The following is a 72,089-nucleotide window of genomic DNA, read 5'->3' as shown; positions in this document are numbered from 1 at the left end:
AAGGCAAACTAAGAAGCATGATCAATCCAATGGTATAATTTGTTATGAATGTGGGAGAAGAAACAAACTCATGTTTGTTTGTTGATAAGATTTCATATTCAAATAGTGTGATTTTAATTTTTCTGAAAATATAAATAGAGATTCATTTCTTTGATATTTTCAATGAAATGCATGAAGAGAAGCCGAAAGGCTATCCCTTTTAAACAATAAAATGAAGGGTGAGAAGATAGCTGAAAAATAGAGTCAAACAATTAGAAAAGAAGAATATAAACATTAGAATTAATTTAGAAGGTTTGAAAATGATTTATAAATCCTCTTGTGTGAGAAACTCATTTGAAAGAAAAAAATTATGAATATGAAGTTGCAAGATTAACAATTTGAAAATTCAACCTAAATGACATGCTTGATTCTCAAAGACATATAGGTGACAAATCTAGACTTGGTTTTATTCCAACCAAGAAAAAAATTTCAAAAACTTTAAAAAAACACCCAAACACATATCAAGTAACTTGTTTCTATTACATAAAAAGAGGTCATATAGTTTTTTTTTATCAGCAAAGAATAAATAAAATAAAAAGAGACACTTCAGGGGTGTCTCAACCCTTATACAAAACTCCAAAACAGGTTTCCTAGAACCCTACCAACTAAGGATCCAACAAACATTGTACTACCTATCAAGCTAAAATCCCATACAAAGGTAAATAAACCCAACAAATACAGTTATATCACCCCACCAGAGAGGTCACACCCTCAAACAAGAACATACATCCAACAACTAAACAAGGTCTTTGCCATCAAGCTGGAGGGCCTTACCCAAGAGACAAACACAACAAACCAATACAATACACACCATTCAACACCTAAGTCATAACTATGAACCGACTAAGTTGTACCAAAAACTCAATTGCTAACAATGACAGACCGATCCTTATAAGAAAGAAACATAGGCCAAAAAGCTTTTGCCACATTCAAACACCGTAAAAAATCCAGCACCAAACCAAAAAGCATACAACAGAAACACTTTCTTTACTGCAGCACAGAACAAAGTCATCAATCCGACCCTGTAAAAAAGGAATGACCAAGACACCTGCACATCCATGCAATACCTTCCAAGCCTCAGTCCAACCTTGCCAGATAGGAGTTACCGATGAAACCTGCACAAACCTCATCACGACTACCAAGACTGAAAAAACGTTAGTTAAAACCGCAAAGAATCAGACTTTCAAATACCTCATACAACAAAGAGGTTCCAGACACCAGTCCGAGTAAGAGAAAACAACAGATTTTTCTTTTACTGTGACCCAAGACCAAGTCTTCCTTTGTACCACGGTAAAAACCTCCACAAGATCCACCCGCCCATTCTCACTCCAATACCTACCCAAATACCCCCCCAACACCTGGTAACTGCGTGGTTCAGACCAAAAGGTTTGAACATCCTAAAATGCTTTTGTGCGTCACAATGAAGCACCAAAGGGAGCCCCAACCAAGTGAGACACAAACCCCAAATTCTCCAAGATATCTTACATTCAAAAAATAAGTGTCTTACCGACTCTTCTTCCACACCACACAGGGGGCACCGATCACTCGTCAGAGGAATGCCACGTCTCGAAAGATTGTCCTTAGTAGGAATAGCATTACGTAACACCCTCCAAGCCATAAATTGTGCCGAAGGTAAGGTTTTTAGAGTCCAAAAAATCGCAAACAAGTCCTCCCCCACTACGGGCTCCTCCCCCATGAGACACTTATAGGCTGCCTTCACAGAGAAATCCGTATAATCCACGTCCCTCCAGAGCCATCTATCAGATTTAGCTCCACCCTCTCTTGTTAACCTTTTGTTATCCAACAACTGCATTAGGAGATCAACCAGACTGGATTCCCACACAAAAAGATTCCTTCTCCACCGCAGCTTCCACGACCAAATATTATTATTCCAACCCCCAAGTTGTGAGAGAGTACAACCAATATCTAAGGAAATTGAAAATAGCCTCGGGAATTTGTGTAGTAGAGGGATGTTTTCCAACCATTTATCCTCCCATAATCTGATTTCTTTCCCATCTCCTACTTCCCACCGACCTCTGTCTTCAAAATCATTTCCCCACCCCTCTAAATGTCATACCTTCCTAAGGTCCCTCCACCACATCGACTCTTTACAAGACTGATCTTGAGATCTTAATCCCCTCCACCCACCATACTTTGACGTTATAATATCCTTCCATAAACTACCCTCTTCAGACTTAAGTCTCCAAATCCATTTCCCTAGCAGAGTCAAGTTAAACTTTTCTATGTCAATGACCCCTAATCCGCCTTTATCTTTCGATTGGCAAATCTTATCCCACGCCACCCAAGCAATTTTCCTATTCTCTGAACCCCAATCCCACAAAAAGTTTTTTTGTATCCTTTTCACTTCCTTCATCACAGTTGCCGGCATACAAAATATAGAGACATAGAAGAGCGGTAAAGACGTAAGCACCGATTTGATAAGACATAATCTGCCTGCCAAAGAGAGGGTTTTCCCTTTCCACGCGCTTAGTCTATTCCGTATCTTAGTGATCACACCATCCCAAAAGGCACACCTCTTATGATTCCCACCTACCAACACCCCCAAGTAACTAAAATGTACCTTCATAATATCACAATTAAGTATAGAGGCGAAAATCGACGTCTGATTCATATCCACACCCACTCCACCAACCTTACTCTTGGAATAGTTCACCTTAAGACCATACCACACCCACTCCACCAACCTTACTCTTGGAATAGTTCACCTTAAGACCATAAGCAAGTTCAAAACATTTCAGAATAGCCTTTAGAGTCATAACACTTTGGATTGAGGCTTTACAGAAGAATAGAGTGTCATCTGCATATTGCAGCATGCTCACCTTTACTTGCTTTTCCCCGACTTCAATACTTTCTACTAAATTCTTTTCTTCTGCCTGTCTGACTACCCCTGCAAGTCCTTCAGCCGCAATTAGGAAAAGGAAAGGTGCTAGAGGATCCCCTTGTCTGAGGCCCTTCGTAGGTTTAAACTCAGTTGTTGGACTTCCGTTTACTAAAACAGATATAGAAGATGATTCTAAACAGTTTTTTATCCAATCAATCCACTTACCACAAAACCTCAATCTTCCCATCATGCAGTAAATAAACTCCCAGCTTACTGAGTCGTATGCCTTTTCATAATCCACTTAAACACCACACATTCTTTTTTTTTCCTTTTTACCTCCTCCAATGTCTCATTAGCCACTAGCATGCTATCCAACAAACCTCTTCCTTCCAAGAAAGCAGACTGCCTGGGGTCAATAACTTTGTTTAGAACCCTTTTTAACCTTGAAGAAAGAATTTTAGAGATAATTTTATACACAGCCCACCAAAGAGATCGGTCTAAACTCATTCAGTTGTTGTGGATTTGCAACCTTTGGAACAAGAGGTCATATAGTGAATTAATGTTATTTCAAAAAAGTTAAAGTAACTTAGGGAAAGTATACCTAGACTCCCAAAGGTAGATAATTTGAAACTAACTCTAAAGGATTCAAATTTGTCTTGGTGACCTAGTTAGAATTTGATTTACTTTTTTTGCAGGGAAGATTGAAATCAGGAAGCTCCTGCCAAATATCCAGGTGAAGAAGATGTTCTTTAATATGTAAAATTGTTGTTTGATTCATTGGACATACTCTTGAATGTTTAAGTATTGTAGATAAATTGATAAACTACTTGGATGTGTTAAAAGTTTCGCTTGAAAATGTTTCCAGTGCAATCTCTTTAATCGATTATTCTAAGTGTATTTTGTTGCTGTATTTTGTATATTAATCAATTTCATCATAGTTTAATCGATTATTTCTGAATGTTTTGTTTTTGGGACTCTGTTTTAATCGATTATCATGAATAATAATGGATTATCTACATCTGCATTCACATGATTAATAAATTTAACCGATAACCTAAAATTTTAATCGATTAAAGAACAAACTGGGTTGGATCAAACCAAACTCACCTCATGTTGAGTTTAGAAAAATTGATCTAACCTTAATCTAATTGAGAAACTCTGATATAATTTGGATTTAATTCAATTTAAAATTGGATTGAAAAAATTTAAATTAAATTAATTTTATTAAAATGAATGTGGATTTTAGATTCAATATATTTAATTGGTGGTCTAAATAATTAAAGAGAAAAAAGGAAAAGGCATGGATGTTTCCTTCAAATAAAAAAAAATGACATTAAACTCAAGCATATTAAAAAATGACATGACTAAGATTCAAATCTACAACAAAAATGTTATGAAGATTCATCAAAGGACCTTGAACAAACACAAATAACACAATAATCAGTTACCTCTACAGACAATATAAACATTAATGGAAGACATCAGTAAGGTGGCAGGCAAAGCAGGAAACTCGATGTTCTGTGAAATGGATAGAGTTACAAATGGCATATTTCATTCCATTTTCTCTGCGGCACCTATGACCTATTTCTGGATTTGTATTCTCTTATCCCTTATTGGCAAGTCAACGGGCTTCTGTGCTGCATGTGGATGATCAGGGCCCTTGTAAACCTTCAGGTGGGTGAATAGTCTCCTGCCAAGCTAAATAAAACAAGCAACCCTTGATTATTGTGGATTCAACAAAGAGCTAAGCATTATTTTCACAGAAATAAATAAATAAATCGAAGAGCATATAGCATACAATACAAGAGTTGTCCAATCCTGAAATACAGAAACACCAGAAAAAGGACTCTTGCATTGAACAGTGCAAAAAGACAATCATGTTCCAAAGCATGATCATGGGTATAGTCTGTCCTTCAAAATATCCAACCATTCCTTTCAATCCAAACTTTAAAGGGATTTTACTTCATTCTTCACCGTTAAATTCTTCCATCAATTATGGGGATGAATCTTACATATGTGACATGTCATGAAAATTAATCATATAATTTAGAATTGCGTCACCATCTCTAAAACTACCATGCTATAACAACTCAGTTTAACATGTCTACTTCGGATATGTGCATGTCTTGGAAAAATATTCAACTATACTTGAACTTACCCTCCCTTTTGGAAGCATGCCACGAACAGCATGTTCAATAATTCTTTCAGGAATTCTGTTTTGCAGCTGAGCAAATGTCTCCACCGTCATACCACCAGGCCTTCCAGAGTGTCTTCTATAAAGCTTTTGGGTCCTCTTTTTCCCAGATACAGCAATCTTTTCTGCATTTACCTTTAGAGCCCCAAGTTAAATAATAAACAGATTCAGACTTGGTATGGCATCACATAGCTTTATATGTAATTAACACATATGCTTCACTCATCAATAGGAATAGAAGAAAATATAATACAATACATTCTTATAACTTAAACCTTCTCCATAAGGTTCAGGCTGCTTAACACAGACAATCGTGTGAAAAGTGAGAAACTAAGCAGTAATATTATCATTAGTATAGAATATTTTCAGAAAGGATCGTGTTTCCTTAATATATCTTATCATTTTTTTTTCTAGAAAAATTGTCTATCAAAGGAAATTTGATAACTGTTCTTGGACCATAAGTTGTCCTCAACCTTATATAATTGAAATCAAACTTCAACAGAAAATATTGCATAGAAAATGTTTACAATATGGGGAAACTGGGAAAGTTAAATGCAGAAGAATCCTATCATCAGATTTACATAATGACGACTAACTGATTAAATAAAAGAATAATGCTTTTGCAGCCACTTAAATGATGCAAAAATCATGTATTCAGACATAAAACGAATTACCGCGGCTTAATCAAGACTTTTCCAAATATGACGCAAAAACAATACATCGATCCCAGATTAAATTGAGAACCAATATACAAAAAATATAAAATTTAATTGAAATAGGAGATTATTACAGAAATAGAGTTAAAAATGTTAATGGCAACTAATGAAACATGATATCAATGTTGCATGTAATCCATTTTCATTGTTACCTACTATTGCAAAAAAACCCAAGTCTCATCACATCAGCTTTGTGCCATAGTATGATAGTAGTATATAAGTAGGAAGTAATCTTACCCTACAAGTTAGTTTTGTGTAATTAAGTTAGGTTCAAATTTAAATTATAAGACCTACCATTTAAAAGAAAGATTAAAATGCAATAAACTCCTCTCAACTATCAGTCAATTCCAGAAACCGCAAAGGGTGTCTCTCTCTCTCTCTTTCTGAAATCCCAAGTATTCAAGATACTATGTTTACTCCCTCCCCAGATTCCTATTCCAAATTTACAACTTCCCCCTCTATTATTTCCCTCCTATTTTTTATATAAATACCCAGTTGTTCTAACAAATTAACAAACAGTTTATACAATTGGAATAGTACCTCTATTGCCCCTCGCAAACAGACAGGGAGAATGAAGAAATACTAATCATAACTACATAACAATTAACCTATGCAGAACTACATACCACAATTACAAATGCACCCATGTCCACACTGGGTGTGTAGGTTGCTAAGTTTTTCCCTCGGATGTGAATAGCAATCGTAGAAGCTAATCTTCCAAGAACTTTATCTGTAGCATCAACAACATACCATGTTTTCTCTGTATTCACATGATCTACAGCTTTTGGATACCAGCTCTTGTTCCAAATGTCCTGCAATTTGTTTTTTGGTATGGGAATTCAAATTCACCCAGCAAAAAAAAATCAATGAAGTTAAATTTTTTTAAAAGAAAACAACACATACAGAAATTGCATTCAGACACTTAAATTTAACATCATTATTCCTTTAAAATTCATAACAAACACTAGAATACACCTTCAAACTAACTTTAATGGAAAAACTTAAGTAAAGATTAAAAAACACTTAAAAAAAATTAAAAAATAATAACCGGTCAATTTAGTTCCTAATATTGTAATTGACCGACACATTAATCCTTACTATTAACCAAATTCAAAAATTCTCCCCAACATACACCACTCATTTTAGGTGACTAAGTGATAATACTAAAATCTGCTTCAGGGACCAAAGGACCCAAAATGACGATGAGTAATTAAATTTAGTGACTTAGATAAAATGAATTACAATTTAGTTAAATCTAAGCACTAAAGCAAAGGAGAAAAATACATAAGAATTTAGTTAAATTTAGTGATTATTAAAGGTATGTTTGGATGAGCTTTTCTACAAAAAAATTCTCCCAAAAAAATGAAATTAAAATTACGTTTATATAAACTAATTAATACAAATTCTCTTAACTTGTCCAAAAGTTTGCGAAGAAGTAAAGTTTTTTCCTTCATAGCTCGTTCAAACAAATCGAACATTCGCAACAAATAGGAAAAAAAAGAAATCACCTGCACATTCCCAAGATAAGCTAATTAGAGAAGAAAACAAAATGCATAAATTTCAGGTAGTCATGTAGACCAGTGACTTCAATCACAAATCTGAACACTTCAATTTCAAATTGGAAGACAACACATTCATAGCAGAAACCGTTTGACAAAAGGAAGAACAAGGGTTGTACTGTACCGGGCCTTTGAATCGTGGCTCGGGCTCAACGCAGGCGAAGCGCGGGTCTTCCGTTACAGGGGCAGCAGTAGCAGAGTCCTGTTGACAACGGATACGGGAATTTGAGGGTAAAAGGGTTCGAACTGAAGAAGATAATGTAAGCTTTGGAAGTGGCAATTGGAAGCCCACAAAGGAAGATTTTGTTGAGGCTGCAACAACATTCTTGTGGGAAAGAAACGGAGGCACAGAAGTGGAACCACACAGCAGCGCCATTCTTTTGCTTTATCGCTCTATCTCTTTGCCTAAATGGCTTCCTTCAGTATGTGCTTGGATAAGGTTGAGCGATATGGGACTCGTAGAGATAAGTTATTGCGGTATGAATTCAACACTTCTTCACTTTTTTTTCCTTTTTGTGCAAAGAATTTTACACTAGGTGAAAATATTTTTGGCTTGATTATGATTACGATTGTTCTAGTTAATAATAATATTCGGAGTGAATTACCTTATGTTAAAAATATTTTTTAATTTAAAATTTAAAAATATGATTTTAATTTTCTATAGACAGAGTAAAAATGACTTTGAAATGTCATTTTAATTCTTCAAATTTAGAATTAAGGAACTAATTTTCACACAAAAAAAATTAGACTAAACTTTCTTTTTTAATTAGGGAGGACAAAAACTAATAATTAAACGTATGCTTTTTTAATTGTTTCTTTCTAAAAGTTTGTATTAGGTTTTTATTTAGTTTGAACTTTAATTTTTTTTCTTAAACTAATATTAAAATTGTATTTTCTCCTAACTAACTGAGCATATTAAATGTAACACTCATTGGGATAGGTTTCGAAAATGGCTCTAATACCATATTACGAAGTGGACTTGAGGTTTGCACCCACTTTTATACAATGAATTGTCCTCATCAGATTTGTTTGTTAAACTAAAACTATCGTTTTACAAACAAAGCATAACCATGATTTACACTTAGTTATTTTCAGCACTTAACCAAATCATGGGTGTTAGACTTTTCCATAACAATTAAGGCTTCTTTTTCCTGCACCCCTACATTTTTCTTCTTGCACCCCCACAATTTTCTAAATCCTGAAACTGGCCTTGACCTTTTATTTGAAAAAGGGCACCGTGGTTACCGGAAATTGAGATCTGGGAGTGTGTTATGGATTCATCAATCCGAACTGAATCGTTTTTTTTTTTTATGAGGGGGTGTTCTGAAAGCAAATTTTGCATAAATTATTGATTTCCAGATTGTTGAATCCGAAAGCCTAATTCTATTATGGATTGGTGGATCCAAAATTCTTTTTTTTAATGTGAAATGCATATTTTGAATTACGGATTGGTGGATCCGAAATTTTACCGGAAGTGTCAATCCAAAAATTTTCCAGATTCCATAATCCAGAATGCAAAAAAAATAAATGCAGTTCAAGTGCATTTTAGGGGTTTAAAAAAATAATAAGGACAATTTGATCTTTGCATAACATTTTGGGGTGCAGGAAGAAAAACGTAGGGCTGCAGGAAGAAACTGCCTTATATATTGTCTAAAATTTGAACCAAATATGGGCCTAAATGTTAGCTCTATTTAGGTTTACAAGCCCAATTACAAAAGTCCAATTAAAAGCAAGGAATAACAAATTCATAATTTTCTTTATAAAAATTAAGCAAATCTACCTTAACTTTTAAAATTGTAGAAAATAACATACAACTCCAAATCCAACAAACCATATATATCCCATTTTGAACTCCAGAAAATGTAGAATCAAATGCAATTGGAATCAACCGAAAATAATATGTAGGAAAAAAAGAAAAAGTTATGGCCAAAATAGTAAATAAAGGTCAATTAGATGAAAATACAAAATTAAAATAAATATGTACATTAAATCCAATTTATGACTACTAAAAGAAAATGAGTTAAAAACTAAAAATAAAACATATAAAAAATGTTTTTAGTGTACAAAATGTGTCATTAATTAACAACATAAATATTAGGATAAGATTATGTGATTGGTTGTTATAGAAAATTAAGTGTTATGGCTAGGAGACCACAACCTTAACTTGACGATGATAGTGATATTCGTAATCCAATCTGGGTGATATTCAAACATTCTAACAAGGTTTAAACACTTTAAACCTAAATATTTGTTAATATTTTGACAAGATTCACAAAATAATTGATGATTTTAATTAAAGATTTAAAGAACTCTAACACCCTTAAGTAAATATGATTGTTTATAAAAGTCTAAAGTTGAGGTGTGGTTTTGCATCTTCTTTTTCTTAACTTGGACTAATAGTGTAATCAAGTTTTTGTGTTTTTCTTATATTGTAGCATTAAATTATACCTTGGTTTATGTCTCATAATTTACTTTGTTTATGTCTCATAATTTTTATAATATAGATTAATAATTGTCTTACTATGAGAATTAATGTAAATACTCCCATTTGGTTTAATGTTATTCTTAGTTATTTCAAATTCAATGCTTATTTCATTACACTCACATTTTTTTATGAAATTTTATTTCAATTAATTTAAAATTTATTTTACTTTAATTTATATTTAAAAATTTACTTAAATTTATATTTAAAATTTTTACTTTTAAATAATCTTATTTAAAACTTTAAAAGTACTTAATAAAAGAAAGTATCCATGAATATCTAAGAAGTCCATGGGGTATCAAATAATTTTCCTCCATTTTTTAAATGGGCACTTAACTTGTAACATGATATTTTTTTTAGCCGAGAAATGTAACAAGTATTTAAATGTTCATTTATATTTATTTTTTTAATAGAAAGATACTTTGATAATTGTTTAATTTACTAAATTACCATCTTTTTTATTTTATCACATTAATTAAATAATTTAAACAATTTTCTCATATTTCTCAACTCTTTCCACTTTCTATTTCTCTATCAAAACAACTTTACTTTTCACTTTTTTTCCTTTTTTTCTCTTTCTTTCTTTCCTTTTTCACTGCCCACTTTCTATTCCTTAATCCAGAAAAAAAGTTAAAAGACTCAAACATAAAAGTTATCATATTTAAGACTTAGTTCTATTAATTAATTTCTTAAAAACTATCTATTATTTTAATTATGTTTCTTATTCTAGTCTTCAAATAATCTTATTATAAATATAAAATATTGATCTATAACAATCACACAGCACTCTTTTCTCCTCTATCTCTTATTTAACTTAGAGTATGTAAATGTATAAGATCAGATTTTATCTTATTATAAATATAAAATATTAATTTATTAATGAACAATCAGAGAGCACGTTTTCCTCCTTTATATCTTATTTAACTTCTAGAATATCTCCAATGTAAGGTATATCTTAGTATAAGACTTTTCCAGTAAAACTTTTGAAAATTTCTTATAGATTATATGACATGTAAGATATATTCAAAAGTAGAACAAGATATACGAGAATTTCTTGTAAGAATATACCCTCTTAGAAATATTCTCAGACAACGTATGAGAGAACAATTGTGGAAACACACTTTGATATGTTTAGTAGTTTTCTTTGTGTTGTTTTGCACTCCATTGTATAAAAAATGTAGAAACATTTAAATCCACATCAGCAAAAGCAATTAAGGTTCAATTTACGGCACAAAAACGTGTTCTATGGGAGTGGTTCTGTCAAGTGCCAGCTATGGCATTAAGCATGCCACTGTGTCTTTAGAAAACATATTATTGACAGTGACCAACCCTTATCATTAGATGTTTGGAGATAAAGAGAAGTGTTTTTGCAAACGTGGGCGATCTTGACCAGACAAAAAAGAGAGAACAAGCATATCTTAAATTTCATATCAATTTCTTATGTTCTTGTACATATATGTACTAAACTGAGGGTTTAGTTTGTTATTTGTTTCTGTTGAAGTTTGTTTTGTCGATTGAACAGTGATGTTTCTGTTTGGTGGTTATTCCATCTGTGAGATTGGCAAAGATGCAGCTGGAGTTGCTGGTATTTTCCCTCCTTCAGCTTCTGGGGTGATTTATTCTGGTTACATAGATTTAAAACCAAAAGAAAAAACTTTACTTTTTCGATGAGATAAAATTTAGACCTATCTCTGTCTTGATTATACACTTTTTGAGTTGCAGGGAACATCTTTGCTTTTGGGTTGTTTTTATCCCCCATGTAAGTTTCTTAAAGTGGACACTTTTTGACGATAATTGAGCTGAGAAGAAATTGTTGTTTGTGAATCTTTTCATTGATAATAACAACTCTTGTTCTGTTCTGAACTGTAGACCTACATTTAGGAGAATTATCAGAAATGGGTCAACAGAAATGTTCTCAGGGTTGCCATATGTTTATTCTCTCTTGAACTGCTTGATCTGCTTGTGGTATGGCACACCTCTTATATCACCTCATAATCTGTTGGTGACAACTGTTAATACAATTGGGGCAGCCTTTCAGCTTGTGTACATAATCCTCTTCTTGATATATGCTGAGAAAGCTAGAAAGGTTAATCTTTTGATAAACTATTGGAATGTTATGAATGATAAATACAAAAGAGAAATGGTTTATTTTTAAGCTGTTGTGTACTATAAATTGTGATTTGATAGGTGAGAATGCTTGGATTACTCTTAGCAGTTTTGGGCATATTTGTGATCATACTGGCTGGGAGCTTGCAAATTGATGACAGTGCAATGCGCCGGATGTTTGTGGGATTCTTGAGTTGTGCTTCTCTCATTTCAATGTTTGCCTCTCCATTGTTCATAATTGTATGCTTGTCATTTCCTAGACACCAATCCATTTATCAGTTTCTGCATCTGTTAGCTTGGTGAATTTTGTTTTCTTATTTTGTCTATCTAACTTCTCAGAAATTGGTCATTCGGACAAAAAGTGTAGAGTTTATGCCTTTTTATCTTTCACTTTCCACCTTCCTGATGAGCATCTCCTTCTTTCTTTACGGATTTCTCAGCCATGATGCCTTCATTTCTGTGAGTTTCCTTTCAGCTCGTTTCCTTTTGAGATACTCATTTTAGTTTCAAATCTCTTTTTTTGGTTGGATTTTATGTGAAATAAACCTGTCTGTGTTTGATTCTGTAGGTACCAAATGGGATAGGAACTGTTTTAGGAATTGTGCAATTGATACTATATTTCTATTACAAGACTTTATCCACTGAAAACTGCAGACAACCCTTGATAGTCTCGTATGAATGATCCATGCTGGTGAGTGTTGGCAAAGTGGAGGCATAGGCAAATGCATCATAGGTGATTAAGATTTATGGTCTTGGCAGCAGTGAAATGGTTCTCTGAAATTAGTAGCAGGCATTCTGTGTTTGAAATGATTTCCATGAGTTGAATGAGTGAATTTTGTGGTTTTGAGTGTGAAGTTTTTCCATGCAATTCATGGAGATGTTTGAATTGAAACTTTCCACTATATTTTAATTTCATTTCTGCCTGTGTCTTTTTTGTCAACTTGCTATTGTTGCTATGTGAGAATGAATGCTTTTCCTGAACTGAGAGGATGAAATCTTTGCAATCTTTGAATGATGTTCAGTACAACCTTGATACACCTTAAAAGGGAAAATAGTACCAATGAAAACTCTAAAACCTTCTTACTTCAGGTATTCAATCTCTTCTGTTAGGAACCTATAAACTGAAAATTCTCTTATCTTTTAAAATACATCAATTTTCTGAAGGTCATCATGGATCATAATCTTATTTTATCCATATTTAATTTCAGATTTAAGACTCTGATGAAGTTTTTTGAAGTGCTGTCATTACTTCTAAAGTGGGGTTTATCTAACCTCAATTAACCTACCCATGATATCCCATTTAGCTAATTTTCCCCATTATGTATTTGTCGGGCTTCAGTTGGTGGTCTAATAAGCAACCTTGTTGCATGAAGATTATTCTAGAACTTTATCTTAATGTAATGCTATTAGGCTTATAAGATGAGTTTTGCAGTCATTTATATACTATGAAATGTTCTTATCTCTAGTCGACGTGAGATCTTCAACAAATGTTAATGTACAATTATAGCAAAATTGAATGTCAGCATGAACAATGTAGTTAAATTTTTAAGAAGTAAGATTAGGGCCATTAGGAGATTGAAGGAAGAAACATAAAAGGATATTGTTAAAATTTGACATCTTCATAAAAAGAGGATTTCACAGTAAACCAAGTATGAAGTTAACAAAAAGTTGTAAATGATCTCCTACTTGATAACTTGTCAGCTAAACTAGATACCATTTTGTGTAGTTTCCACAATTTTCAGATAGCCATAAACTTCCTTTGCGTTCTTTCTATTCTTTGCTTTTTTTACTGCAGCTTCCTCATGTGTCATTTATGAAATGATATTGAAATGGAAGATGCATCATTGAATTCTAGGAAAAAACTGCAATTTTATGAAATGATAATTACGTATTTGAACTGATCACACCATGTCATTACTGTGAAGCTGCATTGTCTGTCTGATACAACTTACAAGATAGAAAAACCCAGTAAGCGAGTACTAAAGTAAATCTCTTAGAGTAGTCCTCACTGTAACAGTTCCTACTTCCTGCATCAAACAGCATAAAAGTTAGAAATAAACAAATGCAGCCAAAATGTTGTCTGAAACTGAAACAATGACATTCCTGTGATTCAGTATCTTGAAGCAAATACTGTTGCATCCTATTGAGTAACAAGAAGTTATTGGGGAAGAAAATTCAAACTTTTTTGTGTGTGCATTCATGCATTCATTTAAAATGAACATAGACAACTCAATTTTGGCAACACATGTTGAGGGTGTAGGAGAGGATTTGAGTTTGATTCTCATTGAACATATCCATGAGGGACACAGAATTATAGGTGAGATTAAGCATCAGCACTGCAATAAGACCAAAACTTCTTGGGATATCTTGGGGTTTATTAAAGAAATGGACATAAGTATCATGCAATCACTCATTTTGCTTTATAGGTACCAAATCATTATTGTCCAAATTCATCATGTTAGTCTTAAAACTGAGAGTGGAAAGAATCATCCTATCTACAAGTAAGAATTTGATTATCCTATATGATGAGTATGAAGGTGATGAAGAATTACCTGTTGTGAAGTTTCCATGAAGTGGTGCGTTTCATTCTCTGAATCACGAAGAAGTCTTCCTTTTTCATCATAGAGAATGAGGCCACTAAAACTTGGCAACTCACACTTCCCCCCTCTTAGTATTGGTCTTTGCCACACTGGAGATTCTGAGTTATTGCTTTGCCACCCACTTTCAAGACCCTGCCTTTGTAAGCCAAGTAGTGGGGATCCCCTCTCTCTCTGCCATGCCATGTTCTCCTCCAATTTGCTTGCCTTGCTCCACAGCATTGACCCCATCAGGACCCTCTTCACTGAAATCCACCCTACACAACTTGGCTCTGACCATTCTGTAGGTGAAGCAGTAGCAGCAATAATAGTATTAGCATTAGTATTAGTAGTTGTTGTGGTATCCTTTTCATTCTCTTCATCCAAAGCACCCTCTTGGTGTACAATCTTATTGTTAAAGGCCTTCCTTCTAAGTGTGATAACAATGCAAAGGCACACAAGAGCAAAGGTTGCACATCCAAGTAGAAGAACAGCACCTAGTGTTGAAATCTTCAATTTGTCTTCCAAATCCCACAAAGCTTCCATGAGTTTTCTTTTTCCTTTTCTACTTTGAGTATGACCAAGTGAACTGAGGAGGAGCCTAGTTTGTTTTTTAGTAGAATATGTTTAGTAATTAATGTAGAATGATGATAAAAGGATGAAGCATTCATAGTGATGTTGGCAAGTTTCATATGAGATCCACCGCTAGTGGAATTGTTGAAATTTGGACCCCAATAAACACCTCTGGTTGTAGTTAATATTGTTACCGGTTGAATTCAAAGGTGGCTCACCGTTCAATGATTAATAAAGGCTTCTCACGCGAATTCTGTGCTACTCATCAAGTGATGATGCAAAACTTACTTAGATCTTTGGGAATGGGAAGTAGAAGCTATGTGCATCTACTCTGGTAGAGAGGTCATGCAAAGTAAAACTAAAGCTGTAATTTATAAAAAAATATGGCTGTATCTTCCTTCACCTCCATAACCCACACTCAATAGGTTATACGAAAAGTAGGTGAAAAGTATGATGAAAATGCGGGGTGGATCATGCGGGCTGGCCTATGGGTTATGCGGGTCGGGCCGCTACTAAAAAGTGCGGGATGAACTCACTAATCTAACTCACTAACCCACTTAGGTCGGTCCTGCATAACCCGCAATCCGTATGGGTCAACAACGGGGCAGGACGCGTTAGTCTGCTGGCTCGCATAAATAAATAAAAAATATTTTATTTTTTAAAAAAAAAAATCATACCTACTCACACATTATTATTGGAATGTGATTTTTATTTTATTTTATTTTAAAAAATTAAATTTAATGTAAAAAAAAATATGTTTTATTTCAATCATTTAAAGAAGTTAATATTAAAAATAAGAGTGCATTTAGTTTTAAGTAAAATTTTACATTTAAAAATTGTTAATAAAAAAATAATATAAAGAAGAGATTTCATTAAAATATTTTGTAGCAAAATTTTGATAAGATATTCTCGTACAATTATATACATACAGAAAAAGAATATATGCAAAAACAAAACATTAATTATTTTTAATCAAGTCTTCTAACAATCCGTATAGTTGAATGCCTTTATATTTTTTTTTATCTTAATTGAACGAATTAAAACAAAGATGGAATTTTAATTTTTCAGTAGCAGAAATATTTTTTTTATAATTAAATTTTAATTTAAAAAAAATATTTTCCTTATGCGGATGAGCACTTCTGGTACGAAATGGGTCAACCTGACTCTCATTTTGCAGGCTAAATGCGGGACGAGCCTATGTGGGGTGGGTCAACTCACATTGTCACTCCTAACAAAAAAGACCATTTTATTTTTGAAAATATATATTCGGATGTTACAATTAGAAAATATATTTTTCTATTTATATTTCCTGAATTAATTCAGAAAGTATTTCTAATTCTTTTTTAATAAAAAAAATACGTATTGATTATAGAATTCATAAAGTATTTCTAGATCCAAAAAATATTTTATAGATTCTATAAAAATACCTTTTAGATTTTATAATCTATAATATAAATTTAAAAGAAAAAAAACTTATTTTGAATGGTAGAAGTTGGAATCTATAAGTATAATTTGTCCAGATCCGAAATGAAAAAAAATAATTGAATAAAGAGTATTATTTGGTATGTTTATAAGTATGGAGGTGCACAAGCACGTGAAGAAACAGCCAAAATATGATCTTAATAAGTGATTAACTGATAATGGAAATGCGTGAAAAATAAATATCACTTTACTTTCAAATAAGTCAATCATGAAGAGGATTTAGTTTGGTGTCAGATTAAAAAAATATAAAAACTTAGTCAAACCAAGCAAATAATGCATATCCTCGTATTAACAACAGTAAATAGGAAAAATATTTATATAATTATTGGTTGACCAATAATTAAATCAAAATATTATATTCAAAATTTATATATATTATCATTCCCACTAATATAACTATAATTCTAAAAAATCATACATATTTTATTCTTTTTTAAAATTCTTAAATTCATTAATAATTTAATATCAGAATTAAATTTTTTTGAGATATAATAAAATAAAGAAGTCACATTTAAAAATTGGTTATGAAAAAAACACATCATAGTTAAGATCTTATTAATTAGAATAAAAAACAAGACAAAATTATAATTATTCAAATTTTTATATTTCAAACATTCTTTCTTTGCATATGTAAATAAATAAATAATATACTATTAAAATAGTTTTTCAATATTAGTGAGGTAAGAGAGGCTTATCTTTTCTCTTCATAAATGAAACACAACAAGTAATACACGAGTAGAAACAATGAGTTTTTGTTTTCCTTCGTTTCTTTCTTCAGAAATGATTAAGAAAAAGTGAAAAATGAATAAAAATAAGAAATTTTATGTTTTAGTGTTAAGGAGAGGATGAACCGAACAATAAAAAAAAGAATATAAAAAATATTTTAATTTTCTTCTTCTTTACATTTTATCTATTTTATATTTTTAATTATATTTTAATATTTATTAAAATTAAATGACATATATTATAAAATAAATAAATTGAAGATAATGAGAAAAATAATTACGCATATAAAACTATTTTTTAATATTAAGATTAATTTTTGCGGTATTTAATATTATAAATTTATTTAATTATTACATTTTTAACCCTTTACTATATGTATTATGTGTTTTTAATATCTAAGTAATTTTTTAAAAGTGAGTTTAAGTCTTCCATGCATCTAATAAAACTCCACTAATAGTACTTTACATTTTAGAAAGTTAATAGTTAAAAATCAAGGTGCTGTAGAGTTTTAAGGTGGGTAACTCATTTACTAAATATTGATAGTTTTTTTTTTCGTGGTTTCGAAGATCTGATGCTCTCTTTGATTATTTTTTTTCATATTATAATTTTACAGTTTTTTGGATTGAGCAACAAGCTAGTGAGATTCAACAATTTGTAAATGAATATCTAAATTGATTTTGTTTTTTATTTTACAATTTAGATCTTAAGAATAGTATTTCATATTAGACGATCTAAAATACAAATTTTTTATTGTGTAATTCAAAATTTAAAAAATAGTCAGCTGAATTATTAAAGTAAAATATAAAATTGAGTTCAAATTTGTGTTTGAGATTGTGGAATTTATAATACTCTTTATTAAGTTTTGAATCGAGTAATCGAAAGGTTAAATTTGTATTTTGGATTTAGGATGCAATGAAAAGCATCATAACTTTATAGCGTAATGAAATTAAAGCATCATTTTTTAAGAAAAGTTTACACGTTGCGAAACATATATTTAACATAAACTTTATAAAAAAAAAGAACACAAAGGTTTGCCTTAAAATATGCATTCATGCATATTGATGAAGAGTATGAGTAGGTCATGTGTGTTTGTGTTGGTACTCAACATTGTGATTACATTTATATGTACACATGGTCTACCATATATGTGATATAGCAGGTATAATATACCACTTAATGCACAAAACTAATGTCATGTTGAATCCTTTTAAGGAGGTTGACATTGTTGGTAAAGTTACAATTAAAATGAAGTTGTGTAAAATTGCATATCTATATATGACATTGTTGTGTGCACTAGTAGAAAAATTCAAAACCGAAGGATTACAAAAAAAACTCAAAACTAATAGGTTTGCAAGGTCTACAAAAGCATGACTCATACTGTTTTGAGCATTTTAATATACATTATAGTTCTTCTACCTAAAATTCAAGTAAGGAGAGAGGAAAACCTAAAGTGTTAGATCAAAGTTGAACCAACCTTATGTTTAGTTGTGGTTATATGCTTAATAACAAAGTATAAAACATTATTTTATAAGCATCAGGTCTCGATAGACACAAGCACTTCATCTAATCAAATAGACACACATGTTTTACTTATATGCTTCATCTGATAAGCTTTTGCTTAGACAAAGGATAAGTACACTTTGTTTGGTAAGCTTTTGCTTTAATTGACTTAAGTGCTTATACATCATTAATTGATTAGATTTTGCTTGCATAAATGATAAGTATGAAGCATTTAATGGTAAATGTTAAATACTTATAAATGTTTATTTTATGCTGATTAGATTTCTTATAGGGAATGTTTCACTAGTTGTTTCTTACAAAAGCTCCTAAAGTTGCTCCATCCAACCAACTTTTTGTTGGAAAAAATGTGAGGCTAAGCTAAACCAAGAGGAGGGTGAATTGGTTCTGAAAACTTTTTGAAAAGATTAACCCTTTCTTAAACTCTTTTGAAACACTCATCTTATGAGAAAATTGAATGCAATTGATTGTGGAATTAAGATTGATAAAAATTTCACACACCAAAACTTATAAAGTAGTAACAATATGAAAGTGATAAAGAACGGATAAGATATATTACATAAGATTTATATTGGTTCAAATCACAACATATCCTACATCTAGTCTTAGCTATTCACCCTTAGAATAGCCAAAATTCATTATCCTTGCATGTTTACTACAAGCACTCAACATATGCAAAACATATATAGGACAAAAAAAAACACAGGAAATCAACTCTTGAATACAATTAAGGACGATATGTCCAACTCTTGGATCACACCAAGAGGAAAGAAACTTGAATCAACCCAATGATGATCATAACTTTATTCAAATTTAGAACCTTTAATCATAGTTGTATTGATATAAAATTATGTATAAATTCATTGTTTTAAATAGAATTTATCCAACTGGATTTATTTTGATCTTAATTTCTTTTACTATTAATTTTATATTCTTAATCACCGTAGACGGTATAATATTTCTTAGAATAGACAGTCTAGTGGTTACATGGAGTAGACAGTCTAACCACTCATCTGCCAAGACTCAACTGAAGAAAGCACCTAAACAACATCAAGTGTAATAAAGACAAAAGTGTAGAAAGAGTATGATGCGAATAACATAGACTAGAGGGTTTGATAGACATATAGGTGAAGTTGGCTCCAAAAAGGAGAGACTGAATGGACCCTTAGATTCTTTTTTCAACGAATAAATAAAGACTATCTCTTAGACCGTCTAGTAATAAAAAATCAAATTGTCTAGCATAATTGTTTAGGCAAACCCTCTAACGAGAATAATAGAATAAATAACAAAGTATGAGCAATAACAAGTGTAACGAGAGGTTAGCACACAATAATTTATCCTAGTTCACCTAAACTCAGACTACATCTAATCCCCTTAAGTAACTTCTTAAGAGCTTCAACTAACCAACTAGTTACACGAGTATTTTCACCTCTCCAGGTTACAACGAATATTCTCACTTCTTCGAGTTACAACAACTATTCAAACCTCTTTAGATTACAACTTAACTTCGCCTAAGATTAAAAAATCTCAAAAGAAATAAAGAACACTCTTAGAGATACAAAGAAAGTTGACATGGGTATAACTTCACAGAGTGAAGAATTACACTGATTTCACACGCAACTCAAAAGACATAATGCTCTAAAGACTAGAGTAGAAACTCACTGCAACACTCAATAGTGTATTCAACAAGATCATAATATCTCTTTTTGTTGTTTGTCATGCCTTTTGTTCTCCACCTTCAATCTCCTTATATTTGCACTTGGGCACTTGAGTTGGTTAAACTTGGATATTACAGTATCTTTATCTTTTCGTGCTATACGCTCAAAGTATAAAGCTTGGATTTCCAATTTGTTTTTTCTTCAAACCTATTTAAGAAACTAATTTAAATGTATTTGCAATATGGGTTAGTAAAAGCAAATCAAATTTTAATCAAAAAATTGTTTCATTATAGACAACGCGTGATGCGAAAATCGGGTACTTGAGATTTTCAATTTATTCAAAATTGATTTTGTTCCAAGAAGATTGGGAGATATTCACAATTCATTAGAAAATATATTTCTAAGGTTTATTTGAATAAACCTGTTTAGGAAAAGATGGATTTTAAAGATACATTAAAAATAAGGACGAATAGATTTTATGCATAGATTTAAATCTTTTCATTTTTGGACTCCAAATCTATCTAATTCTACTTCTTGAAATAAGCAAACAAGATATTGCTTAAAACTAAGCAAACTAACCAAGAAATCTAATTAAAGAAAATATTTTAATTCTCAACAAGCGTTCAAAAACAATTCCTTTGATAGAAACTCAATTTCGAAAAGATAAAAAATAAATCATAACCTGCTACAGAAAATTGAAAAACAAAACTTTATTGAAAAAAACCTTAAAATTCAATGAGAAATCACAAGGGAATCAACCTAAAAAAATTTAGCCTTCCATGTGGATGCAAAAAATAAGAAAAATAAATAAAAGTAGGTTTAATGTGTGTTGTGCGCCTTTGAAACGTGATGCTAAAAAACGCCACCCCGTGTTTATTCTCCAAAAGTCTCTTTTATAATTTTTTTTTTCTTTGCACAAAGTTTACCTCAGGATATTGTTTACAATTATTAAATGTTTCCTTTCTTTTTTAAAAAATTATCAAGCAAATATCTTCTTTTCTGATAAGTTCCGGATCTCTTTCTCGCTTCTCTTCTAGATATTCTTTCCAAAATCGATTTAGATTTGTGCATTCATTATAATTAAACATAGTGTCGTTGTGAGAAATATCTGAAGAAGATTTACTTGAACAATATCTTTGAAGAATATTTACTCAGTTTTTTGTGAATTTAACAGGGGATTTTTAATTTCAGAATTTCGAGAGAATATCTCTGCAAAAGATTTGTTTCTAATTCTTTTTCTAAGATATTGCAGATTTAATTCTCTAATTATTTAACTCATATTTCATTTCTTGTTTTAATTCAAACAACAACTTACACTTTCACGTTATTCGACCCACTCATAGTGGTAGGCGCTTCTATCAGATCGTCTTGTTAGACACTTCTATCAAACAATCTACTACAATTAAAACATAAGATTAAAAAAATAAAGTTAAAGCCAAAGTAAACTCAATTAGATTAATCTCAATTAAAATAGTGGATTTATTCATGATTACATTCCAAGAATATATTATTAAAACTTTAAAGTGTGAATGAAATTATGCTCATCAGTATGCTTTCTCATGAAGTTGTCAAGAAGTTTTTCTTTTCTTCTTCTCCTTTAGAATGGGGAAAGTTAGTTTGGTCTCACTTCATTCCCCTTTCAGATCTTTAGTTATTTGGAAAGTTTTGCATAATAGACTTCCTATTGATAAAGATGTCCAAAAAATGGATGTTATTTTATGTTCTATGTGTTCTTTATGCAGGAAGAATGGGAAACATGTTTGTCATTTATTCTTTGATTGTCTTTTTGCCTAATATTTTTGGACTTGGGTTCATAATTCCTTCTAGTACTTGTCTAACATTATTTTTGCACAAATTATTTCTTTCCTTAATCTCCAAGTAGTCACTTGGTTAAGCTTATTAGGCTTTCAACTATCACCTTCACTTTATTGATAATTTAGAGAATGAGGAATTATCCTATATTTCAAAAATACATCACCTTAGACTTTGGTATTGTTAAGGAATGTGTCCATATGTCAGTTAATGCTTAAAAACATAAAATATGCATAATGATATTTCTAAATTTTTTCTGTTAAAGTTTATTTTATCAGCATGAGACCTTCCAAGGTTTTTGTCCCATTTCAAGGGATTTGACAATTTTCTGATGTTGGCCGGATTAAAGTCAATACCGATAGAGCTACTATAGGTTCTCCAGGTTTACTTGCTTGTGTTGACATCTTTAAAGGTAGTAGAGAGGGATATATAAGGAGTTTCTCTGCTTTCTCGGGGGATCGAAATTCATTATACACTGAGATCATAGTAAGTTCACTACTCTGGTGATTAATAATAGAATGGATTTTTTATGGTATTTGATTTCAACCATCTTGTAATAGTTTAGATTTTTTCCATATAGATATCAACTTCCTATGTTTAGAATTTAATTAGGAGTTATCTCTCTTGTAACATAAGTTTGGTTAAAGGAAAAAAAATAACTACTAATTACTTTAGATTCTAAATTAATCTTTAATTATAACACTACAAGAAAATCATGAAATAGAAACTAATTTTTAGTGACAAAAAATAATTAGTTGTTATAGTGATTAAATTAGAGACCATTTTAGAGACTCCAAAATTTTTGGTTTCTAAATTAATTTCTATTATTGTTAAATGGTTTCTAAATTGATATTTAATTAGAAACCAATGTTTTTGCTACCAAATTTAGAAACCAAATAATTGGTAGTTAAAACCTTGGTTGGTAATTAGATACCAATTTAGAAACTATTTAACAATAATAGAAACTAATTTAGAAACCATTTTTTTTAAGGTTTTAGTGGTGTTTTCTATCATTCTTGATGGGAAATTATTGGGACAGATGTTTGCAATGTTGTTCAACAGTTTTTTAAACCAAATTGGGTTCTCCCTAGAATGAACAGTAATGTGGTATCTCTTATTCCTAAGATTCAGGGTACTGAATCCATTAAAGATTACAGGCCAATTGTTGTTGTTAATTTCAAATTTAAGATTATTTCCAAGATAGTGGCAGATATCCTTGCACTTGTGGCTGCTATAATCATTTCTCCTAATCAATATGGGTTTGTGCAGGGTAGACAAATTCAGGCTTGTATTGGTATTGCTTCTGAAGCTATTAACATGCTTTCTAAAAAAGTTAGAGGAGGTAATGTGGCTTACAAAGTTGATATTCATAAAGCCTTTGACACTCTGAGTTGGAAGTTCTTATTATTACTTTTGACACGCTTTGGTTTTCACCCATCGTTTGTCGGTTCAATTATTACAATTCTCCATTCAATTATGCTTTCTATCAGAATAAATTACAGTTTGGTGGGGTTTTTTTCCTTATAGTAGAGGTGTCAGACAAGGTGATCATTTGTCTCCTTTACTTTTTTGTCTTACAGAGGAAGTTCTTAGTAGAGGTATCTCGAAGCTTGTGAATGGTAAAAAGATTCTACATATGGCTAGTCCGCAAGATTATCTCACTCCCTTTCACTTACTTAGGAGTGTCTATCTTTGTTGGTGCTCCAAAGTGTCGATTTCTTCAACCTTTGGCTGATAAAGTCAAATTGAAGCTAACATCTTGGAAAGATAAATCTCTTAGCATGATGGGCCATATTTAGTTGGTCAATATGGTGATTACTGGATTTATAGCTTATAGCTTTAAAATGTATAAATGGCTTGTTTCACTTCTTAAGCAAGTTGAGCAGTAGCGTCAAAATTTTATTTGGATTGGTGATATTCTGAAAAAAAAAAAAAAGGAATAACTATTGTTAATTGGGCTACGATTTGTTCTCCTTTTGAGAATGGAGGTTTGAAGATTATTAACCTTCATCATGAAAATAATGTGTATCTTCTTAAGCTTACTTGGAATTTTGCTTATAGTAACAAACCTTGATCTTTTCTCTTAAAAACCAGGGTTCTTAAATCAAAATACGAGTTTAGAATGGTTTATAAATCCTCATCTCTTTGCCTTGGAATTAAGCAGATTTATTCTATTATACTTTATTATACTTCTTGGACTGTTGGTACATGTACTTTTATTAATTTCTAGAATGATAAATGGTGTTCTACTACATCTTTAGCAAATATTGCAAGGTTATCTCATGGTGTTTACTAATAAGTGCCTAATTTTAGTAATATTTCTTATTAAAATATAGGCATTTATGAGTATTAATTTCTAAATTACATATAAAATAATCCATAATTTATGAATTTATACCTTTTACATATTTTATGATCTTTATTTGAATAAGAACATTTTATTCCCAAATTTTGTGTTAATTTCATGTTTCTTGGGAAGAATGGAGATGATTGTGCTAAAACAGAATTGTATAAGTTACAAGGAGAAAGTTGGAAGGCACATGAACACACAAAAGTACAAAAAGCTCAACTCAGCAACAGAGCAACTCGCTTAAGCGAGTCTCTTCTCGCTTGAGTGAGAATGCTCTAGTGGCAGTGTTTAAAAATCGACACCTTTCTCACTCAACGAGTTATATCTCTCTTGAGCGAGAAAACACTCGAACCATTGGGCCATTTTATGTTTTAATCAACAAGCCCATTAGCGCGACGCAAGAAGTCACCTAACCCTAGCAAATTAGGTTAAATAAGGGGCTTGAGGCTCCACCCTAGTGTGCAAGATTGACAAAAAAACACCATTGAGTGACTTGTAACCCAATTGGGAGAATAAAAGGTATTAGAAGATGTGTGGCTAATTCTACCCTTTGGGATTAGGAGTAATTTGTTCAAACTCTTATGTATTAAGATGATCTCTCAACATAATATTATGTTCTTGATTAATTATTGGTATTATTGTTTTTCTTCTAATTCTTAATCTAGAATCTTAAATCTGACTGGAAAGTATTTGTAGGGTTCTAACCTAATCAATAATACTTTGTATATTTGAATACTAAGAATAGACTTGAAATGTTAATTGCTATCAACGTCCGATCTTATAACTAAGTTGTTTTTATAAATATGCGAGGAATTGATATTTAGGAAGCATCTTAAGAATTTTATATACGAGAAATTGATATAAATAATTTTTATATGGGCATCAATATCAATCAAAGGACATAATATTATCAGGCTAATCTAAATACAAGAGTGAGAAAGATGAAACCCAATCCCTATTTTTCCAATTGAAGCAACAACTCTTTGAATTGTTTTCTTGTTAATTCTTGCCATCATAATAATTCTCAAACCAACTTTTATTATTCTGTTTTTATATTTAGCGAATCTTTAACTTTAATATTCAATTGTTCCTTGTGGGGTCGATATCCGTCCTTAGGGACACATTATTACTTCTGACAAAGCAGTGCACTTGCCGTAAAAAGTCATCAAGTTCATTCTGGATACAGTCTTTCATTTTTGGACTGGTTGTGATTGGAATATTTCCTTGTCTTTACAGCAGATACCTCTTTTGTTTTTAATCATATCATGGTTAGGGAGAAACATGATATTCCTAATTAGATTCTAGATTAATCTAGTCGTTTCACTCTTAACTCGGCTATGACTTTTTTCTTGGAACCAGGGGTTCCCTGTGGTTGGGGTAAATTCATTTGGTCTTCATATATTTCATCTTCCAAAACTTTAGTACTCTGAAAAACTTTTCATGGGTGGCTTCCTACAGATCAACATATTCAGAATAAAGGTTTGCATATATGTTTTATGTGTACACTTTGTGAAAAGTGATAAGTGTCTAATTTCAGTAATATTTCATATTAAAATATAGGCACTTATGAGGATTTATTGCTAATTTACATATAAAATAATCCCTAATTTATGAATTTATACCTTTTTACATTTTTTATGATCTTTATTTGAATAAGAGTATTTTATTCCCAAATTTGGTGTTAATTGCAGATTTCTAAGGAAGATTGGAGATTTGGATTAAAGATGAATGATTTAAGCTAAAAAGATAAAGATAGAAGGTCCCAGAATGGAAAAGATGCAAAGAAAGATTGGGCCTTTTTTTATGTTTTATCATTTAGCCCATTAGCGCGACACAATAAACAACCTAACCCTAGAAAACTAGGATAAATAGAGGGCTAGAAGCTCAACCTTAGTGTGCCAGATTGAGAGGAAAACACCATAGAGTGAATTGTAACCCAATTGGGAGAATGGAAGGTGATAGAAGTATGCGTGGCTAATTCTACCCTTTGGGATTGGGAGTAATCTGCTCAAACTCTTATGTATTGAGGTGATATTTTAAATATTAATATTCAGTTCTTGATTGATTATTGGTATTGTTGTTTTACTTTTAATTCTCCGTGACAAATTGAGAATCTTAAATCTGACCGGGAGGTATTTTTAGGGTTCGGACCTAAACAACAATACTTAACATATTTGAGTGCTAGGAATAGACTTGAAATGTTAATTGCTATTAAACGTCTGAGCTTCGTTCTAAGTTGTTCTTATAAGTATGCGAGGGATCGATAGTTAGGGAACATTCTTAAGGATTTTATATGCGAGGAATCGATATAAATGATTTTTATACGGGCATCAATTTCAATTAAAGAACTTAATATTAACATGCTAATCAAAATACATGAGAGTGAGAGAGATGAAACTTAATCCCAATTTTTCCAATTGAAGCAACTAATTCTTTGTTTGTTTTCTTATTGATCAGTGCCAACATAATCACTTCAAACTCTTTTTTATTGTTCTGTTGTTATATTTAGCGAATATTGTACTCGATAATTCACTGTTCTTTGTGGGATCGATATCCGTCCTTAGGGACAATTATTACTTCTGACAAACGCGGTGCACTTGCCGTAAAAAGTCATCAAAAAGCACGAGGAATCTATTCAACATTTATTTTTTTGAATGTTCTAATTCTTTGCATATTTGGAGTTGGGTTCGGAAGATTTTTCTTACTTCTCATTGCTCTAATAAGTATGATCTTCTTTCTTTTATTAAGAGTGATGGTAGTCCTTTGGTTAAATTGATTAAGTTTGTTGTGATAAATTTTTCTATTTGGATGATATGGCGCATGAGGAATTATGCTATTTCAGTAATTAAAGATTTAACTTGTCTAGTGGGAAATTCGTCTAAAGCTTTAATGAAGAATAAGATGTTGGATTTCAACGTGATTAAGTTTTTTTGTATTAATATTTGTACTGGTAAAGTTCTTCGTCCTCCACCTATTCGATGGGAGTTTCCTTCACCATGTTAGGTTAAAATTAACACTGATGGGGCTGTTAGGGGATTTCATGGTCTTGCTACTTGTGGAGGTATTTTCTATGGGAGTATGGGGAAGTTTATTGGTGTTTTCTCTGCGTTTCTTGAAGTTCAGACTATTATGCTTGCTAAGATTTATGGAGTTATACATGCTATCGAGAAAACTCAAAAGATGAGGCTTACTAATGTATGGCTTGAATGTGATTCTGCATTGGTTTATGTTGCGTTTACTGCTAGGACTAGTGTTTCGTGGATGTTTCGTAATTGATGTTATACTTGTCTTAATTATTGTGAGAAAATCAGGTTTATGGTTACTCATATTTTTCATGAAGGGAATGTGTGTACTGATATGTTGGCTAATTTAGATTTTTTTTCATAGAAAATCATTTCATTGGTATAATAGGTTTTCATCTAATTTGTTCTTAGAATTCTTTATGAATATGTATAGTCTACCAATATATCGTTTTTTTTAACATATGGGTTTTGGTCTAGTCCATTCATATTTTTTTGTATTTTTTGTATTTTTTGAATAATTTTTCTTTTTCATGTGAGGGCAGATGATTATTGTTATTTGAAATGTTAGCCTAACTGAGATCTCAAGTTGCATAATGATGTCTAACATGAAAGCTTTTATAAAAAATAAAAATATATAACTATTTTTTACTTAGCATTAAATATTTTTATTAAATAATATAACTTTATTAAAAACTATTAATTATATTATATTTAATAAATATAGTATATTTAATTGTGTTCATAATTTTCAAAATAAAAAGTAAGAATTTTTATAAAATTTTACTTCAAATATATTTTATATATTTTGTTTGATCAAAGTCCGTATATCTTTTAATTTTGTTTTGTTTTTAAATAATAAAGTATAAAATATTTTTTTTATAAGTATCAAGTCTTGTCACACGCAATCAAGTCTTGTCACACGCAAGTGTATAAATATTTTTTAATTATGTGTTTCGTCTCATCTCGTCTTACTTAGTACTCTTTATTTGATAAATTATTTTTGAAAAAACAATAAATATACTTCGTCTAACAGATAAACTTTAAATATTTTATAATACACAACAAAGACTTATCAATCACTAATTTTAGCTAACAATATAAAACTGTGACATAAAACATAAAGATCTTATTAATCACTAATTTTAGCTAACAATATAAAACTGTGACATAAAACATAAAGATCGTGGTTTAAATTTTAAGCAATAGTTTAGTCTCGATTTTCCAGCCATGGATATATTGACCTAAATAGGTCACATTGTTAACATTTAACTTTTCTTTAGGAATTTTTTTTTAAGTGTTATATTTATATTTAGTCCACAGTTATTTAATTGTGATAATTACCTTTAGATAATTGTGCTTATTCTTTCATACTATATTTATATTATAATTATTTTTATTATTGTTATTAACAATATGTTAAAAAAAATCAAAATAAAATCTTAGGACATAAAACTTATAATCATTACACCAAACACCAAACAAATTATGTGATTATATTATAATTATTATTATATTTATAATGATTATTATAATTATTATGATTATGATAATTATTATGTATATTATTATTATTTTTGTAATTAATATTAATATTATTATTAATAACAATAACAATATTAATGGTAATATTAATAATATTAATGATGATAAGAATATCAATATAGATAATACTAATGATAATAATAATATAGTAATAATATTAATAATTTAGATTTCGATTTATAAACTAGTGGAAACTTGTGATTTAGATTTGAAAATGTGTTGGAAAATGAAAAGCAAATCAAAACTTATAGTATATTTGGAATTCGAAAGCAAAATATATTTTTTAAAATTCTATCAGTGGATTAGTTCAATGTGATTTAAAATATTCATTATTTAAAAAACGTGAGTTAAACTAACCATGTTTTCAAAATCGATGTCTATATAAAATTATATAACTTTAATGAAATATAGTTTAAAATACTCATAATTAAATGTCACTTTTCTTTATTTTAGGCCATACATTTTTATGTGATTTATTATTTTTTAAAGACGGTTATCACAAACTGCGCATTAAACATCCATGATTCAAAAAATATGATTTTATTATAAGTGTTGTATTTTTCACTTTTAGGCCACATTTATATACCTGTGATTACTTTTAGGTCATGGTTTTGTTGTTTAACCCACACATTCTAAAAACAACACTTAAACAAATATGGTATAAATAATAAACATTTTCATAACACATGGTCTTTGATAGTCCTTAAACCACACTTGCAAAATCATTACATTTTTTTATGTTTAGGCAACGATTATATACGTGTGACCTAGTTCAGTGATACCTAAAGTAAAAAATGGTGTAGTGAGTATTTATTCGTTGTATGTAGGGAATGTTCATCTCTTCGTTTCTCTTAAGTGGATATCACAATAATATGTCTACATCAAGATCTTTTGAAGGGCATACTTAAAGTTGATCCACACAAACAAATTTTATGAAAAAGCATAATATCAATGTTGTGGAGTCATTCATATGTTTTTTTGTTGAAGAGGAAAGAAACAACCTGCCTAAGTGTGATAAGTCGTGTCATGTACCAGATAAGTTGCGTAAAGAGGTCACATGCACTTAATGCTACATGAAGAGCATTTAATGTGTCTACGTTCTTGAATGTGATTAAATGATAACTGAAGAAGATGAAAGGGTTATAAATCTCACTAACAACTCTAAAAGGATTTGCAATGCATCGTTTCTTCCTAACTCTATATATGTAAAAGTGGTTGACAATGTTAACTCTATATATTTATTTTCATCTTAGGAGGTTAATCTTTTGTTTTTTAGCAAGACTTTATAACCTATCGTATCAAAACATTTGTTTAACAAAGGGTTTTAACCGAAAAAAAAAACAAAGCAACATGTTACATTATGCATTTTATGTAATTAAGTGCTTCTACTTATAGGCCTTGTGAATAAGACCATTGACCACTTTTGCATGCAACTTTTCTATTCAAGTTTGCTTGAGTTATTAGGTTTTTAGCAAAGAGATTTGTTGAATGCACATAATTTGGTACATAAAAAATTAAGATTTAATAAACTATATTGTTTCGTTGAGATCACGTCGTGATGGTGAATTACAACATACGAGGTATTTTTTTACTTTGAAACTCGGAACTCCATCATGATTTTTATTTACTTTGAAACTCGGAACTCCAACATACAAGGGAGAAGGTGTATTTAAATTGCCTTTGGCTTTGATTTCTAAGCAATGTGAAACTATTGAGCGTACCAAAACAAGCCCCTCGTCCCCCCCCCCAATCAAGGCCGAAGGGGAACGATGGTTCATCTTTGGAACAAACTTTTCAATCCCAAAAGACAACACCAATGTTCTGACCTGAAGTCCATTAAGATAACATCATTATGATCAATAATTGCATTTGTTCTTAAAAGCCTCCGTAGAAGGTTAAGGGAGGAAGGTGTATTTAGGTTGTCATTGGTTCTCAATCGAGGTCTAACGGGAATGAGAGTTCGTTTTTTAAATGGTTCGACCTCAAGTCCATTGAGATAAGATATTTAAGGTTAATCACTCTTCCAAAGTATTGTTTGTTTTGGAGTTTAGAGATCCATAATGATTTTATCCTTAAGAAGTTTTAAAGGGTTAAAGAGGAAGACATATTTAAGTTGTCATTGGCCTAAACATGATTTTATCCTTAAAAGGCATTTTAAAAGATTAAATTTTGATAATATCATTTTTATATGGAATATGCTATGTAACTCTTTTTTCATAATAAAGAATTAAACATGTTATAAATTAATGAATATTTGATAAATATATTATTTTTATTAAATGTAACATAACTAATGTTATAATTATATATAGTATTAACTGATATATTTATTAAATACTATAATAAATAAATATAACTGATTTTTAAGGTCAATCCCTCTTCTAAAGTATTGTTTGTTTTGGAGTTTGGTGATCCATCATGATTTTATCCTTAAAAACATTTTTAAAGGGTTAAAGAGGAAGACTTATTTAAGTTGTCTTTGGCTTATACACTACACAAAAATCATGTAATAGAAACCAATTTTTAGATACAAAAAATAATTAGTTGTTATAGTGACTAAATTAAAGACCATTTTAGAGACTAAAATAATTTTGGTTTCTAAATTAGTTTCTATTATTGGTAAATGGTTTCTAAATTGGTGTCTAATTAGCAACCAAAGTTTTTGCTATCAATTATTTAGATTCTAAATTTGGTAGCAAAAACCTTGGTTTCTAATTAGACATCAATTTAGAAACCATTTAACAATAATAGAAACTAATTTAGAAACCAAAATTTTGTTAGTCTCTAAAACAGTCTCTAATTTAGTCAATATAACAACTAATTTTTTTTTTCTCTAAAAATTGGTATCTATTTCATGATTTTCTTGCACTTAGACATGATTTTATCCTTGAAAGACATTTTAAAGGATTAAATTATGATGATATCATCTTTTATATGAAAATATACTATGTAACTCCTTTTTCATAATAAAGAATTGAACATGATAAAAATAATGAACATTTGATAAATATATTATTATTATTAAATGTAACATAATTAATGTTATAAATATATATAGTATTAACTGATATATTTATTAAATACTATTATAAATAAATATAACTGATTTTTAGTTAACATTAAATATATTTATTAAATAATATAACTTTATTAAAAACTCTATTAATATTATATTTAATAAAGATAATATATTTAAATTTGTTTACAATTTCCAAAATAAAAGGTTAACAGTTTCTATAAAATTTAACTTCAAATATAATATATATATATATATATATATATATATAGTTAGATCAAAGTCAACGTATGATTTAATTTAGTTTTTATTTTGTGTTTAAATAATAAAAAAGTATTAAACATATTTTTCTATATAAATACCTATCACATGCAAGTGTGTAAATATTTTTTTATTGTGTGTTTCGTCTATACAAAGTCTTACTTACATTATAAGAAAATCATGAAATAGAAATTAATTTTAGAGACAAAAAATAATTAGTTTCTATAGTGACTAAATTAGAGACCATTTTAGAAACTAAAAAAACATTTTGTTTCTAAATTAGTTTTTATTATTGTTAAATAATTTATAAATTGGTATCTAATTAGCTACCAAGCTTTTAACTACCAATTATTTAAATTCTAAATTTGGTAGCAAAAACTTTGTTAGCTAATTAGATATCAGTTTAGAAACCATTTAACAATATTAGAAACTAATTTAGAAATCAAAAGTTTTTTTAATTTCTAAATGATATCTAATTTAGTCACTATAGCAACTAATTTATTTACTTGTAGTATTAGTACTCTTTGTTCCATATATTTTTGTTCGGACAAACAATAAATATACACGTCTAACCGATGATAAATCTTACACATGTTATAGTTAATATAAACATATCAAATAATTAAAAATCACTACAACAAATATCACTTTAGACAATAACAAATTTTTTTTACCTAAAACATAAAAATCGTAACATAAACTTTAAACATGAGTTTTACCACGATTTTCCAACCATATAGTATGTTGCCCTGAATAGGTCACACTTTCTAACTTTTTTTAAGTGTTGTATTTACATTTAGGTCATAATTATTTAATTGTGACAATTGCATATAAATAATTGTGACTTTTTATTTCATCCTATATTTATATTATCATTATTTTTATTATTGTTATTATTATTAATGTTATTTTTATTATTAATAATAATAATAATAATTTTGATTTTACTTTATAAACTAGTAAAAACTTGTGATTTAGATTTGTAAACGTGTTGGAGAATGAAAAAATAAATTAAAAGTTATTGTATATTTGGATTCCAAAGCATAATTTTTATTTTCTTAAATTTTATCAATGGATTAATTAAATGTGGTTTAAAATATCCACAATTTTAAAAACAAAATAATGTAGCCATATTTTAATAATCGTTGCCTATATGAAATGTAACTTTAATTAAATATGACTTGAAATACTCACAATTAAATGTCACTTTTTTTATTTTAGGCGACACACCTTGATGTGATTTATTCTTTTTTTATTTTAGGCCTAAATATCCATGATCGTAAAAACATAGTTTTATTACAAGTGTTGTATCTGACACCTTTAGACCACATTTATTTGCTTGTGGCCACTTTTAGGTCATGATTTTATTGTTTAGTCCACACATTTTAAAGACAGCACTTAAACAAATGTAGTATAAAAATCAACGATTTTATAAACATGGTCTTTGTTAGTTTTTTAACCACACTTGCAAAATTGTTACATTTTCTATGTTTAGACCACAATTATATACGTGTGGCCTAGTTCAGTATTGCCTAAAGTAAAAAATTGTGTAGTGAATATTTATTCTTTGTGTGCAAGGAATGTTCATCTCTTCATTTCTCTTAAGAGGATCTCGCAATAATATGCCTACGTCAAGTCTTTTGAAGGGCATACGCAAACAACTTTTATGAAAAAACAAATGAGTGTTGCGAAGTCATTCAATTATATTAGGCTTCATGTTTTTTGTTGAAGAGAAAATAAGCTACCTGTCTATACATGATAAGTCATATCGTGTATTAGAAAAGTTGCGTAAAGAGGTCACATGGACCTACATAAAGAACTTTTGATGTGTCTATGCACTTGAACATGCTTAGATAATAGCTGAAGAAGATGAAACAGTTGTAAATTTCACTAACAACTCAAAAAAGATTTACAACGACTCTATATATAAAAGTAAAAAAAAGGTTGACAATGCTAACGCTTATAACATTTGTTCTAAATGCTTTCAAGCAATTTTAAATTTTAAGTTTCCTTTTAATGGGAAATAACATTATTTATGTTCAAAACCAACTAAAAAGTATCCTCAAATTTGTTTTAATCTAAGTAAGTTAATCTCTTGTAGTAGTGAGCAAAATCTAATTTATCATATCAACTTTTGTTTATTAAAGTGTCTTAACAAAAAAGAAAAAGCAACATATAACCCACATTATTATGCATTTTATGTAATTAAGTGTTTCTATTCAAGTTTGTTTGAGTTAGTAGCTTTTTAGCCAAGACATTTGTCCAACGCACGTACATAAACAATTTTTCTTTTGAATATACATTTAATATACATTTTGATAATAATTTGATTTGTTGTGTTAGAATCTTTATTAATATTTATAACTTTGTTAATATTGGTGAGTTGATTATCAAGATATAATCTATTGAATTCGAAAGTAAATTTGTTGTGTCACACCTATGATAGACATAAATTATTATTTTTTACTCAAATAAGAAACATAAATAAAAGATTTCATTAAGGAAGAATTAAAGTAAAATATATTAATAAAACATACAAAATGTAATTTTTTTTATAGAATGATATTTTAAATTGATAATACATTTAGAACATTTTACATGAAAAGACAAAAATACCTAAAAAAACACTATAAAACCAAACCACAAGTAGTTGTATTCACACACCCTTCTTCTTGTTTCCTCATTTCCCTTCTCAAACAGAAAATGTCTTCTTCTTCTTCCTCCTCCTCCTCCAATGAACTCATCCTCACTAGCTCCCCCGACGGGCCCATCATGGTGTACGACACCGTTAGCCCCACCGCCGTCACGCAGTTCTCCAGCAGCCGATCGCCGTCTCGTGGCCTCGCCATAGTGGGCCGGAGACTGCTGGCTGCCTCACACGTGTCCCCAGACACGGGTGCAGGCTCCATCAACATCTACAACTGGCACGGTTCTGGTGTGTTCCGTAACTTCCCTGTGCCTGAACCCGTTGCCCCTCTCATTGCTACCTCCGATGGAGCGTTTCTCCTTGGTGGTGGCATCTCAGGGAGTGTTGTATCTCTTTCAAGTTCTTCCGGGGATGTCATCAGATCAATTGCTGTACACTCCAGTCCAGTTTCTAGTCTTCATCTCACCGATGATGGGTCACTCCTTATTTCAGGTAGTGAAGTAGTTCATATTTATTTACTCTTTCTGTCACTTTTTATTGTACAATTTTTCTGATAGAATTAAAAAAAAAAAAAACCTTGTTATTTCAGGTAGTGAAGATGGGACTATTGTTATTGTCCCTAGCTTTAAGATCGTTGGTGGGGGTTCCGAGGAGGAGGAGGAGGATGAGGAAGACTTGGTCATGAACAAATGGAAGGCACATTCTGATTCCGTGACTGATTTGAAGTCTGTGATGAAGACTTTGGTTTCTTGCTCATCAGACTGCACATGCAAGTTTTGGAATCTGGGGGACCGCGGGATCCTTATGCGGACTGTGGCATTCCCATGCTGCATTTCTGGGGTTGCCTTGGATTCCACTGAGACAGCGTTTTACGCTGGTGGAGCAGATGGGTATGTTTATAATGGGAGTATGAAAGTGGTGGGTGAGGCTTGTGAGGTGAGGAACTGGGCTAGGGTTCATGGTGGGTCAGTTGTGGCATTGGGTTTGGTGAATGGAGAGAGGGGTTTGGTGTCTGCTGCAGAAGATGGGAGTGTGTGGATGTGGGATGTTGAGAAAGGAGAAGTCATAATGGTGTTTGGAGATGAACTGATAACCGTTAGTGACATGATTGTGATCAAGGGAAATGGTGGTGGGTTTGGAGATGGAAAGGGGAGTAATAATAATTTTGCAGTTGGGAAAGGTAGTGGTTCCTTCATTTCTTCTGGGTTATGTGAGGAGCACATGCTTAGAACCCTAAACAAAATCACAGAGCTTGAGGAGGTGAAGGATGTTGTGTTTCATGACAAGAAAAAGGCCATTGACATGCTGGAAACTGTGATTCAAATGTATGAGAGACTTTTGGAGCTTATCCTTAAGGAAGTTACCAAAGCCATTGTAGAAGAAGAAGGAGAAGATGCTGCTGAAGAAGAGAAAGATGAGAAAGATGAGAAAGCTGAGAAAGATGAGAAAGATGAGAAAGCTGAGAAAGATGGGAAAGATGAGAAAGCTGAAGAGGAACAGGGAAAAGATGATAATTAAGAAAGAAGAGTAGTAATATTTTAGGTCCTGAATAAATGTGTGGAAGAAACATAAACATTAAGATGCATGAAAGTAAAACTTTGGAAACATAGTTAGGTTTAAAAATGTAAACAAATCTTAATGTACTTATTTTATCTACATATATTGACTTTTTTGTCAAGTGCATAAGGAAATTTTAGATATTTTTAAGAGAATTTTATGAAAATTTAATTTTGTCTTAAACCACAGGTGCAATAGATTTTAACTTTATTTGGTATAACTATACTAGTTGAGTATTATAAGAAGCTTATTTAAAACTGTAAAACTAAGTTAAAAGTTAAAAGTTAAATTTTATAAGCTTTTTCAATCTTAATTATTTTCCAGTTTATGGAGTTAGATACTTATTTTATTTAGTATATTTATTTTATTTTGCGAGAAATGATAAGTTATGTATATATTTATGAGAGAAATTGAAAATAACATAAAATTAATAAGCTAACTAAATTATTTAAGAGTGACCATTATAATTACTTTTATATAGAGAACAACAATGGATCACTTTATCATGCTCTCACAGGCAGGTAAAATTCTTTAAATTTAATTAAAATTAAATTACATCAATACGTTTTTACAATTGACTATGTAAATGCTATATTTTTTTAACTAAAATATTTATATTAAATATTTGATGTAATAATTAAAAATATTTAATAAATTATATTTTTATCTTTACTATAAATGCTGAATAAAATATTTAATATAACTATTTATCTAATAAATATATCATTGAAAGTAGTTATTTGAAATACTGTGTAGAAAAATTAAAAAATTAATATATTTATTAAATACTTTAATTAATTATATTGTTCTGATCTTAAATTCATGGAGATCACATCGTGATCACGATTTTGTTCTTAAAAGACTTCTCGATGGGTTAAGTGAGAATGTGTATTTAAATTGTCTTTAACCTTGATTTTTAAGCGATATGAAACTATCGAGCGTACGGAACAAGTTCTCTAGTCGAGATCTAAGGAGAACGAGGGTTGATCTTTGGAACAACTTTTCAATCCTCATCGACAACACCAATTTTTTGACCTCAAGTCCTTTAAGATAACATCATTAGGGTCAATTACTACATCCGAGATATTATTCGCTTTGAAACTTCAAACTCTATAACAATTTTGTCCTTAGAAGGTTAAGGGAGAAATGTGTATTTAAGTTGTCATTGGCCCTCAATCGATATCTAAGGGGAATGAGGGTTCGTCTTTGAAATGTTCTAACCCCAAGTCCATTTAGATAATATCTTTAGGGTCAATCACTCATCAAAGGTATTGTTCGCTTTGGAGCTTGGAGATTCATCATAATTTTGTCCTTAAAGGGAATTTTAAAGGGTTAAAGGAGAAAGATGTATTTAAGTTGTTCTTGGCCTAGACTCCTAAGCAATGTTAGACTATTGGGTGTATCGGAACAAATCTCTCATGGTTTTTCCCTTAAAAAGTGTCTTAAAAAGTTGTATTTAAATTGTTTTTGGTTTTCACTCTTAAGCCATATGAGACTATTAAATGTACCGAAACAAAGCTCATAGTCAATGTCTAAGAGGAACAAGGGTTCACCACTTTTCCATTCTATCTAATTGAGGCTAAGGGGAACTAGGATTCATATTTTGAACATTTTTTCATTTCCACAATAGGCATCGATATTCCAACCTTAAGTATTAAGTATGTTAAGATAACATTAGAGTCAATCACTATATTCAATTCAATATATTGTCTGTTTCAAAGTTTGAAACTTCATTACAGTTTTATCCTAAGATATTTTAAAATATTAAATATATATATATTATTATATTAATGATATAATTATATATAGTATTAACTGATATATTTATTAAATACTACAATTAATAAATAAATATAACTAATTTTATCTTGACATTAAATATATTTAATAAATAACATAACTCTATTGAAAACTCTATTAATTATATTGCTTTCAATAAATATAATGTATTTAATTATTTTCATAATTTTTAAACTAAAAAAATTGTTATAAAATTTAAATCCAACGTATATTTATATATATATATATATATATATTAAATATTGAATTATTAGCAAAAAAATAGTTTATGAAACATACTTTTGAATAACAATAACAATTGTAATACATTTATATTGACAAATATACATAATGATGTATCTTGTTACTTCAAATAATAAGTTATTTTCAAACTAATTATAAGAATATGTATATTAATCTACTTGGATATCTATAATAATATATAAAAATATTTTTCTTTTCTCCTGTACATATTTTACATTTCTATTTTATTCTTAATTATATTTTAAAATTAAAAGAATAGAAAAAATTATTCAAATATTAAAATTAAGTGTCATGTAATCATTCATTATTTTTTATGTAACTAATTTTTTTTAGGGTTTGAGACACAAAATACTTTTTTCAATAATAATAATAATTTCAATTAATATTTTGACTTTCATTTATACGAAAAATGGATTTTAACGGAAGTTATTTAGCAGATATTGATATAACCCTAAGAATTGATTTAATTAACGAGAATTTTTTAACATTCGTTAAATTTCAAAGGTTATTCAAAAACCTTAGCAAAATAATGGAGATTATTTTAACCTTCGTTAAATTTCAAAGGTTTATTTTAAAACCTTAACAAAATAACGTAGGTTTTTTTAACCTTAGTTAAATTTCAAAAATTTATTTTAAAATCTCAGCAAAATAATGGATGTTTTTTTAACTTTAGCTAAAATCCAAAGGTTTATTCTAAAACTTCATCAAAATAACGGAGATTTTTTTAACATTTGCTAAATTCCAAAGATTTTTTCTAAAACATCAGCAAAATAACATAGTTTTTTTTAACCTTCGTTAAATTCCAAAGATTTATTATAGAACCTCAATAAAACATTCTAGAATTTTCAAACTTTAATAAATAAATATCATCAAATCTATTTATAAATAAATAATTAAAAACTACATAGTTTTAATATATTTTATAACTAAATTCTCTAAAATTTTCAAAGTGTAACTTTGCATTACAAATAAGTTTTTTGAAGTTTAAAAAATTTATTTTAAAAACTCAGCAAAATAACCTTAGATAATAAGTATTTCAACGATATTTACATATTTTTTATGATTGATAGTAGTTGATTTATATAATTTCTAGTTTTTTTTATGAGCTCATACTTCAAAAAATCTGATTTATTTTGTTTTACATTTTGATGTACGTATATTTTATGTGCAATTTTAGTTTTAGTTATAATTGTTAATATTTAATTCTCATAATTTTGAAATATTTTAAATTATGGCCTTTATTTTAAAATGCATCTAATAATTAGTTCACTGTAAAAGTGAGAAATGATAAAGTTAATTTCTCCTTGCAATATTTTCTTGCAATCTTTAGCCAAGAACAAACATGACTTTGAAGCCCACATCTGATAGATAATGTAATTATTTAGAATATATAAAGCAGTGATAAACACTAGTTGTTCCCGAGCTAGGTAACGGTGGCTTATGACCCAAGTTGACGCAGTAAGGTGATGGAAGAAGCAATATTGGAGTAAGAAAAAGATAGTGTCTTATTTAGTGTTTCTTCTCCTTAAATATAATAGACATAAATGTGGCTGAATTGTGATTCCTTGCTAGGACTAATGTTGGCGCTCATTGAGCCTGTGTCGGAGAGCCATTTCAAGCAGAAAGTCATTTTACGAAAATTTTAAAACTCATGGTATTTTACTGAGGTTTTTAAACCCATGGTACTTTATAGAGGTTTTTAACCTGGTATTTAATGGAGGTTTTGAAACCCATGATATTTTATAGAGGTTCTTAAACCCATAATATTCAACAGAGATTTTAAAAGGCTTTTCCTGAGGTTTAAAAAAATCCTGGGAAACACGTTCCCCAAGGATGATTTAGCATGAAAAATTGCAACCTTGTGTAAATTACTTAATAGAGGTTTTAACCCTCGATAATGTAAAAATAAGCCTTATTAAAACCATTTTATGCTCTTTGTCATCTTAATAAATATGGTAAAAAAAATTAAAATAAATCCAACATATAGGCAATTGTTAACACGAAAATTGTTTTCTATATAAAAAATTTGAAAGACAACAACGATTTGTTCAAAAATCATCGTCTAAAAAATTTTCTTCTAAATTAAAAATTTCAAGTAGACGATGATTTTGACTTAAAAATCGTCGTTTATAGTCTTTTTTACACATATGCGCTCACTTATATTGTTTTTGTGATCTGTATTTTCTTTCATTCTCTCACGTTCTCTCCTTACATCGCAACTCCTTGCTTCTTTGCTTCCAGTGCCACCACAGGTCCTTTCATTGTCATCACATCAATCACTCTTTGAGTTCGCAGAGCCACCACCATGCTACCAAAGCCAACACACCCCTCTACAGTCACCACTGTTGTGCGTGTTGGGTTTGTTTTGCTCCTCTACACGATCCAACCATCTGTGTCTCATCTCCACCCACCTATGCCGCAACACACGCACCTTCACCAGATGTTTTTTATTTTATATTTAGTTTTATTTTTTTAATTATTATATTTCATGAATTTAATATATGTTTGATTATTTAGAATTGATTAGTTATATTATTAGTTATAAAGTTGGAATTAATTAATTATTTAGATTATTAGTTAAAATTGTAAAGCTATATAATTGATAAGTTTTTGAATTGGATGTATAATTATAATTTTTTTAATAATATTTTTGTTATAATCGTGAAGTTAGAATTGATTGGTTAGTTATTAGTTAGATTTATATTTAAATTATTACTTAAATTATTAGTTGTAATTCTACAATTAGAATTGATTAATTTTTTAATTGGATGTATAATTAGAATTGTTTAATACTGGTTGGTATTGGGTCTAAGGCTGTCCGACCCCCGATAAATATTATTAAATTTTGAAAAAAAATTGTTTTAAGCATTATACTGTCCAACTTTAAACAAATTTTCATTGAGAGATTCTTAGTGTTTCGTTTGAGATTTATTACATTTATTTGTCTAGTACTCCTCCAATTGTAAATATGTTTTTTTCAAACATTTTATAAAAAGCATATGAGGATATACCAACATTAAATATATTGTTTCTTGAATTTTTCATTTGGATAGTTTTAGAAGAGTAATGGGATCAAGTGATGGAATCTTGGGAGTTGTTGTCGATTGTGATAATGTACAAGCCTATGAACATCGCGTGCAAACACTTCAAGTTGTTCGTTCACCATGGTCTATATTTATTGAATATGTGATTAGCACTTGGTTAAATCCACACAAAGAAAAATTTGTTAAGAGATGGACAAATAAGGTCATACATTTAGGTAACACCACAAGTAATAGCTACGCATATGTTTTACTTGTGATAATATTTGTTTTCCTTTGTAGGGTTTAGGTTGCATATTCGATTTACTAACATAATATTCTTTATAGGGTTGAGTCTACACATTGGAATGTAAAAAGGATGTTTCATACGTCAATGGGAGACTTACGTTATTGTTGGGATTTCATGAACAAGATGATCATCTTGCAACATAATGCAATTAAATTTTCACATGAAAAGAATTTGTATGTGGTGGGTCATGTCTTAACTTTGTGTAGAAATATGCTTTACAACATATTGCAGAAGAGATTGATCGACTTGAATATGTTGACTTAGATAATTCATTGTGGATGCACCCTTAGATCTACTCATGGCCTTACTTATGCTTATGAATTGACTTCCTTTGGTGTAGGTAGCATACCATTGCGGTTAGTGCATTTCATATAACACAATTAAGCTTTTCAGACATTTTAAATTCTGATACTTCAGCAGAGTTGTCAATCCAACAAGCTTAGTCATCATATTATACTAGTTAGATGAAAGTTTTTATGCAAATTATGTTCATTAGACGACATTTGTAGTTGACAACTTGTATTTCAATTGATAATTGAATATGTAAACATTTATTTTTATTATAATTACGCGAGAATTTATGATTTAAAAAAGTAATTTCGTGACCATTCAAAATATAAATTTCAAGAAAGTCTACACTAATCAAATTCCATGTTGTCCATGAGTATCCCCAGTGTGTCTCAAATCTACGAAGAATCTCATGTAAGACACAATAACTAATGTAACACTCTTATCCACAAAGATGGTGCAACCAATAATGTGGAAGAAATATGCTCTAGCAGCCACTATCCACTATTTGTTGTTGCATGTGTCCTCATAAACCTCCTTCAACCAACTTAGATGAATGTGATCACCCCGACAATGCCTCGTCTCAACAATTGTTGCTCCACAACAACACGGAATGACCCTACCAACAAAATCGTAAACTCAAGTAGGTGTGGAATTGCCCGATAATCGGGAGATGCAACAAATTTGACATATCATTCAATATAATGGTCAACTCTCCTATAAGAAGATGAAAGGTATTTATACCTACATGTCATTTCTCTATATAGGATACAACAATCATTTGTTTATCGTGTCATAACCTGCACCAACAAGACCAATTTAGCCCAACAAATTCATTGCAGCTTGTATGCGTCCATGAGAAGCACCCATCTTATTTATTTTTCTCTCATAAGAAATCAATTTCAACTCACCATGATCCTATAATAACCAACCAAGATAACAACAAAATTTCAATTTACAAAACAACAAGTTACGTGCATATATCATATTTTAACATATTTACTTACCACATCATTCCATAGTTACCTCGTCATATGGTCCTCGTAATCTCCCAACAATGACATATCCACTAACCCTCCAAGATATGCTTCATCATCCATATTGAGTTGGGCTTTATCCTCCACATGGAGTTGGACTTCTTCAGGTTCATTCATCTTCATCACTGCCTCTTTTTTTTTAACTGATGTTGTTGGTTGTAGAGGTTGTAGAGGTTGTATACCTTCTTCTCTAATTCTCACCATTTTATATGCACATATCATTTCAACTTATTATTCCAACTAATACATAACACTTTATTACACAAAAGCAGCACTCATTCAAGAAAAACACTGAAAAGGCAAACAAAACCATGTTTCTATAATAGAATTTCCATAATGCCTTTTCATAATAAGATTCAAGAATTCCCAATCTGGAAGCCTATTCTAGAAAGTCCATTCCAGAAAGCAGTTCTAAAAATCCTATTCCATAAACATGATATGAAATTCCATTTCCATGCATGCACTCCCCCAATGCTTTTCAAATTTACCACTTCTGCAAAAATTCCATATTAGGGATTTCATAAGTAAAAAAACTAAATCTTACCTTTCTTCTTGGACGAACACTAACTCTAAACCCTCTCACTAACCACTGAAAAGCATCCATGGTCCACAAAAGTCTATGTATGTAATATTCACCGGAATAGTGTCAAGAAAAACTACAAAGAAGAGGGAGGAAGACACTGCTAGGATTTATTTAAAATTTCTTAGGAATATTTTCATCATTTAAAAGTACTTAGTTTGTATAAAAAAATTCTATTATTTTAATAAATTATTAATATAACTATAAACATTTTGCATTTCTTTTAATATACATTTACTATTGATCCCCAAATAGAACTCTGGTTAGTGAAAACAACGGTGATATCGTAGTCCTAAGTTCGCATTTTTTAAAACATAAAAGTTAAAATTATTATTAAATGTTATAGTTTAAAAATTATAAGAAAAAGTGAAGTAATTTTTTCTTCATTTATTCTAGATATTGAAAAATAAAAGAAGATTGAAACAGTTTAAAAAACTAAAAATTATAATATATAAGATATTGAAAAATAAAAGCTGAATGGAACTATTATAAGAAAGTTAGCACTTATATGTCTCATACTTATAGAATGTAGTTACGGGGGCAAAATTAATGATATTGTCATTGAATCGAACAGAGATAAAAATATTTTATTTATAAAAATATTTTCTTTTATAACATATAAATGGGTAGAAATCTTAAGTTGGATTATACTTAAAATTCTTTCTCTTTTTAATAATATGAAGCATTATATATTCATATATGACAGATTGTACATGCAGTGTGTACTTTCGGTTTATCTATTTCAAAAATGAACTGGAAATTATTTAGAGTAGGCCTCTGTGAGCTTTTAACAAATTCAAGCACCGTTTGAATCTTAAATTAGTTTACTGTTTGAAGAATCATCTGCACTTTGAAGATACACAGAGGAGTCAATCCATGGTCCATCTTCTGATCTGTGTCCTTGCTTCATACTTTCTTGAGAATATGCAGATGAAACATGAGTTTGACTGTCTTGTGATAGCAACTCAAAAGCCTTAAATCTTACATCTTGGTTGCTCTCACTGCGCTTGATTATAGGTGCTTGGATTGGAATTTTTCCTTCAAGCATGCTCACTACAGAAGACATGTTTGGTCTAAGAGTGGGAGATGGATTGGTGCACAAGAGTGCCAAGCTCAGCATTCTCATGGCTTCCTCTTGAGAGTACTTTGAACCAAGACTTGGATCCACCAATTCCAGAAGGTTTCCTTGCTCTTGGAGAACATAAGCCTATGTAGCAAATACAAATTAGCCAAACATAAGATCAATTGTCAAGGAAAAAAGAAAAGAGCAAAGAGTAATTTATTACAGATAATATTGAATCCAAATGGTCTCACATTGCTTCTTTCTGGCTTCAACTTACCCAATCTAGAAGATATACAAACTCTTCCTTTGGCCTGTATTTTGTGTTGCTTTTTCCACTAACAATCTCTAAAGCTACAACTCCAAAGCTATATACATCTGCTTTATCAGTCAAGTAACCCCTCATAGCATATTCCGGGGCCATGTAACCACTGTTAAGACACGTAGTAACCAATAGTCAGTGATTTCACAAAACAATGAAACATAAGTTTCCCTAGGATTATTAATTGTTTATGTTAATAAAATTATAATGAAATATGAACTAATTATGAACCAAGTCTTGGACTCTTGATTGATTATGCTACTAATAAAATATAATCCAATTATGATCTTAATCATGATTCAAGCTAATGGATGTGGCGAAGTACTACTAACATTGTTCCAGCTATACGTGTACTGATATGAGTATTTTCTTCTTCATCAAGCTTAGCTAAACCAAAGTCAGAGATCTTGGCATTCAGATCCCTGTCAAGTAAGACATTGGTTGCCTTAATGTCCCTGTGCACTATTTTCAACCTTGATTCCTCGTGAAGATAAGCCAGTCCCCTTGCTATCCCCACACAGATCTTCATTCTTGTAGGCCAGTCTAAGTGCAGCTTCTGCTCTTCTTCACCTACAGGAATTGTGAAGGGAAGGAAAGAAGATTGTATTCATTAGTACATTAATTTTGAAGTAGAAACATACACACACACAAACTCAAGGTATACGTTGCCATATAAAGAATTTACCAAAAAGTGCACGAGCAAGACTGTTGTTCTCCATGTATTCATATATCAGTAGCAACTGGTTTCCTTCAATGCAACAACCATATAGCTTCACCAGATTTGGATGCTGCAAAGCAGATATCATTCCAATTTCATTGACAAATTCTCGGTTCCCCTGCTTTGATTTGGAGGAGAGCTGCTTAACTGCAATCACATCACCATCTGACAGCACACCCTGTGATCAAACCATGCCATCAGAATTATGTTTCGTGTACAATAGTGTTGTGGTATAAGTGGCATGGCCAAATGTTTTGAAATCATACACTGATTATATCAGATGATTATGTTAGTTACCTTGTATACAGGCCCAAATCCTCCTTCACCTATCTTATTTGCAGGGTCAAAGTTATTAGTAGCTCCTTTAATTTGTCTTAAGCTGTAATAGCCCGTTTTCATATCTAGAAGTTCTGCAACAAGGAATTGAAAAATGAAAAGAGACGCACGGAAAGAGAAAAATAGAATGCAACAATAATGAACCCGTATCCACATTTCTTTAAAATTTCTTTGGAAGTTCACTGTAAATTTAATGTATTAAATTAATATACATTATATTATAGACTGTAAATATTATTTTATTAACAAAAGGCAATTTACAAGAGCAGCAACTTGGAACTTATATTTTGGCTGTCATACCTCTATCAGTTGTATCTTTCCTACAAAGAAGACCCATCTTCCAAAGGACAACCAGTATCAATATGACAAACCCACATGATGCAGCAACAATTCCAGCAATGACTCCAGCAGACAGCCCTTTTGAAGGATTCTCAAAGTCTACAACAAGTAGAAATGCTTACAGAACAGGACATAGCATGATACTTGAAAGAATAATTAATAATTAAGAAAAAAAAACTTACTTGGTATCATCTCAATAGCAGATATAAGAGGTCCATATACACCTCTATCAGGAATGGAAGTAGTTCCTTTCCCTGCCCAGTATAAGTGGATTTCCAAGGTACCATCATGAACATCAACATCAAATTCCTTAGTGATGCCCTTTCCAACTCCACCAGCCTCTTCCACAATGTTAAAGTCTTGCAGATATCTAAAACCCTGTGAAGAAGCATTATTGAAAATTTCTACCTTCAGTTCAGAACTTCTATTTTATTCAAATACCAGATAGGATATATGACAAAAGATGTAAGAAAAGACAAAAACAAAGTAACAAAATATTTGGCTTCAGCACTCACTTGAACTGAAACATCAAATATGCGCCTTCCTAGACTTCTATAAGTTTGATCATCAGAATACATTATCTCGGCAAAATGGAGCTTCACTTTATAGTTGCCGTTTGGCATACAAAGGCCATAGTAGTTAAGCGACATAGGGGAAAGGCGAGCGTTCTGGTAATATTCTGGACCACTAATGTTCAAAGAAAATACATTTTCTGCTACATAATTTGCACTATAATTTCCCATAAATACTCCTGTGCTGCTATATGCCCATTGTTCTTCACTTCTAAGATCAAAGTTTGAAATGCCATTTAGATGGAGGTCACCTACATAGTTATTGCCTTCAAACTCCCCCTCACCTCCTCCACAGTTTATGAACAATGACTTATCTGCAAAGACGTAGGGAAATCTCAGAAGTACTCCAAACAGAAACATCAAACAGCTTTATTCACAGAATTATGGTGGTGTATGGAAACGCTCTAGCTTAGTTCGCACTTCTGGTTCCCTTATTATCGTCATTTCTTGAATTTAGTCCCCCCATTTTTTGGCCAATTTGATCGGACACTATTTTAATTGTGCAATTTTGGTTGATACAACATTTTGACATTGAATATTAACAAAAATGTTAATGCTGCACTCTATTGTACTGCTAAGTTATATTTCTATTAAATATTGAATAATAAGTTTAAACATGAATTAATATTGCAATTCACAACAAAAAATGGGGCCAAATTCGAAAAGTAACAATAGTAAGCCAAGCCAAGCATTAAGGAAGGTTATTCTTCAAACAACACTCACACTGGGGTTGTCCTGCACAAGGAAGGTTCCTCTTCAAACAAAAAGTTCTACAAAATGAATATAGTTAGTTTTAACAGGTATGATAGAATGGTGATAAACAGAGTAGAAAATACAAAAACAAAAAACTTACGAAGCCGTAGTTGCCACTGAAGAAGAAGAATGACTTGAAGCCAAGTTCCTGGTAAGTAATAGTAAAAGGTTAGTATTGACATAACTAAAAGAAATACTTATATATTGCTAGACAAAGAGAACCTTACACATCAGAGAGCTGGCAGCTAGATGCAGAAGACTTAGTAAAATTGTTGTAAGATAAATCTCTGAAAGTGGACATATGGTAATTTTTGTATCATTGTATCACTGATATAGTACAGGGTGTAATTCAGTAAAGCTTTTAAATTATGCAATTCAAGAAACCAAGATAAAGAAAATATGCTAACATGTTATGTTTAAAGCTCAGTATCCAGTCCTGAATTTCTCCGCTCAGCGAATTATTTGTCAGAAACCTGAATTAGATCAATAAATAAAAAGCAACAAAGTTTGCAGATATCAAAGTACTAGCTGAGTATAAGATATATGATACTTTTTTTCTAATCTTCTGGTAAGGAAATCGAATCTTCACTTACAAGTAATCTAGCTTCCCTAAATTTGGTATAAAATCTGGGACTGGACCAGTTAACATGTTGAAGCTTAGGTCCCTGCAAGTAAAATAAGATAGTTATAATGATGCAGCAATGAATCACATGACATCAAATCCTAAGAAAAAAAAATTCAGTCCCATGTGAAAACACATACACACAGGATAACAATGCTCCAGAAATTATTCCTACCAAAAGGGTTACTACCAAATTATTATTATTGTACACATCACACCATGGTTATGCAAAAAAAATTTGCTCCAGATCACCCTAAATAGAGGATAGACAATATTTTTTCCCCTCAAAGTGATGAATTAGTTCAATGGTGTTAAAAACAATCTTGAATGGCATTATCACAACTATCCAAAGATGGGATATAAAAAAGAGTGACAGACAGCCGAGAGAATTAGTTCACAAAAAAAAGTTGGGAAGCATTTAACAATCTTTGCATGTAAATAATGCATAAACAATTTCTAATGAAAGTAACCCTTTGAAACAAATTTTGAGGCCAGAAATAAACAAGAGATTAACAGCACAAAACGGAGTTGTCTCTTCAAAGATTTGAAGTTGTGGAAATGACATGGGGAGAAAACATTAATACCGCGTTTGGAAGGAGAATTTTTAGAAGGCAATTTGAAATGCACAAAAGATACTGTTCTATTTTAAAAGAAACTGAACTTTAGGAATTTATGAATACTATTATTTCTTAAAGTAATATAATATCAAATTTTACCTAAAAAAGTAATAATATGAAATTTTTCATACTCCTCTCTCAAATTCCTCTTTTCTCTTCACATTCTCTTCTAGTGATAGGAACATTGGTGGAGTTTTACTAGTTCCACATAGTTTTTTCAACTCATCAGAAAAAAAAAATTTAGGTTGAAATCAATCATAGTTATTTCCTAGTTGTTATTATTAGGAAATTTTTTTTGTCAATAATCTTCAATTGATATTAGTAAATATTAATATTATTCAAGGTTGATGGGATCCCAGAAATTCCACACTTTACTTCAAAAAAATACAGTAATTTTTTCCACAAAAATGATTGTGGTCAACTTCATCTAAAGATATAGTCACTTGATGTTAATCTTAATAAATGCTTATTAACATAACTAAAATTTTCTTAGCAAATTAAGGCAAAAGTAATACCGAAGGAAAAGCATTAGCTGATAATTTTAAATCATTTCATATTAAAATAATTTATATATTTAGTGATAAATGAAATATTTTATCTAAATAAGAAAAATTAAACTTCAATAAATTTAAATTTCTTAAACAAAATCTTAAAAAAATAAAAATTTAAAATAAAATGAATTCAAGTTCAAAAATATTTAAAATTTCTTGAAAATTATAAAATTAGTTATCCAAACACAAGCTTTAACTACTGACTATGGTGGCAAAAATAAACTTGAGGTGACTATTGATGGAACTTACAAAGTGTCTAAGTATGACATTTGAGCGATGTAATCTGGAATGTCACCCTTGATTAAGCAATTTCTTAATTCCCTGTGTCACAGAAATGCACACCTTCGTTGAAAGCCCAAATCAATCTTATACTTCTTAAACTTAAATAAGTAGAGCAATTTCTTTGTGCAACTTATAAATTGTGAACTGCACTCAATACATTTTAAAAAATTTAAAATTGTTCTTCTTTTTTAAATTAAAAATCTGGAATTAAGAAAATACTTGAAAAGTAAATTCGGAATAAATTTTTGTGTTCCAAAAATAAAATTAAAACATCAAAATCTCATTCTATAAAAAAGTAATTTCAAAATGCAAAAAATATATTTTAGAAAAATATTCCAAAAAATAAAATCTGAAAACATATTTCAGAAAAAAATTCTGAAATCCAGAAAACTTTTATTTAAGGGTATTTTTATCATTCACGAGTAAAATTCAGTTAGTTCAAATTTCATCTGGTCCAGGAAGTAATTGCTCATAAGTACTTGAAAATGTTTGAACTCACAGTCGCTCCATGTTTTTCAACTCCTCCAGATCAGGAAAATTCATAGTTGCTGATCCTTTCAAATCTGTTATTCTCCTGGTACAGAAATGTTCATCAATGAAAAGGAAATGTAATGTTCCACAATCATTGCACAATGTACAGAGATAAAATACTCCAATTCAGGAATATTCTAGAAAGAAGCAAGTACTCACAAATTAGTCAAAAGTTTCAACTGAGATATAGTGGAAGGAATTGGGCCTTCCATATTTGTTCCCTGCAAATCCCTAACAAAAACATAGTTCATTTAGGCAATTTTCATTGCAAGTTACTATATTAAGTCTTAATTTTATTTTTTGTTTTACTAATGGAGCAACATTTAAATCTTACACTAAGCATGATATGGAATATCAAATTTGTTTTCCTACTACCTAACAAGAAAATAGTAAGGAATTGTTCTAAATGTGTACTCACAGTCTGTTAAGTTTGGTCCAGTTTCCAATGAAACTGGGTATTGGTCCAGATAAACTGCTTCCATCTATCCTACTGCAGAAAATGCAGAGAAGAATTTTAAGATTTAACAGAGATATAAAAATAAGAAACCAAAAGGAACAATTCTATCAGTTTGTCACTCACAAATCAGTCAGATTTTCAAGTTTTCCAAATGTTTCTGGTATGGTCCCTGTAAAATTATTTGCAGAAAGAAGCCTGCAAAATTTGTATGAAATAATTACAAAAACCTTGAGCAACATAAAAACAAACACTTGGTACACAGAAAAATGAATGATTAAAATTGATCATATATATATCAAAGGAAAATGGCTAGAATGAAAGAGTCTTCTTACAGTCTCTTCAAGTTGCTCAAATTTCCAAGACTAGAAGGAAGTGGTCCTTCAAGTTGGTTACAATCTAAGACCCTATAAACATGAACACCATTATCATCATTATTCAACCTCCAATATCAACCACTTTTGAATGTTGAAAATCAAAATTCTCCAGCACTTACAGTTCCTCCAAATTAGCAATATCACCAATTTCTGAGGGAATTGGACCACTTAGACGGTTTCCCAGAAGTAACCTGGGCCACAGTAACAATTGGACATTGGTCATTTCATCAAGAAAGCAGATAAAATAATGAAATAAACTCAAAAAAAGTTTGAGTTAAGAAATTGTTAGATATAAAACACTTTTTAGACTGAATCATGAAAAACAATTAACACAAAAGCAAGGGCATGGAAGACTAACAAATTGGTGAGTGTAGCATTGGGTGGAAAACTTTTTGGAAGCGAGCCGTTGATATAGTTGCGTGTTAGATCACTGCACAAGGCATAGAAGTTCTAACAATAATTATTGGCATTCGCATAAACAAACATAACAATTCATCAAAAAATGCATTTGCATGTTAAAATAATGACATAACTGTACAGTCACATGAGTTAGGAAAAGAAAGTTTAAAAAGTAATTCCATTTTTATCATGTTATCCCTGAGAAAACTCAGAATATTTCTAAACTTACAGCACTTTCAGATGAGTGAGATTTCCAAATTCACTGGGAAAAACTCCAGCTATATTTTGAGCCTTCAGAAAGCTAGCACAGCCAAACAATGGTATTAGTATCCCATAAATAAAAACAAATAATTAATTAAATATATAACATTCAATGAATTTAGTTAATATAAATAAAATCATAAAAAATGTAAATATTAGGAAATAATAAGCCAGAAACTATTTGAACTTCTACGGTTAATTAGTCTTATTTCTTACTAAAGGGAATGTAACTTATTTAAACCTAAAGAGAAATCTAAAAGGTCAAGTTAAGAGATAGTTTTGATAAAACTACTACCCACATTTTATATATATATATATATATATATATATATAATTATAATTGTGATTAGTTGAAAAAAATATAAAACGTTAAAGATCAAATAATATTAGTTAAAATTCAAAGGATAAAAAACAACTAACTAGTATTTATAAAAAACATGTTTCACTATCAACAAGACACTCAACTTGAATGTTCAACTTTAAAGTCATTTGGGATAACATATTATGGATGGTTCGATAACGGTCTGATAGCAGATGTCTTAATAAAAGCAACAAACATTCGCTAGGATAAACCTAATTCAAGTCCATAAAACCAGTTCATAAAATGAAGTTTGCACCCACTTATATACAATGAAATGTTCTAATCTCTAGTAGAGGTGAGATCTCCAATAATGATTTTTCAAATAAAGTGTTAACAATTGTTGAATTTTTCAGATTTGTAGGTCTTCTTTTTATATTTTGTTCAATTTTGCTCATTTCTACGTGTTAATGTGAGACTGTGATTCACTATTAGTAGCCAGAAAAAGACATACATGCTATCAACATGGCAAACTGTGTTATTTTGGAAGTTGCAATCGCATGAGACATTCCTCACGGTGTCATTCCTTATATTAATCCTGTCACCGAACCCTCCATCTTCTGCGCAGGAATGCTCGGTAACTGTCCAATTCAAGTTCTCTAGTTTATCAGATATTGCTTGCAGTACTTTCACTGCAACACAAACACAAAGCAATTGCATTAGCCACAACACAACCATTTTCTCTAACAATTACTTTTTTTACACATTCTAAGAATCAGTTAAACCATTCAAAACACAAACCACAATTTTTTCCTCACCCTCACAAATTGCATAACCATTACACACACAACATAGAATTAGAAATCAGTAGTTTTATTTTGATCTCACCCCTTTTGGTGATAGATTTTATCTATTTCTTTTAAACCCAATTTAAAAGCTTTTCGAATCATTTTTTATGATCAAATCGCATAAAGAGATCATTTTTTTACATTTCTCAATACCATGGAAATATAGAAAGTAAAAAATCACTTAGATTAACTAATAAGGCATTTTGATGTGTTTCAAAAAATAAAATAATAAATAAATCAAAATATTAAAAATAATATATATTTTTAAAATTTAAACCATGTTAATGAAATTAATTTTAAATTTTAGATAAAAAAAACTTGATGTATAAATTATATATATATATATATTAATAAAATAATATTATCTACAATTTTTTCACATTATGATATTTTAAAAAAGGTCTATCCTAGATTAATATAAATATGAAGTTAATCAGTCTGACAAAAGGTAAACGATTTAATTTAGATTATACTTTTTTTTTCAACTATGTACTTGTAATTGTACGAATTTTTTCAAAGCTCCATTGTCAACTATTAAAATTGTTTACCAACCCCATAATTGGTTCAACTATATATAATAATAATAATATACAAAACATTAATCTGAACATAGTTTTTAATAAAATCTTTAATATATTCTGAATCTAATCATTTTTGGTAAATTCTAGATATTGAGTAATTATGTTTCAAACTATATACAGAAGTCAAAAAACTAGACAGATCTTTTGATTTCTTAAACTTTTGAATGTTTTTATGATTTGGAACAATTGCATCTTTATAACTGTGTTAAAATCTGACTCAAATATAAAATTATTTCACCAAATACAGCAATTAAGAAACTTCATTTTCATTTTTTATTCTTCAATTCTGAATCAAGTCAAGTCAGAGATGGTGGGAAATAGAATACAAAATTTAATTTTCATTCAAAGACTCTGCATGGCTCTTTCCCTTGTCAAAAACAGAATCATCACTATGCATGGATTTGTTTTTTTTATCTTGAAATGTATACAAAGAATGGAATCTTATACCCACCATATCCATAACATTAAAGAAACAACATGGTCAAAAAGTAGCTAAGATTGTCCAATCAATAATAGTGTCACATGTCAAAACAAATCAATCTTAGAAAGGTACTGTTACACAAATCTACATGCAAAAATCTAAATTTCTAAAGTTAAATTAAAATATTACTTTATATAGTTCTGACTTTTTTTATCTGGTATTTATAGTAGTTTTTAAAAAAAGAAAATCTTCAATTTTTTAAAAATATATAAATAGTAATACCACTTTTAACACAAAATTTTAAAACTATAAATTTGTAATCTTTTATATATTATTTCTCTTGAACATTTATACCCAATTTACTTTTTAACTCATACTTAAATTTCCAAGAAATAATAAATTACATTGAATAAATTTTAAATAATTTTGGTTATTTATATGAAAGTCAATTCTATAATTATTACACTAACACGAAACAATTATTAAACTCTTTAATATATAAATTATATGTGCAGAAAAATATTATTTATAATTACTTAACTAATAAAAAATTACTAATTTGAGTTTTTTTTTAAATGCACTTTTTAAATAACTAACTTTTTTTAAAATGAACTATATCCACTCTTATACACAGACACTTCCTCTGTTTTAGATGGTTTTTTTTTTCTGATTTAGTGTTACTGATCTGTTTCAGAAATGGTTCAAAGTGTGATATGAATCTTAATTTTTCATAAAAATTAAAAATGTGTTGAACAGTAACAAGTTATTTATTTAACCAATTTCTAATGATGTGTAAGATGTAAAAAAAAGTAGCAGAAACAAATTATCAGTACAAGAAGAAGGTATGGGCTGCACATGTAGCAAGTGACAGCACAGCTAAATAATTTCCTCTGCTTTCGCCATTAATGATGTTTAACTATCTCCACTTGCTAGCTGTTAATTATATTCAATAAATTCTAATTAACATTTTCTACCAGCAATGTTAGCTTTTAAAAATCAAAAAGTGGTGCTGACCCAATGGCCAAACCAGTTATATATATATCTTCAAATCTATGACGAACACATTTCAATGCAAAATGGTTTTCCAAAATGTCACTGTTTGGCTAAAATCATTGTTTTGAAGGGTCCATATATAATTAGAAAATATCTTCTGAACATAATTTATTGTGTTTAACCATTGAGATTATTGACTGTATCATAAACAATGGTCTTATCCAAAATATAAAAAAAAAATAACGAAAATGATTTCTGACAACCAAACTTTTTATATGTGGAAGAGACAGTACTCAAAAAATAAATCCATGACCATTAACACAAGGAGGGGTCCTCCAACCCTGTCATTGTCATTTCATTTTCAAAAGGGTGTCATCTCACATGGGATGTGTCAACCAAAGAGTGTCACCAAAACAATCAAGAAAAACCTAAACTTGATATGATTACATAAAAAAAATTGAAACAATGAAGAATCCACCATTCCTAAAAGGCAATCCAAAGTCCCAGTAGACAAAATTGAATTGAATTTGATAATATAAGATATAAAACCTCTGAGAAAGATCCAAGGAAAATCATCAAAAGTACCCAGATAGGAAAAGAAGAAAAAAACAGTGCTTTAAAAAGTTCTCTAAAGAAGGAAGTTAGAGAAAGAAACAGCAGCACAAGCACACCCTTGTGTTGAATCCTAAGCATAAAGAGGAGAACGATGCAGAACACTCAATTCTTATTATCAGAACCTCAACTTCTCCTAAAAAAAGTAGTGTTTTTCATAACTTGTTTGTGTTTTCATCTAATGCAAAAGTGAGAACGGTTAGAAGGGTGGTTAATCAAAGCCTTGTTATGAAAAAGTTTCAGAAGAGTTGTTCTGTTGTTGAAATAACTGCACTACAAGCAACCAAAGCAACGAATTAAGAAAACCAACAAGGTTGAGAACAAAAGCGTGGAAGCGTACCTTCATCTTGTGGTATGAGTTGAGCATTGGATTCAAAAACATGAAGAGCCACAAACCCTAAGACAAGAACATGGATTAACCGCATGTTGCTGTCTCAAAGCTTGAAAACTCGCTGGGTTTGAGACAGAACCGACCACTGTGTAATGATAACACTTTAGGAAAACAAAAGGAGTGGTTAGTAGGATTTGTATGTCTTGTGGTTGTTTGTATCTGTTTGTTTGAAGAGAGAGGCCTTGAAAATTGAGATATTTTTTACCAATATCACTTGAAGGAGAACAAATAAGAAGGTAAAGAAAAGTTAGAAGGAACAATAATGGTTTTCGATTTGGTGAGATGAGTTAATCCGCAGTCAACACACGCATTCGGTTGTGACATAAATTTTGATGCTTTGTTCCTGCTTGTCTGTCGGAGTGGCGGCTACCCAAACTTTTTTCCAATTTTTTACTTTTCACTACACTTACTCCAATGCATATTTAGATATTCTAAGTAAGTTCATGTTCTATTTTGTAAAAATTAAATAAATAGAGAAATTAGAGAGAGAGAAAAAAAAAGGTGAGAAATAAGAATTTCATACTTTAACTTTTAAAATAATTCAATTTTTAAAAGATTAATGGAATGGTTAAGTTGTATCAATTTTATCATTTCCAATTTTTTTAAAATTTTTATATATTTCGACAGTTTTTTAAAAATTTTATATATTTTAATAATTTTTTAAAATTGTATGTATTTTGATAATTAATACATGAAATTATAGTTAATTAATAAAAGATTCTTAAAGATAAATAGGATACTAGCTATGAAGCACAAACATTTTTCTTAAATGGTATGTCTGTATTAAACACGTATCAAACATAGATACCGAAACTCGTATGACACTCATAGGAACTCATAGGACGCGTATTGGTTAAGTGTTCAATTCAAAAAATATTTGTTGCATTTCTTACAATTCTAACATGGGTCTAACATAATTTTAAAAAAGAAATACATTCATTTTCTAAAAACTTAAATTTATTGTATAAATTTTTGTTATGATTATGAAAATAAGGAATAAATCCTTTTGAACTAGCCACGAAAAACATTTTTTTACCCCAATAAAAACTGAAACATACTTAATGCACATAAATATTTATTGTCAATTTATATGATTCATAATTATATAATATATAAATTCGTATTCTCATATCTCCGTGTTCTATATTTTAGAGATTATATGTATCTTCGTGTCCGTGTTCATATCTAATCAGTGTAAATGTCTGTGATAGTAGGTTGTTTGAAGGGAAAGAAAGAAATGAAAAGAAAAATTTAAATATAGATAATTTGATTGAAGAGAATTAGGAAATGGAAGTTAAAATTATATGTTTGTTTGATTATTTATTTATTATTATTGGTTGTGGTGGAAATTCGTGTAGTTCATTTAAATTTTTCTCATATACTGACATTTGCTAAAATAAAAAATAACAACAATTTTTATGAAAGGAATGATTATTAAAATGGCGTACATAAGGGTAAAATAGTATAAAATATACGCTCGTAAAAAACATATACAGCAATTTTTATATGTATAGATTCTAAAAATCTAGAAAGAAAGAAAAATATCATAAAATCAACCATGTCTTTAAAATTTAGAACGAGTATAATACATGCAACCGAATTTATTATCATGGAATAATTGACTAAGTTAGGTTTAATAAAGCTTTAAAGGGTGGAAAGTCTAACCGAGGAATCTTACCTCATTTGTTAATGATTTTTCAACCTTTTGTAAAAGAAGGAAAGAAAACTAATAAAAGAAAAGAGAGAATGAAAAGTGTCTCATGAAGTTATCTGGATTAAGAAAAGGAAAATATAAAATATAAAAAGAAAATTTATGAAAAATATATAAAATATATATTGTCAAAATAACTAAATTATTTTTATTATTATAAATTAATTTTAATTTTAGTATTATTTTTATATTTATTTTATCATTAATTTTATTATATAAATTTATTTTATTATTTTTCTTAAACAATTTTTATTTAGTATATTTTATTATTATATAAAAGTGTTGTCTAAACATTGAAAAAAAAAGTGTTTTCTAAACATTGAGAAAAAATGTGTTATCCACTTTATCAATCTTAAGACAATAGAGCAAAAATCGTTGTCTTTGACCTATGTCCTACGATAGAATACTTTACAATTAAAAAATTGTTGTCTAAAACTTAGGCAACGATTTTATGTTGTTGTCTAAAGTAATATTTGTTGTAGGTTCATCGTTTATAAATTTATTTTATTGGATAGGGACTCTTGAGTAACAATAGATAAAACTAAACTCTCAATTTTGATAAAAAAAAATAATCACTCTATCAAAAGAAATAAACAAGTAGTATATACACACTCACACCCACAAGTGCATTTCTAAATTTTTTTAGTTGTTCAAAATTACATGCATATATTTCAATTCATTATCTTCTCAAACAATATACAAGAGAATTCAATATTAAATCATAGTCACTCTAAATTCAGATTTGATTTTATGAAGGGAGAGAGTGAGAAAAAAATTGTTTAAGAATTTCTATTCAATATCATTTCAACTATTTAAGTTGTGACAGATTTAAGCCACTTTTTTGCTTTTTCAGTTAATAGTTAATGAGAAAGGAAATAATCTCAACTATTTATTTATTTTGTAAAAATGAAATAAATAGAGAAACTAGAAAGAAAGAAAAAAATAAGAATTTCATACTTAAATTATTAAAATAATTAAAATTTTAAAAGATTAATGAGATGGTTAAGTTCTATCAATATTTATCATTTCGATGATCTTTTTATAAATTTTATATATTTTGACAATTTAAAAAAAAATTTAATAATTTTAAAAAAAATTATGTATTTTGATAATTAATATATGAAATTAGAGTTAATTAATAATATATTTTTAAAGATAAATAGGATAGTAGGTTGATTGAAGGGAAAGAAAGAAATGAAAAATAAATTTGAAATATAGATAATTTGATCGAACAGAGTTAAAAAATGGAAATTAAAATTATATTTTTTTTATTTTTTTATTTATTATATTTATTATTGGTGGTGGTGGAAATACGTATAGTACATTTAAATATTTCTTATATACTAAAGTGACATTTACTAAAATAAAAAATAACAGTTTTTATGAAAGGAATAGTTATTAAAATGGCGTACATAAGGGTAAAATTGTATAAAATATACGTTCGTAAAAAACATATACAGAAATTTTTATATGGTATAGATTATAAAAATCTACAAAGAAAAAAAATATCACAAAATCAATAATATGTTTAAAATTTAGAACGAGTATAATACATGCAACCGAATTTATTATCATTCAATAATTGACTATGTTAGGTTTAATAAAGTTTGTAAGGGTGAAAAGTCTAAACGAAGAGTCTTACCTCATTTGTTAATGTTTTTTCTACCTTTTATAAAAGAAGGAAAGAAAAGTAAAAAAGAAAAAAGGAAAGAGAGAATGAAAAGTGCATGAAATTAGTTGGATTAAGAAAAAGACAGTAAAAAATAAATAAAAAAATAAGGAGAAAATTTATAAAATTTGTGAATGATCTAATTGTTATAATAAATTTTCAAAAATATATTAAATATATATTTCTAAAACAAATAAATTGTTTTTATTATTATAAATTAATTTAATTTTAATTTTAGTATTATTTTTATATTTGTTTTATTATTAATTTTATTATTATATAAATTTATTTCATTATTTTTTCTAAACAACTTTTATTGAGTATATTTTATTATTAAATAAAAAGTGTTGTTTAAACATTGACAAAAATTTGTTATTTTAAACATGGTTTTGAAAACAAGTGCGGTCATAAGACAAAAATCGTTGTCTTTGACCTACGTCACGACATAATACTCCACGATTGAAAAATTATTATCTAAAGTTTAAGTCACGATTTTATGTTGTTGCTTAAAGTGATATTTGTTGTAGTGATAATAATGATGCCGACAAAATTTTCTTATTCATATGAATCATGTTCTTCATTGTAGGTTCATCATTTGCAAATTTATTTTATTGGGTGGGACTCTTGAGTAACAACAGATAAAACTAAACTCTCAAATTTGATAAAAAGATAATTACTCTTGTCAAAAAACATACAAGTTTTTAATTTTGTAGGGATTTGCTCCATGCCAAGCCCATCAAAATCTTTTCTTAAGCATGAAGATTTCTTAGGCTTAGGGTTCGCTCTAAGCCAAGCCTAAGCGAATCTAAAACCTCTCTTCTTTGGTTCTGGTTAGTTACAAGCCCTTTCCGAGCAAATTTGGGATTTCTTCATCATGAATGACTCTTTTTGGAACAGTGACGCCGTCTGTGAGACCGAAAATGTGTCACAAGCCCTTCAATTTGGGGGAATCCACTCCCCTTAGACCTCGACTGGAGACTTGTTCTAGTACCGCCAATATAGTCTCACATCACTCCGGATTCGAGACCAAGAACAATTTATTCTCATTAAAATCTGAAAAAATAGTTACAATGCTTCCTGCTTAATCAATTATTTCAGCTTTGTAGATTTAAAAAATGAAGTTAATAAATTATGCAAGATTTGAATCAGTTAATTTTTCAGAAAATTGAAAACAAATAATTTTGTTGCATGTTTTATTCAGTCAAATAAACAAATAATCGATTATTTAAAAACTTAATCCATTAACATAGCCACAAAACATTTTTCTCGTGTCTTTAACTTTTCAAAACAATTATCTTTTAATAACTTTTATATAGGTTGTGCGTTGAACTTAAAAACTTTTGAAAAGACTTATAAAACATGCCATGAAAGCTAAAATACTCAAAACATTTACAACATCAACATCTAAATAACTTCTCTTAACATGCCCAACTAAAAGGATTCAAACACAATACTTATTCTTCTAAACCAACTTGGAATAACAATTATTTTCAAAGAGGATAACCTCATAGCCTTTTCCATACGGATACCTAAAATCAAGGCTTATGCATTGTTCAACATACACAACACTAACATTTTCTTCAGTTGTTGCTCCATTGTTGGGTCTTTAAAAGGGAAATTCACGAGGGTTATTCGACACTAATGATTCAACCCATACAAGAGATTAAGACATCGCCTTCTAACTCAACCCCATAAAACCGGCTCATAGGGTTGAGGTTTGCACCCACTTATATACAATGAAAGACTCTAATCTCTAGTCGATGTGGGATCTCCAACACACCCCCCTCACGCCGAGACTACCAACTCGTGCGTGGGACTATATATTATGGGTGGTCCGATAGCGGCCCGATAGCGGGTGGCACGATAGGCCCAACAAATACTCGCTAGGATAGGCTCGAAATGGCTCTGATACCATATTACGAAGTGGACTTTAAGCCTAACTCAACCCCATAAAACCGGCTCATAGGGTTGAGGTTTGCACCCACTTATATACAATGAAAGGCTCTAATCTCTAGTCGATGTGGGATCTCCAACATTATTCGACACTAATGATTCAACCCATACAAGAGATTAAGACACTGCCTTCTATCCAAAACCTTAAGACAATGAGTTTATAGGTCTTTTTCCTTGTATGGTGCTCAACTTTCTCATGTTTACTCAATATGGAACTTAAATTCACACTTGGATTCCTAAAGTCTTCCCTTAAAGTGTGAGTCTATTTCATATTGGTATACTCCCCTCAAGTCGAGTACTCTTTTTTCTTTAGTGGTTGTTAGTCATAAGGTTTAAAGTTTTAACGAGACACATCTTTCAATAAATAGACATACAAGGAAGAGTGTTATATTTTTATGCCATTATGAATGATTTTTGTGATGTTATGAATGATTTTTATGATGATATAAATTTCATTATGATTATTAATTGACCTTTAGTAATTTTTAATTCTCTTACTATTACATTTTATAATGTGAAGAAATCTATCAAAATACTTTATTCTCTTTTTGTCTCCTTCTTTCTTATTTCTTCTCTAAAATCACATGGAATAAAAGTAAAGAAGTATTTTAGTTATTTTGGTGTAGACAGAACTGGTTAAATTACTTAATTTATTAAATAAAAATTAATTTTTATTTATTAAAAGATAAAATTGAAGCTATTCCCATTGTATAGCATGTACAGAAACCTCTAATACCTTTTTTAATTTCTCTTTTTTTCTTCTCTTTACCATTATGGATGAGTAATGGAAAGTATGTTAATAGAAAAAATAGGGAAACCTAGTGGTGTGGACACGAAGTCTCATAATAGATAGGTGGGTTAAAAGTGAATACCGATACTATAACCTATTACCTTACATATCACATGTCTTTCTACTCAAAACAAATTCGGTAAATTTATCAAAAAAAAGGTGCAATTTGTGGGATTTTTTTTTCCAGATATGGATTATTTTAAAAACAAATAACAAAAATATGTATCTCGAACTTGAGATGACTATTTGCTACACGATTTTTATTAAGAGAATAATAATTATAAAATTATAGACAATTATTATATGTAATTATTGTATGATATTGTGTGATATTATGCGATATTATACACAATTATATAATTAATTTAATAATTATAGAATTTATGATTAGTGAATCATATCTAATTAGCTTGTAATTTAGAGAAAGAAAGTCTCCGTACATTTTTATATATTTGTTATACATTTAGTGATGTACATACACACAAGATAATAAGAAAGATTTTTTTTCTTATAATTTTTTGTTTAATAGGTCATTTCAAAGGGACTAATTCAATATTAAATATTATGATGATAGCATGTATATTTTAGGGACTAAATGTATTAAATAAATGTACTTGCTTTTGGGACTAAGTTTTTGTTTTTATCTTAGGGAGTTTATAACAACTAATGCATCTTGTTAAACCAACCAAGCTAGAAAGAACTCCAGACTAGGATTAGACAATTGCTTCCTGCACCCCGCAATTTGAACCTGCACTTCCATAATTTTTAAAATTACTTTTTTATTCTTATTTAAAGTGACTTCCAGATTCCGAAATATTCTTCTAGAACACACTTTCTGGAATTCATGAAATACATTCCAGAACATGTTTTCAAGAATTTGATGATTTCCAAAATAAAATTTTGGGCCAAAGACATGAGATACATTCTGAAATAAGTTTTTATATGAATTTTCTGGAAGAAGCTTTTTAAAATGAGATTTTTTTCCAGCATTCTCCTTCTCTTCTTCTGCAGCGGTGATGGTGTGGAAGTGGCGGCTGTGGTGGAGTGCAGTGAGGGAGAAGCGGATGGGACAATTCAATCATTTCACGCAATTGTGGGGGTGTAGGTTAAAAATGGGGAGGGGTGCAGGAAGTAATTGTACGACTAGGATGACAATAAGTATGGATGGAAGTGGGTTGGCTGATTCTCCTTGCACCAACACATTTGAACCGGCACTTAATCATGGTTCGAGAAAATATCAAAATACCTTTAATAAAATTGAAAAAAAGACTTAGTTTCTGAATTTAGAAATCCATAAGTCAAAAAATATACTTTTGGATGTCCAAATCCAGAACACACTTAACTATTCTGGATATGTGCATCCGGAATTCAAAAGTCAATTTTGGATATGCACATCGAGAATACAAAATCTCCACTTCTGAATAACCATATCCGTAACGCATTTCTCTACTACGCATTTAATAATGGCTTCCGGACACTTACATCCATAAGATTAAAACCAAGCTTCTGGATATTGATATCCGTGACCATCCCAGCTCAAACAAAATGCGAAAAAATAGCTTAAATATCTTCTTACCTCACAACAATGTCAATTGGCGGACCTTACAATGCAAATGGCCCATCCTCCACCACCACACTAAAACCACCTCCTTTGAAGCTTAAACCACCACCAAAGAGAAAAACCAAGTTTTTTCCGCACCCTACTCCATTTTTTCAAAATAAAGAAGACAAAAACATGATGGGATTTTAAAACGTTCGTTGGGTGCAGGAAGCAATTGTCAAGTGGGTTTTAACTACCTGTCTTGTATGCTAAAATCTCACTTGTGCCCCCTAGATATCAACAAATTTCCAAGGGTATTTGGTTAAAAAAAATTGTTTTAATCAACAAAAAGAAAAGCTTATTTAATTCCAATAACAAATTTAAATAAATTGTCTACTTAAAACACAAGAAAAGTAAAGTACATGAAGTAAAACAGAATTACAAAATTTTAATTGATATTTTTCTCTTCTTCAACTTTACATTGACCACCTTAATTCTGAAGAGCAAATAAATTCATGAAAAATATTTCATTAATATAAAATTTTAATTAAAATATTAATTTAATTATTTGAATATACAAACATTTATCTAATTTGATGGGTAGTGGATATTTGTGGGTGTTGATAAATGGATGTCCTTAAATATTTATTACAAATTTTATCAGCAATATAATATATGTGGATATAAGTATTTTTGTGATCTAAAGTTAAACACTTGTACATATATGATATGAAATGTGGTTGTGAATAATATGGTTTTTGTTTTACAGTGTCAAGGACAAACCTCGCTGGATGTAAATTCATCATGAATTAAGTTAGAAGTGTTTTTTTTTTTTTTAAGCTTTTGTTTCTTCATTATTCTGATTAATGTACATATGTAGTTATCATTATATTTTGTTGTTATTTTCTTTATAAAAGTTTTCTCCTAGTAATAGTGACACCTGGTTATATAATTAAGGGTGTTTTCCTAGTTACAACAATATAATACCAAGAGTCTCACCATAATAATCGATGACTTTAATGATAATAAAGAGTATCAAATTTTAGTTTATTTAATCAAGTTACATGGTGTTAAGTAAGTAATAAACACTAATTAATGAGAAGACAATATGAATGACACGATCATTAGATGACATGAACAAATGGAGTAAATGTTGTGTATGCATATCACAACACACCATTCAAATTGTAAATTTTCTATTGTATTTAAAAATCTAAAATTTTTATACAATCAAATTACAACTCTTAATAATTATCAAATTATACGTAATTATTGTATGCAATATTGTACGATATTATACGCAATTATATGCAATTAATTTAATAATGATTAGTGGATCCCTACCTAATTAGCTTGTAATTTGGACATTATAAAAACATCTTTTTTCTTCTTTCCATCTTCTTAAATACAATTTTCTTATAAAAATGCAAGGAGAACGGTGAGGAAAAAGGTAAGAAAGCAAGTAGCCACAGGTGCAAGAATGAGAAAGAAAGCACAAGAACACGCGCGGGAAAAGAAGAAAATAAAGAAAGCAAGAACGTGCTGGAAAGAACGCGCTGGAGAGAACGCGCAAAAGAGGAAGAGAATGTATTGTGAGTACATCCGTTTTTACCCTTAATATATGACATTTTTACCATCAATATATAAAAGATAATTATTTTTTTAAAATTTTATTTCAAATAAATTATAAATAATAATAATATAAAGTATTATTAATACTTATAATATAAATATTAAAATAATAAAAATATTTAAAATTAATTTATAAAATCACATAATGCGAAACAGAAATGCAAGGAGAGACCCTTGAGCCCACTAGCGGATAGGTAGAAGAAAGTCGTCACACAAGAATGCGAGACAGAAATTATTAAGGAAATAATAATTATCAAATTATACGCAATTATTGTATGCAATATTGTATGATATTATACGCAATTATATGCAATTAATTTAATAATGATTAGTATATCCCTACCTAATTAACTTGTAATTTGGAGAGAATAAAACATCTTCTTTCTCTTTTCATCTTTTTACCTACAATAGAAATAATGTATTGTGAGTGCATCCGTTTTTACCCTTGATATATAATTTTTTACCCTCAATATATAAAAGATAATTAATTTTTATTTTATTTTATTTCAAATAAACTGTAACTAATAATAATATAAAGTATTATTAATACTAATAATATAAATATTAAAATAATAATAAATATTTAAAATTAATTTATAAAATCACAAAATGCGAGGAGAGACCTTGAGCACCACTAGCGGAGAAGTGGAAGAACGTCGTCACACAAGGATGCGAGACATAAGTTAATAAGAAAATAATAATGATCAAATTATATGCAATTATTGTATGCAATATTGTACGATATTATACGCAATTAATTTAATAATGATTAGTAGATCCCTACCTAATTAGCTTTGTAATTTGGAGAGAATAAACATCTTCTTTATATTTTCATCTTTTTACATACAATAGAAAATAATATATTGTGAGTGCATCCGTTTTTACCCTTGATATATAATGTTTTTACCCTCAATATATAAAAGATAATTAATTTTTTTTTTTAATTTTATTTCAAATAAACTGTAACTAATAATAATATAAAGTATTATTAATACTAATAATATAAATATTAAAATAATAATAAATATTTAAAATTAATTTATAAAATCACAAAATGCGAGACAGAAATTATTAAAAAAATAATAATGATCAAATTATATGCAATATTGTACGATATTGTATGCAATTATATACAATTAATTTAATAATGATTAATGGATCTCTACCTAATTAGCTTGTAATTTGGGTCCATCTTCTTACATACAATTTTCTTATAGAAATGCAAGGAAAAAGTAAGAAAGCAAGTAGCCACAAGTACAATAAAGAGAAAGAAAACACGAAGAACACACACGGGAAAGAAAAAAAATGAAGAAAGTAAGAACGCACCAGAGAGAACGCCCAGTAGAGAAAGAAAATGTATTGTGAGTGCATCCGTTTTTACACTTAACATATAACGTTTTTACACTTAATATATAACATTTTTACACTTAATATATAACGTTTTTACCCTTAATTGAATCTGATATTATTCTGCTGTGGCCATGTAGAGCGAGGTGGACTGGTCTGACCAATATGTTGGCAATCACAAATAAGGAGTAGCTGATTACTAGAAGAAGTATGGTCGTATTTGGTAGAAACCGTCCAAGATTATTAGGCATCAAATACATAATTGTGATAATGGATGTCATAAAGGCACATATATTTATGGCCGAAAACTTAAAAAAGAGATGTTTCAGATTTCCCTTCAAAGACTTCGTATGAATCTGATGTCGCAAAGAGTGTTATTAGTATCCGCTGCATCAATCTTATGCAATCCACCAGGTGGACTAAGTACTGCTTGATAGGTTGCTGTTGCAATAAGAGTGATCCATATCATGTACAAGTTTCTTATCTCATTCGACATGCTGACATGGGAACCAATTTTTCGAATCATCAACTCATGCATTGAAGTAACGAAGGATTTGAAATTTCCTAACACGACTTGCTTCAACACTCGACAATTTCTTTTTAATTTCGAGTTTGTTTATTATATGCAATGTCATCCAATAAGTTAGATAAATTACTCAAACAACTTTTGAATTGGTTTGACTACAATCCAATTATAAAACCTTTTCAGTTTCCAACAAATGATACAACACTAAATTCATAGAGAGACAGAAATTTACCTTCGTGTCATTTCTTGTTGCTGTAATATGTAGAATGGTGTTGCCCTCCACGTCTTTCTGGTTCATAATGGTTTTGAGCTCATCAATACCTGTCTTTGTCTTTATAAGAAAATTGTACGTACAATATAATTGAGATTCTATCATTATTAAATTAATTCCATATAATTGGGTACAATATCGTACAATATTGCATACAATAATTGCGTATAATTTGATAATTATTATTTGCTTCATAGTCTTGAGTCATCTAAATAAGAACTCGAAAACCTAAAACCTCAAACCTCCTGTATAAATGCAATGCAGTCTCACTTCTAATAGTCAAGTCTTTTATTGAATCCGGGAAAGCTTCAAGAAAGACATCCAAAAGGTTTATATCTCCCAATTGACTTGCCAAATGCAAAAGAGTGAGACTTCCTCTCCTTTTAGCTCGAACGAGTTTTTTGTCCATCTTGATAAAGTAAATGACTATTCTGTTGTGACCATGTTGTAGAGCGAGGTGGACTGGTCTGAATCCTTGGGGATTAAATTTCCAAGAAAGGAAGGCTTTAATATCATGATCTCATTGGCAAATTGAATATGCCTTGCACATGTAACAACATGCAATGGAGTTTCAACAAATGGTATTGAATCCATCTCTTCAAAAACGTGTGGATTCTGCTTGATCAATGTGTATAGAAGATCTACGTCTCCCTGTTCTGCTGCAGACTCCGTCTAAGATAATAAAATTTGAAGTGACCATAATAACCACATAGGGCTACAATAATATCTAGAACAAAATTCTACTTTATCCATATTGACACTTTCATTATCATACATATTGACAAATTAGTTTCTTAAATGGTTATGGTATAAACAGAGAAAGATAAACATATAACATATAAAAGCTTAATAGCAAAAGGAAAATTAGAAATTAAAACAAACGAAATAATAAACAAATTAAAGAATTCATTTACTTGGAAAAGTATAAGGACCAACAAAAAATTGTACGCAATTATTGTATGCAAGAAGGATGATTAAAAGGACCATAACCAGTATGTTGTTGCTATTAACAGAAGATATGGCAATCACAGATAAGGAGTAGTTGAGTGAAAGAACGTTGTCACACAGAAATGGAAAGAGAGACTCTTGAACACCACGAGCGGAGGAAATAATAATTATCAAATTATACGTAATTATTGTATGCAATATTGTACGATATTATACACAATTATATGTAATTAATTTAATAATGAAAAAATGTCATGATTAGTGATTCCTACTTCGTCACATAAGGAAATAATAATTATTAAATTATACGCAATTATTGTATGCAATATTGTACAATATTGTACGCAATTATATGTAATTAATTTAATAATGATAGAATCTCATGATTAGTGATTCCCACTTAATTAGCTTGTAATGTTTGTAATTTGGAGAGAGAAATTTTCACTACGCTTCTTGTATAAATGCAATGCAGTCTCACTTTTAACCGTCAAGTCTTTTATTGAATCTGGGCAAGCTTCAAGAAAGATTGCCAAAAGGTTTATATTTCCCAATTGACTTGTCAAATGCAAAAGAGTGAGACCTCCTTTCCTTTTAGCTCGAACAAGTTCTTTGTCCATCTTAATAAGGTCAAGGATTATTCTGCTGTGACCATGTTATATAGCGAGGTGGACTGGTCTGAATCATTGGGGATTAAATTTCCAAGAAAATGAAGGATTATTCAAGAGAAGGATTATTCTGCTGTGACCATGTTGTATAGCGAGGTGGACTGGTCTGAATCAAGCATGATCTCATCAGCAAATTGAATATGCTTTGCAGAGTTTTAACAAATGATGTTGAATCCATCTCTTAAAAAACGTGTGGATTCTGCTTGATCAATGTGTATAAAAGATCTACGTCTCCCTGTTCTGCTGCATACTCCATCTAATATAATAAAATTTGAAGTGAACATATTAACAACATAAGGATATTGTATGCAATTATTGTATGCAAAATTGTACGATACTGTACGCAATTATATGCAATTAATTTAATAATGATAGAATCACATGACTAGAATAAAAAAAAATTAAATAACTAACTAACTAAGAAAACTAAAACGGAATATATAGATAGAAAAAAACTTGCGTAAAATAAAAACTAAGAATGATATCAAAGAAAATAATAAAAGTAAAAATAAAATAAATAACTATTAAGAAAAATAAATAAAATAAAATAAAATAAAATAAAAATGAAACAAAAATAAAACAGAAACTAATAGTAATAAATAATAAATAAATAAAAACTACGTAAACTATAAATGAACAACTTAAGTTAAACATAAAAATAAAATATGATAAAAAAAATCCAAATCAAAATAAAATAAAAATAAAAATAAGAATAAAAAAAAAAAAATAATTACAGTAAAAAAAACTACGTAAAAAATATAAAAATAAAGAAGTAAAGAATAAAATAAAATATAGCAAAACAGAATCAAAATAAAGTAAACAAATAAAAAAAAACTTAAAAGAAAAATTATTAAAATAAAAATAACAGTGGTACAAAAAAAACAAACATATTCACGTATAAAAAAAAACTTTTTACATATTCAAAACTAGAAAAAAAAAAAACTTGATGACTCCATCTAAGATAATAAAATTTGAAGTGAACATATTAACAACATAGGGATATTGTATGCAATTATTGTATGCAAAATTGTATGATATTGTACGCAATTATATGCAATTAATTTAATAATGATAGAATCACATGACTGGTGCATCCCTACGTTATCCTTATTGACACTTTCATTATCATACATATTGACAAATTAGAAACAGAGAAACAGATAACATATAAAAGTTTAATAGCAAAAGGAAAATTAGAAATTAAAACAAACGAAATAATCAATAAATTAAAGAATTCATTTATTTGGAAAGTATCAGGAGCAACAAAAGCGATGCTCTCAGCAACATCGACCTTGAGCACCAGCAGCGACACCTTGAACACCACCGGCGGACCTTGAGCACCAGCAGCGACACCTTGAACACCACCGGCGGAGAAGTGGAAGAACGTCGTCACAAAAGAATGCGAGGTAGAAATACAAGGAGAGACCTTGAGCACCACCAACGGAGAAGTGGAAGGTGTTACACAAGAGCGAGACATAAATTATTAAGGAAATAATAATTATCAAATTATAGACAATTATTGTATGTAATATTGTACGCAATTATATGCAATTAATTTAATAATTATAGAATTTCATGATTAGACGTAATTAGCTTGTAATGCTTGTAAAACATTTTCGGTTTTCAACAAATGCTACTACACTAAATCCATAGAGACAAGAATTTACCTTTGTGTCATTTCTTGTTGTTGCAATGTGTAGAATGGTGTTGCCCTCCACGTCTCTCTGGTTCAGAATGGTTTGGAGCTTATCAATATCTATCTTTGTCTTGAGCCATCTAAATAAGAACTCGAAAACCTCAAACCTCTCGTATAAATGCAATGCAGTCTCACTTCTAACCGTAAAGTCTTTCACTGAATCTGGGCAAGCTTCAAGAAAGACAGCCAAAAGGGTTATATCTCTCAATTGACTTGCCAAATGTAGAAGAATGAGACCTCCTCTCCTTTTAGCTCGAACAAGTTCTTTGTCCATCTTAACAAGGTCAAGGACTATTCTGATGTGGCCTTGTTGTAGAGCGAGGTGGACTGGTCTTAATCCTTGGGGATTAAATTTCCAAGAAAAGGACGACTTTAATAGCATGATCTCATTGACAAATTGAATATGCCCTGCACGTGCAGCAATATGCAATTGAGTTTCAACAAATGGTATTGAATCCATCTCTTCAAAAACGTGTGGATTCTGCTCGATCAATGCTTATACAAGATTTATGTTTCGCTGTTCTGCTGCATTCTCCATCTAAGATAATAAAATTTGAAGTGACTATATTAACAAGCAGTAAACAAATTATTTACCATACAATATTAAATATATGTTATTCACCTTAAATTTTGAGAACTGATTATTAAGAAAGGAGAGACCCTTGAGCACCACCAACGGAGAAGAACGTCGTCACAGAAATGCAAGGAGAGACATTTGAGCACCACCAGCGGAGAAGTGGAAGAACGTCGTCACACAAGAATGCGAGACATAATTTATTAAGGAAATAATAATTATCAAATTATATGCAATTATCATATGCAAGATTATACGATATTGTACCATATTGTACGCGCAATTAATTTAATAATGATAGAATCTCATGATTAGTGAATCACTACCTAATTAGCTTATAATTTAAAGATATTAGTTTAGTGAAAATTAATTGGGATTTATGGTTTTCTCAATTGCAATTGGGGGAGAAAGAATAGCCTTGTCTAGAGGTGAGGAAATTGGCTTCGCCCTCACAGTAGCAACACTCTTCACC

At 29.8% G+C, this 72,089-nt stretch overlaps 6 protein-coding genes across 6 annotated transcripts; 2 read left to right on the top strand and 4 right to left on the bottom strand.

Annotated features, from left to right (window-relative positions):
* Window positions 1-4,229: 4,229 nt before the first annotated feature.
* On the bottom strand, window positions 4,230-7,844 carry LOC137808002 (large ribosomal subunit protein uL13c). Its single transcript, XM_068608922.1, has 4 exons — window positions 7,475-7,844; window positions 6,418-6,603; window positions 5,040-5,210; window positions 4,230-4,579 (listed from the first exon to the last, which is right to left on the bottom strand). The coding sequence occupies exons 1-4, from the start codon at window positions 7,724-7,726 to the stop codon at window positions 4,463-4,465; spliced, it is 726 nt and encodes a 241-aa protein (XP_068465023.1). The 5' UTR covers window positions 7,727-7,844; the 3' UTR covers window positions 4,230-4,462.
* A 3,215-nt stretch (window positions 7,845-11,059) lies between these two features.
* On the top strand, window positions 11,060-12,878 carry LOC137827268 (bidirectional sugar transporter SWEET2-like). The gene is made up of 6 exons (XM_068633551.1): window positions 11,060-11,417; window positions 11,555-11,591; window positions 11,702-11,918; window positions 12,020-12,178; window positions 12,278-12,397; window positions 12,507-12,878. The coding sequence occupies exons 1-6, from the start codon at window positions 11,357-11,359 to the stop codon at window positions 12,618-12,620; spliced, it is 708 nt and encodes a 235-aa protein (XP_068489652.1). The 5' UTR covers window positions 11,060-11,356; the 3' UTR covers window positions 12,621-12,878.
* Window positions 12,879-13,797: 919 nt separating this feature from the next.
* On the bottom strand, window positions 13,798-15,113 carry LOC137827273 (uncharacterized). Its single transcript, XM_068633561.1, has 2 exons — window positions 14,491-15,113; window positions 13,798-13,965 (listed from the first exon to the last, which is right to left on the bottom strand). The coding sequence occupies exons 1-2, from the start codon at window positions 15,058-15,060 to the stop codon at window positions 13,918-13,920; spliced, it is 618 nt and encodes a 205-aa protein (XP_068489662.1). The 5' UTR covers window positions 15,061-15,113; the 3' UTR covers window positions 13,798-13,917.
* Window positions 15,114-34,971: 19,858 nt separating this feature from the next.
* LOC137826014 (protein ROOT INITIATION DEFECTIVE 3-like) lies at window positions 34,972-36,778 on the top strand. Its single transcript, XM_068631856.1, has 2 exons — window positions 34,972-35,614; window positions 35,712-36,778. The coding sequence occupies exons 1-2, from the start codon at window positions 35,074-35,076 to the stop codon at window positions 36,638-36,640; spliced, it is 1,470 nt and encodes a 489-aa protein (XP_068487957.1). The 5' UTR covers window positions 34,972-35,073; the 3' UTR covers window positions 36,641-36,778.
* A 7,893-nt stretch (window positions 36,779-44,671) lies between these two features.
* On the bottom strand, window positions 44,672-56,703 carry LOC137829481 (probable LRR receptor-like serine/threonine-protein kinase At1g53430). The gene is made up of 24 exons (XM_068636286.1): window positions 56,245-56,703; window positions 52,964-53,141; window positions 52,120-52,191; window positions 51,850-51,921; window positions 51,611-51,682; window positions 51,450-51,521; window positions 51,241-51,312; window positions 51,079-51,150; window positions 50,820-50,891; window positions 50,629-50,703; window positions 50,097-50,168; window positions 48,651-48,722; window positions 48,465-48,530; window positions 48,285-48,344; window positions 48,158-48,205; window positions 48,028-48,074; window positions 47,248-47,618; window positions 46,915-47,110; window positions 46,694-46,831; window positions 46,355-46,467; window positions 46,025-46,235; window positions 45,672-45,909; window positions 45,298-45,448; window positions 44,672-45,164 (listed from the first exon to the last, which is right to left on the bottom strand). Exons 1-24 carry the CDS (start codon window positions 56,327-56,329, stop codon window positions 44,772-44,774), a joined length of 3,018 nt encoding a protein of 1,005 aa, XP_068492387.1. The 5' UTR covers window positions 56,330-56,703; the 3' UTR covers window positions 44,672-44,771.
* An 11,457-nt stretch (window positions 56,704-68,160) lies between these two features.
* On the bottom strand, window positions 68,161-71,503 carry LOC137809055 (ankyrin repeat-containing protein BDA1-like). The gene is made up of 2 exons (XM_068610197.1): window positions 71,015-71,503; window positions 68,161-68,406 (listed from the first exon to the last, which is right to left on the bottom strand). Exons 1-2 carry the CDS (start codon window positions 71,501-71,503, stop codon window positions 68,161-68,163), a joined length of 735 nt encoding a protein of 244 aa, XP_068466298.1.
* Window positions 71,504-72,089: the final 586 nt, after the last annotated feature.

Source organism: Phaseolus vulgaris, chromosome 11, assembly GCF_000499845.2.
Source record: "Phaseolus vulgaris cultivar G19833 chromosome 11, P. vulgaris v2.0, whole genome shotgun sequence".
Taxonomy (NCBI): Eukaryota; Viridiplantae; Streptophyta; class Magnoliopsida; order Fabales; family Fabaceae; genus Phaseolus; species Phaseolus vulgaris.
Note: the sequence above shows the minus strand (reverse complement) of the source record. Positions and strands in the feature narration are given on the sequence as shown.

Excerpts from the sequence above, each read along its gene's own strand:
- LOC137826014 (XM_068631856.1), top strand. The coding sequence starts at position 35,074 with ATGAAAAGACAAAAATACCTAAAAAAACACTATAAAACCAAACCACAA. Across the intron at positions 35,615-35,711 it reads TGGGTCACTCCTTATTTCAG|GTAGTGAAGATGGGACTATT; the intron begins GTAGTGAAGTAG and ends TTGTTATTTCAG.
- LOC137827273 (XM_068633561.1), bottom strand. The coding sequence starts at position 15,060 with ATGGAAGCTTTGTGGGATTTGGAAGACAAATTGAAGATTTCAACACTA. Across the intron at positions 13,966-14,490 it reads TCATGGAAACTTCACAACAG|GAAGTAGGAACTGTTACAGT; the intron begins GTAATTCTTCAT and ends TGTTTGATGCAG.
- LOC137827268 (XM_068633551.1), top strand. The coding sequence starts at position 11,357 with ATGTTTCTGTTTGGTGGTTATTCCATCTGTGAGATTGGCAAAGATGCA. Across the intron at positions 11,592-11,701 it reads GGGTTGTTTTTATCCCCCAT|ACCTACATTTAGGAGAATTA; the intron begins GTAAGTTTCTTA and ends TCTGAACTGTAG. Across the intron at positions 11,919-12,019 it reads ATGCTGAGAAAGCTAGAAAG|GTGAGAATGCTTGGATTACT; the intron begins GTTAATCTTTTG and ends GTGATTTGATAG.
- LOC137809055 (XM_068610197.1), bottom strand. The coding sequence starts at position 71,503 with ATGGATTCAATACCATTTGTTGAAACTCAATTGCATATTGCTGCACGT. Across the intron at positions 68,407-71,014 it reads CAACAAGAAATGACACAAAG|ACGGAGTCTGCAGCAGAACA; the intron begins GTAAATTCTTGT and ends TTATTATCTTAG.
- LOC137808002 (XM_068608922.1), bottom strand. The coding sequence starts at position 7,726 with ATGGCGCTGCTGTGTGGTTCCACTTCTGTGCCTCCGTTTCTTTCCCAC. Across the intron at positions 6,604-7,474 it reads AGCCACGATTCAAAGGCCCG|GACATTTGGAACAAGAGCTG; the intron begins GTACAGTACAAC and ends AACAAATTGCAG. Across the intron at positions 4,580-5,039 it reads GCATGCTTCCAAAAGGGAGG|CTTGGCAGGAGACTATTCAC; the intron begins GTAAGTTCAAGT and ends TGTTTTATTTAG.
- LOC137829481 (XM_068636286.1), bottom strand. The coding sequence starts at position 56,329 with ATGCGGTTAATCCATGTTCTTGTCTTAGGGTTTGTGGCTCTTCATGTT. Across the intron at positions 50,169-50,628 it reads TTGAAAAACATGGAGCGACT|GGAATTAAGAAATTGCTTAA; the intron begins GTGAGTTCAAAC and ends TCTGTGACACAG. Across the intron at positions 45,449-45,671 it reads ACACGTATAGCTGGAACAAT|TGGTTACATGGCCCCGGAAT; the intron begins GTTAGTAGTACT and ends GTGTCTTAACAG.